Raw genomic sequence first — 65,815 nt, 5'->3', positions numbered from 1 at the left:
TTCCTGCCTTTCTAGGGAGTATTTCCTAGCCACCGTGCTTCTACATCTGCATTGCTTGCTGTTTGGTGTTTTAGGCTGGCACTATCAGCTGATGTTAAAAAGGCTTTATAATGATGTTAAAAAGGCTTTATAAATACATTTGTTTGATTGATTGATTAAACAAGGCTTACCTAGGCCTAAATTGCCTTTGACATTATAGAACATGATCAGAATCCCAAAATGTATTTGGTCTCTCTTTTTTATGATTTTAGCATTAAAAACTTAGTGCCAAGAATCTCAGGGAGAAGTCACGAGACTAGTTCCAGTAACTAGTCTTGAACACAGTAAACACCACAACACAACAGAGTGGTGAGGCTCTAACATACATTGGCCTTGTGAGGTTGTTTGGCTTTGACACCCATCACGAAGTACTGTATTATGTTGCTCAGACAGAGATTAACCTTCATTTAATTAGGCAAGTCAGTTAAGAACAAATTCTTATTTTCAACGATGGCCTAGGAACAGTGGGTTATCTGCCTGTTCAGGGGCAGAATGACAGATACCTTGTACCTTGTCAGCTCGGCAGATTTGAACTTGCAACCTTCCGGTTACTAGTCCACCGCTCTAACCACTAGGCTACCCTGCCGCCCCACCCTGAGCTGTTTGGGTGCTTTTCCATATCTGTTATTGCTTTTTTGAGGGGAGGAAGAGAGTCACCTGCTCTAAAATACATACAGACAGATTCTAACTACACAGGACTCGCCTTTCACTTGACCAATAAGAGAGCTCAGTGAGCTGACCTGCTGTGATATCACAGTCTGACCTGTTTGTTCTTTTCCCCCGTTTGCCAGTGTTTACAGCCCGATAAAGATCAATAGAAATGTTCTAGAGCCTTCTAAAGCACCTGTCACCTTGCCCCTCTTCTGTTCCCTTGTTGCATCAGACCTCAGACGGGATAAAAGATCAGCACAATATTTAGATAACAACCGGCCCGGCTGACGACGGTTGTGTGTGTTTTCAAGTTTCAAGATTTAATGCACAAGTACAGTGACATTCCTTTCTTGCGGCAATCAATAACAATGTAATACTAAAAATAGCAAGGCAAAGCAAAAACACACAAGATATAAAAATCAGAAGAACGTGATAAAGTAAGCAAGCATATTATGTACAGGGTCAGTTCCAGTAGCATATTTACTATGTGCAGGGATACTGGATTGATAGAGGTAGATATGTATAGGGGTGAGGTGACTAGGCATCAGGATATACAATAAACAGAGTAGCAGCAGTTATGTGTGTGTGATGGAGTGAGTGTTTGGAGTATCAGTGTGTGTGGTGTGTAGGGCACTATGAGTGTGCATAGAGACGGTGCAAAAATAAGGTCAACTCAGATAGTCCTTGTAGCCATTTTGTTAGCTATTTAGTTAGCTATTTAGCAGTCTTTCAGGAGCCTGTTGGTGTCAGACTTGACGCATCAGTACTGCTTGTCGTGCAGAAGCGGAGAGAACAGTCTATGGTTTGGGTGGTTGGAGTCTTTAACGGTTTTCCGGGCCTTCCTTTCACACCACCTGATATCGAGGTCCTGGATGGCAGGGAGCTCGGCCCCAGTGATGTAATGGGCTGTCCCCACCACCCTCTGTAGCGCCATGTGATCGAGGGCGGTGCTATCGCCATACCAATCAGTGATGCAGCCTGTCAACATGCTCTCAGTGGTACAGCTCTAGAACTTTTTGAGGATTTGAGGGCCCATGCCAAACCTTTTCAACCTCCTGAAGGGGAAAGGCTCTTCTTCACGACTGTGCGTGTGTGTGGTCCATTTAAAGTTCTAAGTGATTTGGACACCGAGGAACTTGAAGCTCTCGACCCACTCCACTACAGCCCCATCGATGTGGATGGGGGCGTGCTCGAACCCCCCCCCCCCCATTTCCTGTAGTCCACAATCATCTCCTTGGTCTTACTGATGTTGAGGGAGAGGTTGTTGTTTCAACCCCACATTGCCGGGTGACTGACCTCCTCCCTGTAGGCTGTCTCATCATTGCTGGTGATCAGGCCTACCACCATCGTGTCATCAGCAAACTTGATGATGGTGTTGGAGTCGTGCGTGGCTACGCAGTCATGGGTGAACAGGGAGTTAAGGAGGGGACTTAGCACACACCCCTGTGGGGCCCACGTGTTGAGGGTCAGCGTGGCGGAGGTGATGTTGCCTACCCTCACCACCTGGAATCGGTCCGTCAGGAAGTCCAGGATCCAGTTGCAGAGAGAAGTGTTCAGTCTCAAGGTCTTAAGCTTGGTGACGATCTTAGAGGGGACAAGGGTATTGAACGCTGAGCTGTAGTCAATGAACATCATTCTCACATGCAGTGCATTCGGAAAGCATTCAGACCCCTTGACGTTTTCCACATTTTGTCACATTACAGGCTTATTCTAAAATGAATTTAATTGTTCCCCCCCCCCCCCTCATCAATCTACACACAATACCCCATAATGACAAAGCAAAAACAGGTTTTTTGAAATTTACAAAAAATGAACACTGAAATATGACATTTACAAAAGTATTCAGTACCTTTACTCAGTACTTTATTGAAGCACCTTTGATAGCGATTACAGACTCAAGTCTTCTTGGGTATGAGGCTACACGCTTGGCACACCTGTATTTGGGGAGTTTCTACCATTCTTCTCTGTAGATCCACTCAAGCTCTGTCAGGTTTGATGGGGAACGTCAGTGCACAGCTATTTTCAGGTCTCTCCAGAGATGTTTGATCGGGTTCAGATAATCAGATAATCTTCTTTCTCATGGTCTGAGAGTGCTTTAGGTGCCTTTTGGCAAACTCCATGTTCCTTTTACTGAGGAGTGGCATCTGTCTGGCCACTCCACCATAAAGGCCTGATTGGTAGAGTGCTGCAGAGATTGTTGTCCTTCTGGAAGGTTCTCCCATCTCCACAGAGGAACTCTGGAGCTCTGTCAGAGAGACCATCTGGTTCTTGGTCACCTCCTTGATCAAGGCCCTTCTTCCCCGATTGCACAGTTTGGCCGGGCGGCCAGCTCCAGGAAGAATCGTGGTAGTTCCAAATTTGGTGGCCACTGTGTTTTTGGGGGACCTTCAATGCTGAACACATTTTTTGGTACCCTTCTCCAGATCCATGCCTCGCCGGACAATTCCTTCGACATCATGGCTTGGTTTTTGGCTTGGTATTGCTTGGTTTTTGCGCTGACATGCACTGTCAACTGTGAGACCTTATGTAGGCCTTTCCAAATCATGTCCAATCAATTGAATTTGCCACAGGTGGACAGGATGCACCTGAGCTCAATTTCGAGTCTCATAGCAAAGGGTCTGAATACTTAAGGAAATAAGGTATTTCTGTTTTTGTTTTATTATACATTTGCAAACATAAAAAAACAACTGTTTTTGCTTTGCCATTATGAGGTATTGCGTGTTGATTGACGAGGGGGGAAATAAAAAATGTCATCCACTTTAGAATAAGGCTGTAATGTAACAAAATGTTGAAAAAGTCAAGGGGTCTGAATACTTTCCGAATGCACTGTAGGTATTCCTCTTGTCTAGGTGGGTGAGGGCAGTGTGGAATGCAATTTAGATTGCGTCGTCTATGGATCTGTTGGGGCGGTATGCTAATTGGAGTGGGTCTTGGTCTAGGATGTCTGGGATGATGGAGTTAATGTGTGCCATAACCAGCTTCTCAATGCACTTCATGATTACAGATGAGAGTACTAGAGGGCGGTAGTCATTGTGGCATGAAGCCTTAGAGTTCTTGGGAACAGGAATGATGGTGTTGTGTGTGTGTGTTGCGGGGATGGGCGGGTGGAGGTGAATCATCATAGACGAGACAGATACCAGTGAATAATATGATATTAATGTGATATTATCCAGTTAGCATGCGTGTTATTGTGTTTTTTTTTGCTTAATATTTGTCCTACCTTGCTTCTCAAAGTGCATCCTTAGATGTAGGCTAATGCCTGGTAAAATACTAGTAGACAGACACACACAGCAGGAATTATGAAAGGGGGATGTAGTCTAACAGGGTTAAAGACCACATAATACTGTTATCCAGCGGAGGAATGTGCCTGCTGAGGACACACACTTCATGATGTGGACCAATGCCATCCCGGGTCAACTGTCATTGCGTGCATGTGGTAGTGTGTGTGTCTGTGTGTCTGTCTCTCTGTCTCTCCGTCTGTTTGTCTGTCGGACTGCTTGTCTGTCTGTCTGTCTCTCCGTCCATCTGTCTGTCAGACTGCTTGTCTGTCTGTCTGTATGTCTCTGTACGTTTCTGCAGTAGGTGTTTACCAAACGTGCTGGTTGTAACCTGATTGCATGCCCACCATGTGAATATAAAAACAATGTTTTCTGTGTCTGATAATGTGCTGAAACAGTATTAGTCCTGCATACACCACACTAGTATATCTCACATGGTACCAGATTTTTTCAAGCAGGTCTATCATCTGATGAAGTCACATGCCACATCCCAAGTACCATGGTTCCACTAGATGTACTAATTCAATCTTACCACAGCACCCAAATGATAGGCCTGGTAGCTAACCTGGTGTAACAATATCTGTTCTGTCTGTTCAGAGCCAGATCTCTACTCATGCAGATGGCTCTTATCAGGGTGGCCGTACACATCCTTCCGGGAATTGGTCAAGGTTGGGGTGTGTTTGTTTTGGCCCCTGGATGCATTTGCATTTGGAAGGTAATTCAGACCCCGTCCCTCTTTCCACTTTTTGTTACGTTACAGCCGTATTCTTAAATGGATTAAATTGTACCCCCCCCCCCCTCATCAATTTACAATAAATACCCTATAATGACAAATGCGAAAACAGGTTTTCAGAATGGTTTTATTTACATAAGTATTCAGATCCTTTGTTCCAAGACAGGATTGTGAGCATCCCATGTAGGCACATGTGTCAGGGAGAGAGGTAGGCCATAGATTAGACAGAGATACCGGTGGTCAGTGTTTTGTCATTTTATGTGTTGTCGATGTGTGAAACAGATGGTCAGCCCAGCAGCGGTGATGTGGACAGACAGGGTGGGCTGCTGGCCCATCAATGTGTGCTGTGCTGTGGTCATGTTGACTCAGACAAGGCTGAGGCCGAGAGCCAATCGAGAGAGGTTAGTGCACTACTTTTGACCAGAGTCTTACGAGGCCTGTCAAACGTGGTGCACTATATTGTAAAAATGGTGCATTTCAGACACAGCTGTTGTGTTTGGTATTTAGCCAGCCAAACCAGGCCAGGGTTACGGGCTCCTTTCTCCTGTCCTTCAGGGTTACCGCCACCACTTCCGGACATTTCAGTCTACTCAAAGTGGAGCAGAATGTTCAGAATTACCTTAGCTTAGCTTAGAGACATTGGTCTCAAACATGTGTTGCCTTAACTTAGCGACATAGCTTTCAAACAGGAGGACAAGCCATCCTGGTGTTTGCTTGGGTGTTGAGGTATCAAGCATTGAAAGTAGAACTTCACAGGAATCCTCAGAGCATGCATAAACACCAGTCATATGAAGGGCTCAATGTGACACAAGATCACCACTACGATAAGCACATTATCACTGGACGTATGTAAAATTAGGTCAAATTAGGTCCAAAGCAAAGGAGTATCTATGCTATTATTCCAACTACTGTACGGTCATAGGCTACTCCCGACCTCCCTGACCTCACTGTCCTGTGCTGTAAAAGGTGACCTCCTGACTCGCTCCTTCAAAGACATTTTATTTATTTATTACGTTTATTTGGACAGGGACAGTGTACAACAAAAACATGCAACACAGAAGTGATGCGTTCATCTACATCTTCTGTCCCTGTCAGGGGTGCGTAGCTGGTGGCATGGAAGTCAAACGAAGGAGAGCAGAACTTGGTAAATGGCCGGAGCCGTTTAATGTACATAACTACCGGTTTACAAAAATAAAAAAAAACACAAAACCCATGACGCACCAGTCACATAAAGCACAAGTACTTATACTAAACAATTCCCAACAAGGACATGGGGGAAACAGAGGGAACATATACAACATATAATTAGGAAACTGAAACCAGGTGAGTGTGAAAACAAGACAAAACAAATGGAACGTGAAAAATAGATCGATGACGGCTAGAAGACGGGTGGCGTCAACCGCCGAACACCGCCCGAACAAGGAGAGGAACCGACTTTCGGCAGAAGTTGTGACAGTCCCTGGAGCAGGTGAACATGTCAAATGTAACACATGACATACTAAAGGACAACATATGTACATCAGACATTTTAAAAACAGCAGACAGGACATACAGACACGTTTCAAAACAGAGACTAAGACATTAGAGGTAAAAGTCATTGCACACATTGCTGTTGGACCTGATCCTATTTGAGTTGTAAAACACATAGCCACGTAGTAAAATCTGAATATTTCACAGAGCCCAGTGATTGCACCTAATGAAAATGCACTCGTGTGTTTTGATGTGTATTTTGTTGCGTTAAAAAAAGTCACTGTGGCCTTTTAGATGAAAATGATTGGGGGCATATCTGATTGGATTTAATACATTTTTGGGCCTCGGACGAGAAAGTTTGGAAGCTGCTAGGAGACAATAGCGTGTTACGTACAGTATGGATCAAATAAATAGTGTGGGCTGCTGACTCTCACTAAATATTGGACTTTAAATTGTGCATTCCTGCATTGTACTTATGCTAAAAAAATTAAAAATTCTACTGAGCCATTTACATTATGTTAGTATTCTTATTTTTAGTATTTGATCGTTCTTGCATGGTCGAGAAGGAACCTGCAAGTAAGCATTTCATTGGACGGTGTATACAGTACCACCTGTATCCTGTACACATGACTAATAAAACTTGAAACTGAAACTTGAAACTGTGCCAGGCCTATAAAAAAGTAGTTACACATAACACACTGTCTGGATATGAAGTATGTCGCTGTGCTGTAGACAGTTATTTCCGTGCCTTGCATAGCCATGGCTAAACAGTGTTAGTTATAGCGTGGACGTGAGATGGGTCTTTATAAGAACAGAGGCATTCCTGTGTGCCTCTGGCTGATCCAACGGGATGGAGTCACAGAACGTTGACAAGCCGTTATTATGCCACACAGACCAGAACCTTGCATCAAACCAGCAGTACATAACATAGGATTGTGAACTTTCTAGAAGGAGAGGGAGAGAGAGAGAGAGAGAGTTCACAGTTTAACTTCTGATTGTTTATTTTACTTTAGTATATTTTCTTTTTAGCTTGCTTTGGCAATGTAAACATATGTTTCACATGTCAATAAAGCCCTTTGAATTGAATTTAATGGAGAGAGAGAGAGAGAGGTTTTTGTAACCTGAAGATCTACTGAACAAGATGAGACAGCCATACAGCCATACAGAGGGAAAGAGATGTGAGAAATGAGAAGATAAGAACGGAAACACTTTCACGTTTTCGAGGCTGAAAAGTCAAAGGTCAGGCTTGATCATAACCATTAAATCAATATCTACCCAGGGGTTTAGAAGCCTATCAATCATTGTTTTTGCAACCAATGGTCTATTCCTTATGAAAAAACGTTTAAGTTCCAACCAGAAGCAAACAGAGCAGAACGTTTCTATTTAAAACAAATTCAGGTATCTCCCTCCCCGTTTCTTTCCGCTTGCTTACGTTTAAGAAACGTTTTGCAACAGAATATGCCCCAGTGGACAGCTTGTGAAAAATGCACCCCGAGTTTAATTTAATAAGACAACGAGCGGGGCTTTTATTGTACAGTCAAAGTCGTGCTGATTTAAAAAAAAAAAATTCCATAGGCCTAACGGACACATGCTCAAACTCGCGCATGTTTGAAAGACTTAACAGCTGCAAATGATCTAGATATCAAAGTGCCACCAACCAAAAACGTAAACAATAGGCCTATAGCAAATGTAGCATATGGAATGAATTTTTCAATAGTGCTCAAAGTAGTGCTCAAAGTATATAATTCCGAGAGCTGCATTTAAGTTTCAACTCGAAGCAATGAGCCCAATCAGTCCTCCATGACAACAAATCATGAACGACAGAGTAGGTTAAATAGTCCTTAATTTTGGGGTTATTCTTAGGTAAAACAATTTGGCTAATCTATATTTCCATATTTCCAAGTCCTATTATTTAAAAAAAAATCTAGTTAAATGAAGTAGAATGACAAAAGTAAAGATATAGCCTAATCATATTATTATCTGTAGTAGAAAGCAATGAAGCCTACATAACCAACACATACAGTAAAATGCAACATTCATTTATGGCAAGCTATGCAAACTCTAACATTGATTTATCCTGCAATAGATGTTCAATTTGTAATATACATTTTTCTTCTTCTCATGCCTCTTAATTAAGCAGGTTGAGCTTTCTTAGGATGAGTCTGGTCCTTGAGGCAGAACTGAGTGATTTCCACTAAATAGGCCAGCTGCAAAGTCTAAATGTGCTATATTGTAAAGGTTAATGAAAACAAAAATTAAGGTTAGGGTAAGGCATTCGAGTTAGCTGCGTGGTTAAGGTTAGGTTTAAAATCAGACTTTGTGGCTGTGCCAGCTACTAGTCCTTTGGGTGGTGGACCATTCTTGATACACACACAAAACGTTTGCAGTTCTTGACACAAACCGCTGCGCCTGGCACCTACTACAAAATGGAGTGGATTTAACAGGTGACATCAATAAGGGATCATAGACTGACCAGGTGAATCCAGCTGAATGCTATGTCATGAAAAGAACAATAGCAACCTCCTGAGAGGCGCAGCGGTCCAAGGCACTGCATCTCAGTGGTAGAGGCGTCATTGCAGACCCTGGTTCAATTCCAGGCTGTATCACAACCGGCCGTGATTGGGAGTCCGATAGGGTGGCGCACAATTGACCCATCGTCGTCCGGGTTAGTGTTTGGCAGGGGTAGGCCATCCTTTTAAATAAGAATTACTTCTTAGCTGACTTGCCTAGTTAAATAAAGGTTAAAATGTTTTTTTTTTAAATAAACGAATGTTTTGTACACTCAGTGTATTTACAGTAAATGAGCAAGCAGAGAGAGGGGGACAGAGAGAGAGAGAGAGAGAGAGAGAGTTAGCAGGGGGCTATCCTACAGTGTTACAGACCTGTCACCATACTTTATGTATGATGTAGACAAGGATGTGTGAGTTCTCAGGTGGAGATCCCAGACCTACCTCCTCCCATTCCTTACAGGTGCACAGGATTGTGGAACTAGGATATGACTGGAAGATTGTGTGTGTGTGTGTGTGTGGACAGCGGTATTGGGCCTGTCCCCGAGCTTGTAACCCAAGTTGAGGGCTCTCCTCCAAGCAATGAGTCGATTACATGAAGTTGAACGAGGCCACTCACAAAGACGCCTAGCGGAGTCACTAACGAGGCTAAAGAAAGCTCAGTGGACCGTGAGAAAACTACCTTTACCACGTCCCTGGGTTTCGGTTTGACCAATGCCCCCACCACGCTTCAGAGGCTCATGCAGTGGTGTCTGGGGGATTCCCTGCTGATTTACCTCAACGGCATCATTGTGGACTCGCCGGATTTCGGAGGCCATCTGGCCTTTCTGGAACAGGTTTTCCAGAAGCTGCATGACCATGGGTTGGAACTCCATACCTTGACCACGTCATCAGCTAGAAGGGGGTGGATACAGATCCATCCAAGGCTAAATTGACGAGGGAGTGGCCAGTTCTCCAGACTGTGAAGCAAGTACGGTCCTTTCTTGGCTTTGCTAGTTATTACCGGCATCTCATCCAGGCTTCTCCAAATTGAAGAGCCTTGTTGAGTGGCCCTTTCCTGGCCTAAGCAGACTTCTCGCTCCCCTTCCGACTGTACACAGGTGCCAACCTTGAAGAGCTGGGGGCTGGTTCAAGACGTTGGGCTGGTTCAAGATGCACAAGTTCAAGATCGCCAAGAGCGAGCAATTACTTACGCCAGCTACAACATGCATCCAACAACGAAGAAAGACCGGAACTATAGCTCCTTCAAACTGGAGCTCTTGCCTTTCAAATGAGACACAACTGGTACTGGCAGACCAGCAAGGGTACGCTCACAATATCAACAGTTTTACTTTGTTACGTGTGTGTGTGTGTGTGTGCAAGTGTGCACGTTCTTGCGTGAATGTTTGTCCTTGCGCGCATCTTGCGTGCATGTGTGTTTACTGGACTATGACTGGAGGACACCCCTTCTCCCTCCCTGAGCCTGCCAGCCAGCCAGCCCGGTTATTAAACTCCAACTCATTCCCCTGTTCTATTATATAACAACACAGTGCCCTGTTCTTTCTTTCTGCAAGTCATCTGGCACTGACCTGCTGTTGGGCTCTGTCTGGAGCTCACACAGGCCTGTACAGCCATAGGCTAAGCACAGTATGTACAGTGCCTTCAGAAAGTATTCACACCCCTTGACATTTTTTTTGTGTTACAGCCTGAATTAAACATTTTATTGAGATTTTGTGTCACTGGCCTACAAAATAACCCCATAATGTCAAAGTTGAATTATATTTTTCAAATTGCTTACAAATGAATAAACAATTTAAAGCTGAAATGTCTTGAGTCAATAAGTATTCAACCCCTTTGTTATGGCAAGCCTAAATTAGTTCAAGAGTAAAAATGTACTCAACAAGTCAGTCACATAATAAGTTAAATGGACTCACTCTTTGTGCATTAATAGTGTTTAACATTATTTTTTCATCTCTGTACCCCACACATACAAATATATGTAAGGTACCTCAGTCGAGCAGTGACTTTCAAACACAGATTCAACCACAAAGACCTGGGAGGTTTTACAATACCACATAAAAAAAGCAGCATACTATAAGGACACAAGGAAAGACCTACATGCAGACACAGGAGGCAGATGGTAGAGCGCCGATATTTGTTGTATCAAAGGGAGTAGGCAAAGGCAGGTCGGGGTCAGGCGAGAGTTCATAAACCAGGTCAGAGCCAAAACAGTACCAGACGATAGGGAGTCTCGAGGTCAGGCCAGGCAGGGGTCAGAAACCAGATCAGAGTACAAAAGAGTACAAGCGGATAGGCAGGCTGGTAGTCAGAAAAGGCAGTCGGGTTCGGAGTCTGGACAGGCAAGGGTCGAAACCAGGAGGAATAGAAACAAACTGAGACTGGGAAAAATAGGAGCAAGGAAAAACGCTGGTTGACTTGGCAAACAAGACAAACTTGAACAGAGAGACAGGAAACACAGGGATAAATATCCCGGGGATAATAAGCGACACCTGGAGGTGGTGGAGACAACCACAAGGACAGGACAGGTGACACTTTGGATGGTGTATCAATACACGCAGGCACTACAAAGACACAGGTGTCCTTCCTAACTCAGTTGCCGGAGAGGAAGGAAACCGCTCAGGGATTTCACCATGAGACCAATGGTGACATTAAAAAGTTGAATGACTTGAGAGCCGAAAATTAAGGATGGATAAAGAACAATACTAACCTAAATGACAGAGTGAAAAGAAGGAATAAGACAAGTAAAACGGCAAATCCAACACAACACATCACTGAGTACCACTCTTCATATTTTCAACCATGGTGGTGGCTGCATCATGCTATGGGTATGCTTGTCATCGGCAAGGACTGGGGAGGTTTTTTTTTAGGATAAAAAGAAATGGAATTAAGCTAAGCACAGGCAGAATCCTAGAGGAAAACCAGATCCAGTCTGCTTTCCAACAGACACTGGGGGACAAATGAACCTTTCAGCAGGACAATAACCTAAAACACAAGGCCAAATATGCAATGGCTTACCAAGACAACATTTAATGTTCCTGAGTGGCTTTGACTTGAAACGGCTTGAAAATCTATGAAAATACTTGAAAATGGCTGTCTAAGCAATGATCAACAACCAACTGGCAGATTTAAAAAAAATCAATAATGTGTAAATATTGTACAATCCAGGTGTGCAAAGCTCTTAGAGACTTACCCAGAAAGGCTCACAGCTGTAATCTCTGCCAAAGATACTTCTAACATGTATTGACTCAGGGGTGTTAAAAAAAACATGTTTTCACTTTGTCATTATGGGGTATTGTGTGTAGATGGGTGAGATTTTTTATTTATTTAATCAATTCCGAATTCAGGCTGTAACACAACAAAATGTGGAATCAGTCAAGGGGTTTGAATACTTTCAGAAGGCACTGAATGTGCATATACAAACATGCACAGGCACAATCATGTACACACACACACACACAAACGCACACACAAAGTCTACTATTTACCAGGTATTGTTACTTTAAAATAACATGGTTATGCAGTAATTATATAATAATTACATAACAACTACCCTTTGGATTCTGTGAAATCTACTGTAACAAACAGTGCTGTGTACCTAATGCATATAAGCTTTTGTATTGGTGAATAGCTACCCCCTCAAGTCAAGGAGACCAGGTCACACAAAGTCAACAACGACTATACGGTCTACACTCTGAAAAAAGGCGTCTAAAAGTGTTATTCTACAAGTACAAGGGTTCTACACAGTACCTTTTTCCATATAGAACCTTCTCCATAGACGGGTGTGTTGTCTAGCAACAAAACAGATGAGTGCACATCATCAGGGCGAAACAGACGGGTTGGCTTAGAATCATAGGACTGTTGACAACATCTAAACTATATTTAGCCTCCAAATGCTTATTGAAATCAAGTACATTTTCACAATGAGCACTTGTTGTCTCTGGAATACATTGTTACAGTTGTAGTTCAAATTTTTGCCATATTATTATGGATGTGGTATAAGTCAAAACAAGACATTGTATCAAGGACAACTAGCGGAAACAAGCTGCCTACGATTCCCCGTCTGGCAGCTTGTCATTGTTGATAGCTATCTGACAATTCAGAATCACAACAACGCACGACCCTTCTTCCCCTGTGATGCACGTGCGTCAGTATTCGTGATGTTGCCAGGCAACCTGGCTCTGGAAGTCAGTGTTCTATAAGGCTTCTTTTGTGTTCTAACAGTGTAGTAGACCAGGTCTGCATCCCAAATGGCTCTGTATTCTCCTAGGCCGGAGGGCACATGAGGCCTTTGAGTCCGAGACGAATCACGCGGCAATGTGTAGATGTGAAGGTCACGTTCATTGGACCCACAGTTTGAGGTTGGTTATGTGCAGACCTCGTGAAAAGGAAAATCAAATGATCTATTTCCAGAAGTCTCTTAAAGACATGCTGCCTCTCATTGACAATTAAGGAGTGCAGAATAGAGCTACGTTGTGGCATACACAGGATCAACCACACACAGGGGGGGGGGACATACTTTCAGGCATGACCCCTTTAAAATGATCCCTTAGCTTCAAGGTTTCCATGAACTATGTTAGATAGTATTGACAGCTTTGGGTAGCTGTCCTTAAGCACATAATGTATCTAGGATCAGTTGTGTATCTCCCAATGCCAGCCTTAACCATCAGGGGAAAAAATACTTATTTTACCTTAGATGTCTAGAGCCTTCAAATTCCACTCTGGACCTCGAAGCCAGTCCCACTGCTTTTTTTCATTGTTCCCCTCCAATCAGGGACTGATTCAGACCTGGGACACCAGGTGTGTGCAATTAATTATCAGGTAGAACAGAGTAGCAGCAGGCTCCGGACCTCGTAGGGTAAGAGTTGGGCAGGGTTTCCCAGACTCGCTCCTTGCAGTGCTAGGGTTTTTGCCGTAGCACTACACAGCGGATTCAAACAACCAACTCATCATCATGCTTAGATTATTTGAGTCAGCTGTGTAGTGCTAGGGTAAGTGGGGGCCAGGAACGAGTTTGGGAAACCGTGGTCTAGAGGCTGACATAAACATGTGAAGATTTCTTCACGCAAACCTCTGAGTCCCCTTACTGCTAGAACTGAGAACTCAGAGCCGACTTCAAACACTTCAACCAAAGATGATGGAAAAATGAAGATGGTTCACTCAGGCCGTTTACCTTTGAAAAAAATTGTCAGTTCCATGTCTTCTTAACGGGGGATCTCCCATAGACACCCATGCAACAGAAGCTGGGTCTGGTCTGCTTATATCATTGATTTTAATGTAACCAAAAAACATCAACTTGAGCACGCACATTAAATTCAACCGGCATTGTCTACCACTGTGGAGGTTTGCTATTGATGACCGCTAGATGGCGATGGAGCTTAGCTGTTGACTGGAATAGACGTTTCAGACCTCGGAATGATGCCGACACTAAATATAATCCAGTACCAAAATACTTGACTGAAAACAAGAATTCATGTGTGTATTCTGCTATAAACATATTATTATTTATTTAAGAATGTTACCTCAGAGCGCAAAACGTATGTAAAAATTGTGAAAAGTGAATATGTGCGTGTCTATGTTTGTTGTCTTCCTTTTTAAGGTCCAGTGACAACCAGTCATTATGGGCAGGAACCTGTTTTGAGACCCACATATATATATATATATGTATGTATATATATATACAGTTGAAGTACAACAAACTATAGTTTTGGCAAGTTGGTTAGGACAACTACTTTGTGCATGACTCCAACAGCATGATTCCAACAGTTGTTAACAGACAAATTATTTCACTTATATCTTCACTGTATCACAATTCCAGTGGGTCAGAAGTTTACATACACTAAGTTGTCTGTGCCTTTAAACAGCTTGGAAAATTCCAGAAAATTATGCCATGGTCTTTCTTAGAAGCTTCTGAAAGGCTAATTGACATAATTTGAGTCAATTGGCGATGTACTTGTTGATGTATTTCAAGGCCTACCTTCAAACTCAGTGCCTCTGCTTGACATCATGGGAAAATCTAAAGAAATCAGCCAAGACCTCAAAAAACTATTGTAGACCTCCACAAGTCTGGTGCATCCCTGGGAGCAATTTCCAAATGCCTGAAGGTACCACATTCATCTGTACAAACAATAGTACGCAAGTATAAACACCATGGGCCCATGCAGCCGTCATACCGCTCAGGAAGGAGACACGCTCTGTCTCCTAGAGATGAACGTACTTTAGTGAGGGAAGTGCAAATCAATCCCTTAACAACAGCAAAGGACCTTGTGAAGATGCTGGAAGAAACAGGTACAAAAGTATCTAAATCCACAGTAAAACGAGTCCTATATTGACATAACCTGAAAGGCCGCTCAGCAAGGAAGAAGCCACTGCTCCAAAACCGCCATAAAAAAAGCCAGACTATGGTTTGCAACTGCACTTTTTGGACAAATGTCCTCTGGTCTGATGAAACAAAAATAGAACTGTTTAGCCATAATGACTATCATTATGTTTGGAGGCAAAAGGGGGATGCTTGCAATCTGAAGAACACCATCCCACAACCATGAAGCACGGGGGTGGCAGCATCATGTTGTGGGGGTGCTTTGCTGCAGGAGGGACTGGTGCACTTCACAAAATAGACGGCATCATGAGGAGGGACAATTATGTGGATATATTGAAGCAACATCTCAAGACATCCGTTAGGAAGTTAAAGCTTGGTTGCAAATTGGTCTTCCAAATGGACAATGACCCCAAGCATACTTCCAAAGTTGTGGCAAAATGGCTTAAAAGACTATAAAGTCAAGGTATTGGAGTGGCCATCACATAGCCCTGACCTCAATCCTATAGAACATTTTGGGGCAGGACTGAAAAAGCATGTGCGAGCAAGGAGGCTTACAAACCTGACTCAGTTACACCAACCCTGTCACGAGGAATGGACCAAAGTCACACAACTCATTGTGGGAAGCTTGTGGAAGGCTACCCAAAACGTTTGACCCAAGTTAAACAATTTAAAGGCAATGCTACCAAATAGTAATTGGGTGTATGTAAACTTCTGACCCACTGGGAATGTGATGAAAGAAATGAAAACTTAAATAAATAATTCTCTCTACTATTTTTCTGACATTTCACATTCTTAAAATAAAGTTTATGTTGTGTAGTAAGCTGTTAGTAGCCAATGTGCCTCACCCTAATATTGTGGTCCCTTTCCCCCTCATAACTTAGCCTACTGTTCTGACTTGGTGGTGCACATGTAGCCTATAGGCTGTTTTAGAAAAATGTAATCATTGAATATTGTAAAAGCTTTCATTGTCTGCTTATATACCCCTTTATTTTTCCTTCAGTTCTGACTTGGTGTACAGGGAGAACACTGTAAGAATGGCCCATGTTCTGAATCCTGTGGCTGCACATTTAAAAAGTGCTGGACAAATGGTTATATTGACTACGTCAGACCTAGCTCGCTCATGAATGTCTTCATCTAAATTACGGATGGCCTCTCATCCGCTCGTCGTTCCCTTGTGCCATAGTTTGTACATGTCAATTGTCAGTAGAAACCACATTTGTTTAAGCAAGTCAGCCATATCAGCAATGTTTTTTTTAAAGGCAGTAAATGAGGCTGAATGAACTGTTTCGCTGCCAGACAAGTTCCGCTGATAGCCAGGTGTAGCGGTGGTAAGGATTCACTCCATGGTGCTGAAAAGAAAGCTCTGCTGTTGGAACAGCTTTATGTAGGCCCTAACAGTTTGTGGTCACCGTTTGTCACCTTTATAGAGCAACTAATGTATTGTTTAGTGTTGTGTAGTGGCTTTGCTGGCATATATCTACAAATTGGGGGAGTTTGCCCCACCAAGATTTACATGCTAAAATCCCCACTGACAAGGTCATTAAGGACTCTCCAGGCTACTACACCTTTCTCCTTTCACTCTATTTTCAAGTGAGCAGTGAAGCCAGTGAAATAAGAAAGGAGACATGGATGAGAGGGGGAAAGAAAGAGAAAACATATGTAAACATTTGTTTCCCATGCCAATAAAGCCCTTTGAATTGAACTGAATTGAGAGAGAGTGAGAGAATGACATTTGAAATGTTTACTGTACATTTTTTGGGGTTTATTTTACTTTTGTTGATTATGCATTTCACTTGCTATTGCAATGTAAACATATGTTTCCCATGCCAATAAAGCCCTTTGAATTTAATTGAAAGGAAGAGAGAGTATGTGTGTCTGTGTGTGTTTGTGTGCGTGCTTGTGTTTGTGTGTGTGTGGTTGTGAGTGGGTGGGTGGGCGAGAACCACAGGGGGCTTTTCCATTGATCCTTTAAACCAACAACACAGAAAGAGGTGTCAAGAGGTAGAGATGTAAGAAAGTGGAGAGAGAGAAAGAGAGAGAGAGAAAGAGAGAGAGAGAGAGAGAAAGAGAAGGGGGAGCCATACGACGGGAAAACCAACCGAATGCATCGCCAGACAAAACAAAGCAAGAAAAGGAGAAAACAATCCTTCCATCCTTCCGATGGACCAGCAATAAGCCAACAAGTGGTCTGACCTGCCCACTCACTTCTTCCCCCTCCTCTCCTCCCCCTGTTTCACTCACTTCTTCCCCCTCCTCTCCTCCCCCTGTTTCTCTCTCTTCTTCCCCCTCCTCTCCTCCCCCTGTTTCTCTCTCTTCTTCACCCTCATCTTCTCCGTTTCTCTCACTTCTTCCTCTCCTCCCCCTGTTTCTCTCTCTTCTTCACCCTCATCTTCTCTGTTTCTCTCTTCTTCACCCTCCTCTCCTCCCCGTTTCTCTCTCATCGTCTCCCTGTTTCTCTCTCTTCTTCACCCTCATCTTCTCCCCGTTCCCCTCTCTCTCCCTCTCTCCCATCTTCTTCCTGCTCTCTCTCTCCCTCCCTCCCTCTCACCTTCCTTCTTCCCTGCTCTCTCCATCTTCATCCCCCTCTCCCTCCCTCTCTCTCCTTCACCCTCTTCTCCTACCCCCCTCCTCTCTCTTTCTCTCAATTCAATTCAAGGGGCTTTATTGGCACGGGCAACATATGTTAACAGTGTCAAAGCAAGTGAAGTAGATAATATACAAAAGTGAAATAAACAATAAAAATGAACAGTAAACATTACTCACAGAAGTTCCAAAAGAATAAAGACATTACAAATGTCATTATGTATGGTATATATACAGTGTTGAAACGATGTGCAAATTAAAGTACAAAAGGGGAAATAAATAAGCATAAATATGGGTTGTATTTACAATGGTGTTTGTTCTTCACTGGTTGACCTTTTCTTGTGGCAACAGGTCACAAATTTTGCTGCTGTGATGGCACACTGGTATTTCACCCAGTAGATGTGGGAGTTTATCAAAATTGGGTTTGTTTTCGAATTATTTGTGGATTTGTGTAATCTGAGGGAAATATGCGTCTCTAATATGGTCATACATTTGGCAGGAGGTTTGGAAGTGCAGCTCAGTCTCCACCTCATTTTGTGGGCAGTGTGCACATAGCCTGTCTTCTCTTGAGAGCCAGGTCTGCCTACGGTGGCCTTTCTCAATAGCAAGGCTATGCTCACTGAGTCTGTATATAGTCAAAGCTTTCCTTAAGTTTGGGTCAGTCACAGTGGTCAAGTATTCTGCCACTGTGTACTCTGTTTAGGGACAAATAGCATTCTGGTTTGCTCAGTTTTTTTGTTAATTCTTTCCAATGTGTCAAGTATTTCTCTTTTTGTTTTCTCATGATTTGGTTGGGTCTAATTGTGTCCTGGGGCATTGTGGGGTGTGTTTGTGAACAGAGCCCCAGGACCAGCTTGCTTAGTGTCTCCAAGGTGGCATAGCAGTTCAGACGTCTTTTGTCCTCGTCTTGTCGTGTCCTGTATATATATATATTTACAACTTTTTCACATACATTTTATTTTTATTTTCCATCAACTCATCTTCAAAACACTCTCCTGCAACCCGCCTCACCAATGTATATTTATAAAAAAGTATTATTTACCTCAGATCTGTAATCCTCCAAGAAGCTAGCCAGAAACTCCAAGAAGCTAGCCTGAAACTAGCCAGAAGCTAATCCAGAAGCTAGTTCAGAAGCTAGTTAGCTCCTTTACTGGCAAATCGTTAATATTCAGCTAACCACGGTTTGTGGTCATCAGCTATCCTTTAGCTCGAAAATCTATCGCCAGTTCTGTACGGCGCAGCGCGGCTCGGAACGGAACATACCGGACCAATTTTTCTCTCCATGTCCCTGGACATTCATACCCGGATCTCACAGCTAGCTAGCTGCTATCCGTGTGACCATCGGAGCTAGCAAGCTCCGTCAATCACTCCTGAGTTCCATCAATCACACCTGGGCTGCAGTCACCTATCCGGACCCGTTTTACTGCCTTAGCGGAGCCCCACCGGGCCTTCACAACTGGACTGCCGACGTTATCTACCCGAAGGAGTTATTCGGCCGGCTACTCCGTCGCGACGTTACCTGAACGCCCATCTGCGGCCTGCTAACCGTTAGCTGTCTTACCGGCTGCTATCTGAATAGACAATCGGACAATTTTTTTATTATTATTTTTTTTTTAAATTATTTTTTAAATTATTATTATTATATTTTCTTCTTGGGCCTCTATAACTATATCTATTGTTTTTATTTTTGTTGTTGTTGTGTGATTTGGATTAATCCCCTCTACCACACGGAACCCCACTAATCTACTGACGGAACGTAAGGGGTGGCTAACAGACCTCCATCCTATGCTAGCTTGCTACCGATGCCCTGGCTAGCTGTCTAAATCACCAACCAACCTCTCCACTCACCGGACCCTTTTGATCACTCGACTAAGCATGCCTATCCTTAATGTCAATATGTCTTGTCCATTTCTGTTCTGGTTAGTGTTTATTGGCTTATTTCACTGTAGAGCCTCTAGTCCTGCTCACTATACCTTATCCAACCTATTAGTTCCACCACCCACACATGCAATGACATCTCCTGGTTTCAACGATGTTTCTAGAGACAATATCTCTCTCTTCATCACTCAATACCTAGGTTTACCTCCACTGTATTCACATCCTGCCATACATTTGTCTGTACATTATACCTTGATGCTATTTTATCGCCCCCAGAAACCTCCTTTTACTCTATGTTCCAGACGTTCTAGACGACCAATTCTCATAGCTTTTAGCCGTACCCTTATTCTACTCCTCCTATGTTCCTCTGGCGATGTAGAGGTGAATCCAGGCCCTGCAGTGCCTAGCTCCACTCCTATTCCCCAGGCGCTCTCTTTTGACGACTTCTGTAACCGTAATAGCCTTGGTTTCATGCATGTTAACATTAGAAGCCTCCTCCCTAAGTTTGTTCTATTCACTGCTTTAGCACACTCTGCCAACCCGGATGTTCTAGCTGTGTCTGAATCCTGGCTTAGGAAGACCACCAAAAATTCTGAAGTTTTAATTCCAAACTACAACATTTTCAGACAAGATAGAACTGCCAAAGGGGGCGGTGTTGCAATCTACTGCAAAGATAGCCTGCAGAGTTCTGTCCTACTATCCAGGTCTGTACCCAAACAATTTGAACTTCTACTTTTAAAAATCCACCTCTCTAAAAACAAGTCTCTCACCGTTGCCGCCTGCTATAGACCACCCTCTGCCCCCAGCTGTGCTCTGGACACCATATGTGAACTGATTGCCCCCCATCTATCTTCAGAGTTCGTGCTGCTAGGCGACCTAAACTGGAACATGCTTAACACCCCAGCCATCCTACAATCTAAACTTGATGCCCTCAATCTCACACAAATAATCAATGAACCTACCAGGTACCTCCCCAAAACCTTAAACACGGGCACCCTCATAGATATCATCCTAACCAACTTCCCCTCTAAATACACCTCTGCTGTCTTCAACCAAGATCTCAGCGATCACTGCCTCATTGCCTGCATCCGTAATGGGTCAGCGGTCAAACGACCTCCACTCATCACTGTAAAACGCTCCCTGAAACACTTCTGCGAGCAGGCCTTTCTAATCGACCTGGCCGGGGTATCCTGGAAGGATATTGATCTCATCCCGTCAGTAGAGGATGCCTGGATATTTTTTAAAAATGCCTTCCTAACCATCTTAAATAAACATGCCCCATTCAAGAAATTTAGAACCAGGAACAGATATAGCCCTTGGTTCTCCCCAGACCTGACTGCCCTTAACCAACACAAAAACATCCTATGGCGTTCTGCATTAGCATCGAACAGCCCCCGTGATATGCAGCTGTTCAGGGAAGCTAGAAATCATTATACACAGGCAGTTAGAAAAGCCAAGGCTAGCTTTTTCAAGCAGAAATTTGCTTCCTGCAACACTAACTCAAAAAAGTTCTGGGACACTGTAAAGTCCATGGAGAATAAGAACACCTCCTCCCAGCTGCCCACTGCACTGAAGATAGGAAACACTGTCACCACTGATAAATCCACCATAATTGAGAATTTCAATAAGCATTTTTCTACGGCTGGCCATGCTTTCCACCTGGCTACTCCTACCCCGGACAACAGCACTGCACCCCCAACAGCAACTCGCCCAAGCCTTCCCCATTTCTCCTTCTCCCAAATCCATTCAGCTGATGTTCTGAAAGAGCTGCAAAATCTGGACCCCTACAAATCAGCCGGGCTAGACAATCTGGACCCTTTCTTTCTAAAATTATCTGCCGAAATTGTTGCCACCCCTATTACTAGCCTGTTCAACCTCTCTTTCGTGTCATCTGAGATTCCCAAAGATTGGAAAGCAGCTGCGGTCATCCCCCTCTTCAAAGGGGGGGACACTCTTGACCCAAACTGCTACAGACCTATATCTATCCTACCGTGCCTTTCTAAGGTCTTCGAAAGCCAAGTCAACAAACAGATTACCGACCATTTCGAATCTCACCATACCTTCTCTGCTATGCAATCTGGTTTCAGAGCTGGTCATGGGTGCACCTCAGCCACGCTCAAGGTCCTAAACGATATCTTAACCGCCATCGATAAGAAACATTACTGTGCAGCCGTATTCATTGATCTGGCCAAGGCTTTCGACTCTGTCAATCACCATATCCTCATCGGCAGACTCGACAGCCTTGGTTTCTCAAATGATTGCCTCGCCTGGTTCACCAACTACTTCTCTGATAGAGTTCAGTGTGTCAAGTCGGAGGGTCTGCTGTCCGGACCTCTGGCAGTCTCTATGGGGGTGCCACAGGGTTCAATTCTTGGACCGACTCTCTTCTCTGTATACATCAATGAGGTCGCTCTTGCTGCTGGTGAGTCCCTGATCCACCTCTACGCAGACGACACCATTCTGTATACTTCCGGCCCTTCTTTGGACACTGTGTTAACAACCCTCCAGGCAAGCTTCAATGCCATACAACTCTCCTTCCGTGGCCTCCAATTGCTCTTAAATACAAGTAAAACTAAATGCATGCTCTTCAACCGATCGCTACCTGCACCTACCCGCCTGTCCAACATCACTACTCTGGACGGCTCTGACTTAGAATACGTGGACAACTACAAATACTTAGGTGTCTGGTTAGACTGTAAACTCTCCTTCCAGACCCATATCAAACATCTCCAATCCAAAGTTAAATCTAGAATTGGCTTCCTACTTCGCAACAAAGCATCCTTCACTCATGCTGCCAAACATACCCTTGTAAAACTGACCATCCTACCAATCCTCGACTTTGGCGATGTCATTTACAAAATAGCCTCCAATACCCTACTCAACAAATTGGATGCAGTCTATCACAGTGCAATCCGTTTTATCACCAAAGCCCCATATACTACCCACCATTGCGACCTGTACGCTCTCGTTGGCTGGCCCTCGCTTCATACTCGTCGCCAAACCCACTGGCTCCATGTCATCTACAAGACCCTGCTAGGTAAAGTCCCCCCTTATCTCAGCTCGCTGGTCACCATAGCATCTCCCACCTGTAGCACACGCTCCAGCAGGTATATCTCTCTAGTCACCCCCAAGACCAATTCTTTCTTTGGCCGCCTCTCCTTCCAGTTCTCTGCTGCCAATGACTGGAACGAACTACAAAAATCTCTGAAACTGGAAACACTTATCTCCCTCACTAGCTTTAAGCACCAACTGTCAGAGCAGCTCACAGATTACTGCACCTGTACATAGCCCACCTAAAATTTAGCCCAAACAACTACCTCTTTCCCAACTGTATTTAATTTTTATTTATTTATTTATTTTGCTCCTTTGCACCCCATTATCTTTTTTATTTCTACTTTGCACATTCTTCCATTGCAAAACTACCATTCCAGTATTTTACTTGCTATATTGTATTTACTTTGCCATCATGGCCTTTTTTTGCCTTTACCTCCCTTCTCACCTCATTTGCTCACATTGTATATAGACTTGTTTATACTGCATTATTGACTGTATGTTTGTTTTTACTCCATGTGTAACTCTGTGTCGTTTTATCTGTCGAACTGCTTTGCTTTATCTTGGCCAGGTCGCAATTGTAAATGAGAACTTGTTCTCAACTTGCCTACCTGGTTAAATAAAGGTAAAATAAAAAAAAATAAAAAAAAAAGGGGACTCATCTCCAGGTTCATCTCTCTGTAGGTGATGGCTTTGTTATGGAAGGATTGGGAATCGCTTCCTTTTAGGTGTTTGTAAAATCTAACGGCTCTTTTCTGGATTTTGATAATTAGCGTGGATCGGCCTAATTCTGCTCTATATGCAATATTTAGTGTTCTACGTTGAACATGGGGGATATTTTTGCAGAATTCTGCATGCAGAGTCTCTATTTGGTGTTTGGCCCATTTTGTGAATTCTTGTTTGGTTCTCTCTCTCTCTCTGATCCTCATACCACTCTCCCTTCTACTCCTCTGTGTCCTCCCTCCTCTCTATACCTCCCTCTCCCCCGGTCTCGCTCATTCTTTTACTCCTTTCTTAAATTTTTTTAACATGTGTGTATATATATATTTTGTATATTTATGTATATTCTTTATTATTTCCTTTATTGTTTTATTTCACTTTGACCTGCATTGTTGGAGCTCTAATTTGAACATTTTCACTGTACCATATAATTACACCTGAAACTTCTGTACATGTGATCATTAAAATTCGAATCTAATCGTTCCAAAAAATAACTTGCTAAGGAGAGAGAGAACATTATTTTATACAATGACACAACAATACATCTGCTATCAACCACCGGCGAAAAAATAATAATCATGCTTTCACTTTAGCAGTGATAAATTCATGAACTTCTTTGAGGAAAAGATTATGATTATTAGAAAGCAAATTACGGACTCCTCTTTAAACCTGCGTATTCCTCCAAACCTCAGTTGTCCTGAGTCTGCACAACTCTGCCAGGACCTAGGATCAAGAGAGACGCTCAAGTGTTTTAGTACTATATCTCTTGACACAATGATGAAAATAATCATGGCCTCTAAACCTTCAAGCTGCATACTGGACCCTATTCCAACTAAACTACTGAAAGAGCTGCTTCCTGTGCTTTGCCCTCCTATGTTGAACATAATAAACGGCTCTCTATCCACTGGATGTGTACCAAACTCACTAAAAGTGGCAGTAATAAAGCCTCTCTTGAAAAAGCCAAACCTTGACCCAGAAAATATAAAAAACTATCGGCCTATATCGAATCTTCCATTCCTCTCAAAAATTTTAGAGAAGGCTGTTGCGCAGCAACTCACTGCCTTCCTGAAGACAAACAATGTATACGAAATGCTTCAGTCTGGTTTTAGACCCCATCATAGCACTGAGATGGCACTTGTGAAGGTGGTAAATGACATTTTAATGGCATCGGACCGAGGCTCTGCATCTGTCCTCGTGCTCCTAGACCTTAGTGCTGCTTTTGATACCATCGATCACCACATTCTTTTGGAGAGATTGGAAACCCAAATTGGTCTACACGGACATGTTCTGGCCTGGTTTAGATCTTATCTGTCGGAAAGATATCAGTTTGTCTCTGTGAATGGTTTGTCCTCTGACAAATCAACTGTAAATTTCAGTGTTCCTCAAGGTTCCGTTTTAGGACCACTATTGTTTTCACTATATATTTTACCTCTTGGGGATGTTATTCGAAAACATAATGTAAACTTTCACTGCTATGCGGATGACACACAGCTGTACATTTCAATGAAACATGGTGAAGCCCCAAAATTGCCCTCGCTAGAAGCATGTGTTTCAGACATAAGGAAGTGGATGGCTGCAAACTTTCTACTATTAAACTCGGACAAAACAGAGATGCTTGTTCTAGGTCCCAAGAAACAAAGAGATCTTCTGTTGAATCTGACAATTAATCTTAATGGTTGTACAGTCATCTCAAATAAAACTGTGAAGGACCTCGGCGTTACTCTGGACCCTGATCTCTCTTTTGAAGAACATATCAAGACCATTTCGAGGACAGCTTTTTTCCATCTACGTAACATTGCAAAAATCAGAAACTTTCTGTCCAAAAATGATGCAGAAAAATGTATCCATGCTTTTGTCACTTCTAGGTTAGACTACTGCAATGCTCTATTTTCCGGCTACCCGGATAAAGCACTAAATAAACTTCAGTTAGTGCTAAATACGGCTGCTAGAATCCTGACTAGAACCAAAAAAATTGATCATATTACTCCAGTGCTAGCCTCTCTACACTGGCTTCCTGTCAAAGCAAGGGCTGATTTCAAGGTTTTACTGCTAACCTACAAAGCATTACATGGGCTTGCTCCTACCTATCTCTCTGATTTGGTCCTGCCGTACATACCTACACGTACGCTACGGTCACAAGACGCAGGCCTCCTAATTGTCCCTAGAATTTCTAAGCAAACAGCTGGAGGCAGGGCTTTCTCCTATAGAGCTCCATTTTTATGGAACGGTCTGCCTACCCATGTCAGAGACGCAAACTCGGTCTCAACCTTTAAGTCTTTACTGAAGACTCATCTCATCAGTGGGTCATATGATTGAGTGTAGTCTGGCCCAGGAGTGGGAAGGTGAACGGAAAGGCTATGGAGCAACGAACCGCCCTTGCTGTCTCTGCCTGGCCGGTTCCCCTCTTTCCACTGGGATTCTCTGCCTCTAACCCTATTACAGGAGCTGAGTCACTGGCTTGCTGGGGCTCTCTCATGCCGTCCCTGGAGGGGGTGCGTCACCTGAGTGGGTTGATTCACTGTTGTGGTCATCCTGTCTGGGTTGGCGCCCCCCCCCTTGGGTTGTGCCGTGGCGGAGATCTTTGTGGGCTATACTCAGCCTTGTCTCAGGATGGTAAGTTGGTGGTTGAAGATATCCCTCTAGTGGTGCGGGGGCTGTGCTTTGGCAAAGTGGGTGGGGTTATATCCTTCCTGTTTGGCCCTGTCCGGGGGTGTCCTCGGATGGGGCCACAGTGTCTCCTGACCCCTCCTGTCTCAGCCTCCAGTATTTATGCTGCAGTAGTTTATGTGTCGGGGGGCTGGGGTCAGTTTGTTATATCTGGAGTACTTCTCCTGTCCTATTCGGTGTCCTGTGTGAATCTAAGTGTGCGTTCTCTAATTCTCTCCTTCTCTCTTTCTTTCTCTCTGTCGGAGGACCTGAGCCCTAGGACCATGCCCCAGGACTACCTGACATGATGACTCCTTGCTGTCCCCAGTCCACCTGGCCATGCTGCTGTTCCAGTTTCAACTGACCTGAGCCCTAGGACCATGCCCCAGGACTACCTGACATGATGACTCCTTGCTGTCCCCAGTCCACCTGGCCATGCTGCTGCTCCAGTTTCAACTTCCACCTGACTGTGCTGCTGCTCCAGTTTCAACTGTTCTGCCTTATTATTATTCGACCATGCTGGTCATTTATGAACATTTGAACATCTTGGCCATGTTCTGTTATAATCTCCACCCGGCACAGCCAGAAGAGGACTGGCCACCCCACATAGCCTGGTTCCTCTCTAGGTTTCTTCCTAGGTATTGGCCTTTCTAGGGAGTTTTTCCTAGCCACCGTGCTTCTACACCTGCATTGCTTGCTGTTTGGGGTTTTAGGCTGGGTTTCTGTACAGCACTTTGAGATATCAGCTGATGTACGAAGGGCTATATAAATAAATTTGATTTGATTTTGATTTGATGTTCATGTTCTTCACCTGAGAAAATCCTAAACACGCTTCGGTGTGCAATAGGTAACACCTCTATCTCCAAACTTGCCTCCTGGTAATGCAAAATGCGGTGTAATATTAACCGGTCTTTCTTGACAGTTTGCTGCAGCAAGCATAATCAAGCTCATCCCCCAAACGTTGGAAGGTTCTTACCCATCTCTCCCAGAGAGCTTCTCATCTGAGCTCCGCGACCTCCTGTGTGACATCTTCCACCAAGACCCGACCATTAGGCCTTCAGCTGGTGACATCGTGGCCAAACCCTTCATTATCAGTTTCCTCACAAAAAAAGGTTTGTTATACAAGATCATATGATCAATTCATATAATTTGTTTGTTCATTAATTAGTCCATTCATCCACAAGTTCATTCATTCAATCAAATTATCTGTCTAAATAAATTTTCTATAGAGTGAGAACTGTGGAGGAACTCCAGACCACCTTAGACAAGCTGAGAACTCTGGCAGATGGCTTGGAGAGTATGCACAAAGGAACCACCATAGGCAGTCTCACGGGAGGTGTTATTGGAGCAGCTGGAGGAATCACCTCTATAGTGGGGCTCATCCTGGCTCCCTTCACTCTGGGCTCCTCCCTGATCATCACTGGGGTTGGTATTGGGGTGGCTGTAGGTGGTGGAGCCAATATCAAACATTACCAATATGGTCAATCAGTCCACCGACCGCCTAGCCATCAAGAACATCATCAAGGAGTTCCAGGAGAAGATGAACTCTGTGGTGACATCTCTACAAGACATCGCTGAGGATTTGGAGACACTGAGGGCAAGTAGCTCTTTCAACATAGGAAATTACAATTTCAATGCAAATGCTGGGGTAAATGCTGGGGCAAGGTTTGGGAGGGGCCTGGGGGTGCATACCAGAGCTCTTCCGATTTCTCAGGGTGGCCACCATTGGCAATGTGGTACAGTTTCTCCGGGTGGCCACCATTGGCAACTTCCAGTACAGTTCGTGTGGCTTAGGTGGCGACAGGAATATTTTCAGATATTTTGTATCTGTTGATATCTTCCTCATCGCTATGGATGCCAAAGAGACCACAACATCCTACAGGCGAAGGCGAATGAGCAGCCGGGTGATACCAGTATGTTAGAAGGGATGGACACAGACTCCATCACTGAGCTGAACCCTGCATGTGAAGAACCAAAGGCTGAGGTCAAGTCAGAGACCATGAAGTTCATCCAGACGATCAGACAGACAGCGTCCAGGAGAGCCTGGACGAACTGAGTGACATCATCTCACTCCTTAGAGGACTGTTACTTAGACGACTCAGTTTTATTGATTATAAAAGACACAGAAACAAGAAATAGAATGGAAACACAGGTATTGGCAATGTGACTCTGACACCCTGATAGGCCTACAGGTTGTAATCACGAGCAAATTCCTTTTTCCATTCTCAAATGCTTGCACAATACATCCACAGGTACACCTCCAATTGACTCAAATCATGTCTGGGGTGGCAGGGTAGCCTAGTGGTTAGAGCGTTGGACTAGTAACCGGAAGGTTTGCAAGTTCAAATCCCTGAGCTGACAAGGTACAAATCTGTCATTCTACCCCTGAACAGGCAGTTAACCCACTGTTCCTAGGCTGTCATTGAAAATAAGAATTTGTTCTTAACTGACTTGCCTAGTAAAATAAAGGTAGTTTTTTATATTTTTTATAAATAAATAATAAAAATAATTGTAAAAAATAGCCTTTCAGAAGCTTCGAAAGCCATGACATCATTTTCTGGAATTTTTCAAGCTGTTTAAAGGCATAGTCAACTTAGCGTATGTAAACTTCTGACCCACTGGAATTGTGATACAGTGAATTATAAGTGAAATAATCAGTCTGTAAACAATTGTTGGAAAAATGACTTGTGTCATGAACAAAGTAGATGTCCTAACCAACTTGCCAAAACTATAGTTTGTTAACAAGAAATTTGTGGAGTGTTTGAAAAACGAGTTTTAATGACTTCAACCTAAGTGTATGTAAACTTCAGACATCATCTGTACACACAAGCACTCTCTTTAGGGGCCGTGCTGGATGAGGGAACCGCACTCAGCGGGATGTAGACTACAGGATGGAACAATGGATCCATGAGATTGATGCGTATGTGAAAAAGGTCCAGCCAGGGACGCTCAGCTGGGGCACGCGGTAAATTTAGCTCTCGCCAAAACAAACTTCAAAGGTTGTCCTTTAATTTTTCCAAGAAGCAGGATTCTATAAGAGAGGAGATCAATATGAACATGTAATAGATATTTCACTGTTCTGGGTAGGCATAAGTGTCCAGTTGTCTTATTTGCTATGATGTCCTCGCAGTAGGAGCACGTGTAGGTTAGAGTTTCTCTCCTTGCAGGCGGACATGACATGGCCTCACAGAGCAAAGCCAACATTTTTCAGTCAAACCATTGGCCAACTTTGCCGACGCAAAATTGCGAGGAGCCAAGGCCTCAATAAAGTGTATTTTGTTACTTCTGATTTGTAACTACCTACATGCTTTCTAATAGTGAAATAACTTCCAGGTTTGTATCTTAACCATCAGGAATTTACATGAGAAAGTTGACAAAGGCTGAACAGTCGAGGAACCCTCAACAAGGGACCCATTTACAGTGTACAGTCAGGGAAGGAAAGAGAGAGAGAGCGATAGAGCGAGAGGGTGGGAGGAGAAACTGGGAGGAGAGTTGAATTAATGAATTAAAATGTCCTGAGTCCAGTTGAGTGACTGAATAGGCTACTTTTTCCATTTATAAAGAGAGACAAGAGAAAATGTCAGAGAAGAGAGACACTCCAACTTCTACATGAATCCGAGAACCATCACAGCTTTAGATTCAACGGGGACATTGAAACTATTTTATTACATAATAACTCTGTAACAGTCAATCGGAACCTGTACCGACTGACACTTCAGCTTCAGTGCAACCACTGATTTGTGTTTGGTAGCCTAAATTCGGTCTTAGCTACTGAAACCTGGTTGATTTGAACTGTCATGTTGTTAGGCCTATTAGAATTACAACGGAAATATGTAGAACTATAATGAGGATCAAAATCTGTAGACAATGAAAGTTGGGTTTTGTGAACATCCGTGTGAGAGAACTGTCAACAAGTGCGCATTGCTTCAAATACACGAGGTCGCACTGATCAACCAAAAAGGCAAATAGTCAACTTGCTCTTTCCGCGACATCAATTTCTTTTCATGGTTTTTGGGCGATACAAACGACTTTTTCCAAGTTTCAAAATTGCATTCAACAATTGCAACAAAAGGTGAGTGATGACCAGCACATGAATCAATAGGCGTGAATTCAATTTGTTTTAACTACTAGATCACCATTCCCATAACTTAATGCATCTCCACGTTGTTATGATAGCGACAGAGCAACAGGATGTGGTGACTTCTCACATGAGCGACAGCGGGGATGGTTAGATATATGGCCTATATATAAAGGCCAGCACTCACTTGATGAAAAAAAAATATTTATGCATGTTCCACCCTCTTCATGAGTAATAACCATAGAATAAAGAAATCATTTGAATGCTACTTTGGCTTGGTATTGCAAAGAGAACATAAGCAGAGAGAGCACAGGTGCATCCACACAGAGAGAACAGGATGAGTGCTACATATGTAGAATCTTAATATGAGCCAGTTTGTTACAGAAGGAAAAAAATCCTGCAGGAACAGTAAATGTGAATTATTATGTGGATTATAATTCATGGGCATTTTTTTGTAGAGGTAGATACTTTTTTGTTGGGGCAAATCAAAATATTGAGAAGCTTTTTGTAAACATTGAATACACTACAAGTTTGCATTTCCGGCAGTGCAGGAAAATTCTCAGCAATCAAAAGAGTGATCAAATTAAGATCCTACATCTGTACTATGTAGGCTACAGGTGAGTGTTTTTTACAGTAGCCCGCTGTGTCTGTGGCATTTATAACAGGGGCTACAGTTTGTGAACACCTGCTTGTACTATATCTAAAATGACCATTTGGATGCTGGAATCATTTTTCTTCCTTCTCTCCATCAACCCTTAATAATAAGTCTGTCCATTTTTCTAGTCACCTTTACAGCATTGACTACACAGTCAATCAATAAAACGATGTATTTAGTGACAGTACTTGATCTGAATGGATCCTACAGGTGTTTATGAAACATTTCTGGCGACTTGGTTGAGTCTGTTTAGGAATCATTCCTCACTTTGCTGGAGGCACGGCTGTTTCTGGAGTTTCTGTTTAAACACAGTAACAGTAACAGCCTCATGTCTAAAGTGGAAGAGAAAAGTGTTTAGATACTGTCGTTTAGTGTATATTATACTGTATATTATACTGTAGATACTGTATTGGCCATGGCGAGTGTTCTAAATCACACCTGTAGGAAGACAACCTGACCCCATGACATTTGAATTGGACATTCCAGACCACTCACTCCCAGGCTGCAGTCGACAAGTCAAGTCTACCAATGTGTCAAACTGACACTGTTGCCCTCAGTAGACTGGTAAGGGTACAGTGTGGAAGACATACTGAAAGGGTTATTTGGAGATGTTAGATAAGGGCCAGTGTGTGGGTAGTTTGAGTACTTGAAACACAAATAGTTTTGGCTAAGAAGTTGTTTTAGAATTTGTATGGATTACTTGTCTCAGTGTTTGGTGAGGCTGTGTGGGGATTTTTTTTTTTACACCTTATACTGTTCATGTACATGGAAGTAGGGGTGCTGACAAATCAGAATAAAAACGGCTTTATTTTTCACAATATTAGTGTACTGGGCCTGTATTACTCCTGTATGAGCAGACAAAAATAGTTGTCAGCAGCGTGGGGGGAAATAAAATGCTCGGAGGTCGTTGGAGTGTTGTATAGAGATTGGGGATTTTGGTAGGGTGAACACACAGGGGAAGGAAGGAGTGTGGTGAAGTACAACGCTCAGGAATACTAATGAGCATCTTTTTTTTGTCACCAATCTGTTTTAATACACCTTCTATCTCTCTCTCCACACATCTTTCCCTCCTTTGGATTCTCACTCTTGCTCCCTCTCTCAATCCTCCCTTCCCCTTTCGCTGCCCCCTCACACTCTCCAACATATACTCACATATGACCACACACATATGGTCACACACACACACACTTTCTCCCTCTCGTATTTTTCAATGGTGGCTTTTGTCCCTTTCAACTACTCTCTAAACAAAGGATTCTTGTGAACACAGGACAGAGGGAGATAGAGAGAGGGAGAAAGGGATGAAGAAAGACTATAGTCGAGAGGAAGACACAGAAGTGTTAAAAGGAATACTGAATTGAGCGGAAATAATTGTAACAGTTTGGTCTATGACAATGATAAAGTGTCACAAACATTGTTTCAGGAAAAGTTAACATTGGTATAACATTGTCGTGTATGTCCCCGTATATGTGAATGTGTGTTTACTGTATGTGTGGGAGGGGCCTCAGTAAGGTTCAGAGGTCAGCTGTGAATGCACTTAGCCTATCACAAGTCACAAGTGCCGCATCTTAGTATTCTGAGCACAGACATTTAAACAGATCCCTATTCATACTCACAGTGAGCTCCAGCACTAGAGAGAGAGAGGAAGGAATAGAGCAAGCGAGTGGCGACACAGAGAGAAAGGCCAGAAAGGAGAGTGTGTATCAGAGTGCCTAGTTCTCTGGCTTTGCTACGGTTGGTTATTTTTTACTGGGTCCGGAAAGCAGAGGCAAGAAGAGACAAATGGGACCGTTTAGCCAAGAAAGAGGGCGAGAGTGTGAGAGCGAAAGAAAGAAGGCTAGAGAGAGAGAGAGAGAGAGAGAGGGAAAGAGAGAGAGAGAGAGAGAGGATGCAGAAGGACATCCAGAAGGATGCTCGGGCCAAAGTCACACACAAACAACAAGTATCCATATCCACAAAGGAGAGAAACAGGCCTCTTACTAGCCCCGATAACACACAAGCTATATTCTCCAGGCTATCCTGCCTCCACAAACCACACCACGTAATTCATTCTCAGACACAGAAACACATTTATTGGGAGGTGAAAATAAGCTCAATAAGTGACAGCTGTATAAGGACCCGATGAATGTCCCATTTGAAGCTGCACGTGGTAGTAAACCCCTGGGGTAGTGTGGGTCTAATCATCAACGTAATCAACTTTTATAGGGTAGTAGTTTGAGGTCTTATGAAAGTCCACAACCACTAAATGTGTAAAAAGCAGTAAGACGATTCCACCTTTTTAAAATTTTAATCGTTTAGGGATGAAGGGATAATGAAAGAGATGTCAGACCATGTTAGGGATTAAAGCACATTTGTAAAACGGTTGATCCAGCATCTCTCATTCACAGATATTTCTTTGTCTTTATTTGCTACTTTTATTGTCTTATTCTTATTAATTTTTTTGGTCTATATTTTTTTCCCCAACTGCGTTGTGGGTTAGGGTTTGTAAGTAAGGTCTAGACCTGTTGTATTTGGCGCATGTGACAAATACTATTTGATTTGATTTGATTTGATACTCCATGTTGCTTTTCTATTCCAGTGTTTGAATGGGGAATAAGTGAGCCTTGTTTCTGTCCATCTCGATCGAGCCAGCCTGATGTGCTGCAGACACAGGAGTCCCTTAGCATTATAGAGGTTTTTTTTAACGTGAAAAGACAGCTGCAACTTCACTCTGAAAGGGGGATTTTTACTTTGAAAGGGGAGCTGCTGCTCCATCTGAAAAGAGAGGGACGAAGAGAACGAGTAAGAGAGAGTTTTAAATGGACCACCTTGGACAGCAACAGGCCTGCCTCTGTCCACTTGGAAAATGTTATTGTGTGTCACATTTATAATCTCCCTATCTTTCTCTCCCCATGTCCTCCCCCCCCAAAAAAAATTTTGCACTCCTGTCATCTCTTTCATTCATCCCCTTATCAACTTTTCTCCTCTATTCCTTTCCTATTCTCTCCTTTCTCACAAACCCCATCTTTTCAACTTGTTTTTCATCAACTTTAGCTCTTCGTCTTTCTGACCCCCTCGCCCTCTTCACCCCTCTCCCTCACACTCCTTTTCCTCCCGCTTATCCACTCAATCTCCCCCTCAACCCTGGTTTTCGATCCCTCTCCTCCCATAAAGCTGCAGCCATGACCTCGGCCACTCCCCCGTCCTCACGTGGCCCCTCCCCCGAAAAGGTGTGTCACTCAATGACCCAGACGGAGGTTCTGAAGCCGCTGCTGGGGGCGGTGGGGGAGGCAGCGGCAACGGTCTGTGCGCTCCGACGGAGACGACGCGTTCTCTCCAAGGACGGGCACAGCAACGTGCGCATCGAGCATGTGAGCGGGCGCGGGGCGCTGTACCTGCGTGACATCTGGACGACCTTCCTGGACATGCAGTGGCGCTACAAGCTCTTCCTGTTCTCGGCCACCTTCGCCGGGACCTGGTTCCTGTTCGGGGTTCTGTGGTACCTGGTGGCGCTGGTGCATGGAGACCTGCTAGGTGAGGATGGAGGGAGGGGAAAGGGGGAGCAGAGGGTGGAGAGGGCAGGGGCGGAGAAAAAGAGAGAAGGCGACAGAGAACGTAAGTCAAGAAGAGGGAGAATGAGAGAGGTGTAAGAATGTGCCTTCCTTAGTATAGCCCTTTTTCGGGTCATATCCGCAATTTGTTCTTCAACCGCCTGGCATGTCAAACAATCTGCTCAGAACCTTGCCTCTTTCCCTGTATCTCTGCTCTCCCTCCTTCCAGAGTTTGACCCGCCGTCCAACCACACCCCGTGTGTGATGCAGGTGCAGACCCTAACGGGGGCGTTCCTCTTCTCGCTGGAGTCCCAGACCACCATTGGCTACGGCTTTCGTTGCATCACAGAGGAATGTCCTGCCGCCATCATCCTCCTCATCCTCCAGCTTGTCATTACCATGGTTCTGGAGATCTTCATCACAGGAACCTTCCTCGCCAAGGTACCTCACCGTGTCCTGGGCATATCAATATCATGGTTACTATTACCATCCCATTCATTAATAAAGCCTAGCACCACACTACACTCAACAGATTCTTGTGTACATCAGGAATGGTCCACCATCCAAAGGACATCCAGCCAACTTGACACAACCGTGGGACGCATTGGAGTCAACATGGGCCGGCATTCCCTGTCGAACGCTTTCGACACCTTGTAGTCCGTGCCCCCAGACGAATTGAGGCTGTTCTGAGGGCAAAATGGGGTGCAACTCAATATTAGGGGTTCCTAATATTTTGTACACTCAGTGCCCAATACTATGAAACATTTGAACTTTGGATCGACACACATGACCAATGTCCGGTAATATAGTCTGGCCACCATATGCACTGCATCCATACGTCCAACACACAACAGTACAACTATATGCACTGGCCCTACTCAGCACTGGCCCTACTCAGCACAGGACTCCTGTGGAAACAACAGTGTTAATTATCCTCCCCTCTCCCCTCTTATCTTCGAGGGTCAGGGTTATCATTCTGGCCCCTTAATAATAAGACTTACAAGCCCTTTCTTTATTTTTCACTCAGTTATGTGTGTGTGTGTGTGTGTGTGTGTGTTGGGGCTGGAGGTTAAGATGATAGGAAGTGCATGCCATGTACTGTACTGTATGTATTGATAAGGAGACGGACAGCAGGTTGTTAACAGCCTAACAAATAAACAGGACATGTTACCTGTAGCATTGTGGGTAGTGTAGTTCACCATGCTACATTGTGTGGCTCTGACACACTCTCCCCCTGTCTTCCTCAGGTGGCGCGGCCCAAGAAGAGAGGCGAGACAGTGAAGTTCAGCCGGCACGCCGTGGTGTCCAATCACGAGGGCCGACCCTGCCTCATGATCCGAGTGGCCAACATGCGCAAGAGCCTGTTACTGGGCTGCTCGGTAGAGATAGTGTGTGTGTGTCTCTGTGTGTGTTAGTGATTGAGTATTACAAAAATAAAAAAATATTTCCTGAAAAAATGGATCACCATGGTAGATATAGGTTGTTGTCATGTTGTCAAGCTTCTTCAGGATTCTCACTCATGTACCGCCATACAATTTAATATGACTCCATTTTGGCTACCAGGTAACAGGGAAGTTGCTCCAGACATCCCAGACCAAGGAGGGGGAGACGGTGCGACTGGACCAGAGGAACGTTCCCTTCCAGGTGGACATGTCCAGCGACAGCCCCTTCCTCATCCTCCCACTCACCTTCTACCACGTTATTGATGACAGCAGCCCACTCAGAGCCTGGGCCATCAAGGGTACGCGTCTCAATAACGTTGACACTTTTATTGCAGTGGGAAAAATCAGGGTCACACAGAGAGATGATTGGTAGTCTTAAACAAATCTACTGTGAAACAAAAGTATACGCCTCACACACATGGTTACGGGCTTTAAAAAAAAGAAGACACCTGTCAGATATAGAGTTAAAATGTATTCAATTTTGAGTTTGCATCCCAATATTACACTTTCTATACACATCGCAGAAGACTGAAATATAACAAAACAGTTTGACATAGAAACACAAGACTTTAGACGTTTAAAAAAAAAAAAAAAAAATGAAAAATGAAAAATATGAATAACATTCCACACACAAAGCCAAAGAGTGCGCTTTTGGTCATTGACTGCCGGAAAAGGCTACCATTATGTTTTGTATGATGAGTAACCTTGCCTGACACCTGAAGAGTCATTGGAGTTGTGTATTCTTGTTCTATAGGCCCCATTTTATGTCAAGTGACCTGAAAGCCATGTCTTCACATGGGAGTAATATAGTAGGCAGGCATAGTGTAGTTACAGGTACAGTGTACTGTTCAGGTACAGTGTAGTGTTCTCCTTCCCAAGGTGCTGTTGTAGCAGTGGTTTTTGGGGTTTAGTGAACTACGGTACTGTACAGTCCGTGTAAAGTAGGTGAAGTTGTTGCTATCGTTTACACCTCACATATCTTGATCCTCAATGGGATGGGGTGTGGGGACTGAAACCAATCTGTGTGGAAAGAAAGAGAAGGGTGCATTTAGGGAGGTTCGAGATGAGTGTTGTGATGGAGAGAAGGGACATTGGCAGTAGAGGGATGGGGGAGCATGTTTGTGTGTGTGTCTGTGTGTGCGCATGCATTCTGTATGTGTATATATGCGTACTGAATGTTTATGTGTGTATTCTTACATACTATGTGTGTGTTTTGAGGGACCGCACCAGGAGAGGGCTCTTTCTCTCGCTCTGTGTGTGTGTGTGTGTTTGTGGAATGTGTGTGTAAGTGGGTGCCAGGGTGTCTCCTTAGAAGACAATGGGGTACAGTCCGATGCAGTGAGGGGTGGGGGATCCTGTTACAGGAGGACAGGCCTCTCATCACCACTAACCACAGGGTTATTACCGACCCACTCTGAATGCTGATCTACCTCTACACTGCTCTACCTCTCCACTACTACGCTGCTCTACCTCTCCACTACTACGCTGCTCTACCTCTCCACTACTACGCTGCTCTACCTCTCCACTACTACGCTGCTCTACCTCTCAACTACTACGCTGCTCTACCTCTCCACTACTACGCTGCTCTACCTCTCCACTACTACGCTGCTCTACCTCTCCACTACTACGCTGCTCTACCTCTCCACTACTACGCTGCTCTACCTCTCAACTACTACGCTGCTCTACCTCTCCACTACTACGCTGCTCTACCTCTCCACTACTACGCTGCTCTACCTCTCCACTCCTTCACTGCTCTACACCCTTAGAAAAAAGGTGCTATCTAGAACCTAAAAGGGTTCTTTGGCTGTCCCACACCCTTTGAAGAACTAGTTTTGGTTCCAGGTAGAACCCTTTCCACAGAGGAGTTTTGGTTCTAACTGGAACCAAAATATGTTATTCTATGGGGACACCTGAAGAACCCTTTAGAAACCCCTTTTCTAAGAGTGTATCTCTCAATTCCTTTGCTGCTCTATTGCTTCGCTCCTTTGCTTCTAACTCTCTACTCCTTCACTGCCCTACTTCTATTTTTCCACTCCTTTGCTGCCCCTCCACTCCTCTCTGATACTGACTTTCCTTCCTATCTCTCCACTCCTTCACTGCTCCACCTCTCCACACCTCTCTGATACGGACTCTCCTTCCTATCTCTCCACTTCTTCACTGCTCTACCTCTCCACTCTTCTCTGATACTGACTCTCATTCCTATCTCTCCACTTCTTCACTGCTCTACCTCTCCACTCCTCTCTGATACTGACTCTCACTCCTACCTCTCCACTCCTCTCTGATACTGACTCTCACTCCTCTCCACTCCTCCACTGCTCTACCTCTCCACTCCTCTCTGATACTGACTCCTTCCTATCTCTCCACTTCTTCACTGCTCTACATCTCCACTCCTCTCTGATACTGACGCTCACTCCTCTGTTTTATCTGCATCACTGTGTGGTATGTATGTATGCTTATCTCTCTACATCTCTCTTCCTGTGCACCCCATCGTTCTCTACTCACCGAAGCAGTTCTCTTTCTCTCTCTATTTCCTGTCTATCATGAATTTCTGTCTAGTTGAGCCGCCAGACTCCTCCTGTTAAATTGACTGTGCTCAGATTATATGGTATTGTATTACTGTACACATAATAAGGCTTTTAAATGATGCCTGATCCCAGATAACACTCCATTTTGCTTTGGCTTCATGCGGTGTACCTTGAAAATGTAAGTAATATCTGATCAAATCTTAATACTGTATAAAAGTAGCATGCATAATACTACTATTAGAAGTAGCATAATACTAATAGTACATAATACTACAGTCATTTCCCCTGCAGTATCTATGGATCTAGCTTCTAATACGGCCTCCTCTCACAGTAGCTCTGCTCGCAACTCCTCATGATGGATTTCTGTAGATATATCTGGACCTCTTTGCAATGGAAAGGGGTTACCATAAATTTGACAGTAATTTTCAGGCAGCTCGGTGGCAAGTAAAATTCTCCTTTTGACCCTTGCCTGTCCTGACTCCGAGCTCGCCTGCCTGACCACTCTGCCAGCCCCTGAGCCTGCCTGCCGACCTGTACCTTTGCCCCCCCTGGATTATCGAGCTCTGCCTTACCCTGACCCTGAGCCTGCCTGCCGTCTGGTACCGTTGCCCCACCTCTGGTTTACTGACCCCTGCCTGCCTTGACCTGTGTATTGCATGCCCCTGTTGGAATATTAAACTATTGTTTATTCGATGTGGTCTACATCTGGGTCTTACCTTCATACCTGATCATACGAACTGGCCATGACTGACCCAGCAGACCCGGACCAGCTGCGCAGCGCCATCTCCTCCCAAGGAGCCTCCATTGGTAGGCACGAGGAATTTCTTCGTGGGCTGATGGAGGGGGTCCAAACGTTGGCTGACCGCCATGACCTGGCGTTGGACATGATGCTGGAGCAATTCCGTAGGTCGTCTGGGTGGCGGCCTGCCACGGTGGTAACCCCACCACCCCTCAGCAACTCGGTGGTTAGCAGCGCCACCCCACCGGCCACTCCACCTTCCCGGGAGCCTCAGTTACCTCCTCCGGAACGCTTTAAAAGAGAGCCGAGCACCTGTCGGGCGTTTCAAGCTCAGTGTGCCTGCAATTTAGAGCTTCTGCCCTCCTCCTTCCCCTCGGATCGCTCCAAAATAGCCTACCTCATCACGTTGATGTCTGGAAGGGCTCTCACCTGGGCTACCGTCCATATGGGAACCGGCTATATGCCGGCTATATGTGCAAGCCTGGAGGGGTTCGTGGGAGTGGTGAGGAAAGGCTGTGATGCCCCGTTCTCTGGGAGAGAAAATGCCTGGAAGCAAATCCAGCTCTGTCAGGATGCCTGCACTGTGGCCGACTATGTGGTGGGTTTCCGTACTTTGGCAGCGGAGAGTGTGTGGAACTCGGAAGCACTGTTTGTCATGTTCCTGCACAGCGTCTCGAGGAGGTTAAAGATGAGCTTGAGGCTCGGGAGATACCCACAGATGTTAACCACCCTCATCGCTTTGACCATCTGCATCGATGAGCGATTGCGGGAACGACGGATGGAGAGGAAATTCGGGAATCCCATGTCCAGGGATTCCACCTCGCCTCCGAGTCATCCCTAAAGTCCCCGATGGTCCTGTGGCCAAGAGCACCCAAGATTTTCTGACCTTCCTCAAGAGTCACCGAGGAGGGCCGAGGCACTGTATCCCGAGCCCGTGCAACTAGGCAGGGCTGTCGCCAGCGGAACGGCAACACCGGTTCAGCACAAGGAGCTGTCTGTATAGTCATTTTGTCTTTCTACCTGGTAAAAGACCAGGCTCATGGGTAGGAGCGAGTACTCTGGTGGGCCATATGGGGAAGTTTTCTGCTTCCCTTACTCGTACCCTGTCATTCTGCTGTGGGGAAACCAGTCAGAATCTCTTCGGGTCCTTATTGACTCCGGGGCTGATGAGAGCTTTTTGGACACCACAATGGCTTCTAAGCTGAACATCCCCGCTCCACTGTGTTCTCCAAGCTGGATCTACGTAACGCCTAGCACCTGGTGCGAATACGAGAGGGGGATGAGTGGAAGACCGCGTTCAACACAGCCAGCGGGCACTACAAATATCTGGCCATGCCCTTAAGCCTCACCAGCACCCCTGCCGTGTTCCAGGCTCTGGTGAATGATGTTCTCCGCAACACGGTGAACCATTTCATCTTTGTCTACATTGATGACCTCCTCGTCTTCTCCCACTCCCTCAAAGAGCACGTGCTCCGTGTCCAGCAGGTTCTCCAGCGCCATCTGAAGAACCAGTTGTTCGTTAAGGCGGAAAAGTGTGAGTTTCATAGCTCCACCATTCCCTTTCTGGGCTACATAATCTTTGCTGGGTGTGTCAAGATGGATCCCAAGAAGGTGAAAGCGGTGGTGGATTGGCCTCAGCCTATGTCCAGGGTGCAGCTGCAACACTTCCTAGGGTTCGCCAACTTTTATCACCCTTTTATCTGGGGTTACAGCACCCTGGCTTCCCCCCTGTCTGCCCTCACCTCTACCAAGGTTCCGTTCACGTTGTCCATGGCTGCGAACCGGGCATTTTGGGATCTCTTGCTAGCTGCCCGGCTAGTTGCCGGGCAGCTAGCCATCTGAATGACATACAGTTGAAGTCGGAGGTTTACATACACCTTAGCCAAATACATTTCAACTCAGTTTCACAATTCCTGACATTTAATCCTAGTAGCAATTCCCTGTTTTAGTTCAGTTAGGCTCACCACTTTATTTTAAGAATGTGAAATGTCAGAATAATAGTAGAGAGAATGATTTCTCAGCTTTTATTTCCATCATCACATTCCCAGTGGGTCAGATGTTTACATACACTCAATTAGTATTCGGTAGCATTGCCTTTAAATTGTTTAACTTGGGTCAAACGTTTCAGGTAGCCTTCCACAAGCTTCCCACAATAAGTTCGGTGACTTTTGGCCCATTCCTCCTGACAGAGCTGGTGTAACTGAGTCAGGTTTGTAGGCCTCCGTGCTAGCACACGCCTTTTCAGTTCTGCCCACACATTTTCTATATTGAGGTCAGGGCTTTGTGGCCACTCCAATACCTTCATTTGTTGTCCTTAAGCCATTTTGCCACAACTTTTGAAGTTTGCTTGGGGTCATTATCCATTTGGAAGATCCACTGCAACCAAGCTTTAACCTGACTGATGTCTTGAGATGTTGCTTCAATATATCCACATAATTGTCCCACCTCATGATGCCATCTATTATGTGAAGTGCACCAGTCCCTCCTGCAGCAAAGCACCCCCACAACATGATGCTGCCACCCCCGTGCTTCACGGTTGGGATGGTGTTCTTTGGCTTGCAAGCTCCCCCTTTTTTCCTCCTAACATAATGATGGTCATTATGGCCAAACAGTTCTATTTTTGTTTCATCAGACCAGAGGACATTTCTCCAAAAAGTACAATCTTTGTCCCCATGTGCAGTTGCAAACCGTAGTCTGGCTTTTTTTATGGCGGTTTTGGAGCAGTGGCTTCTTCCTTGCTGAGCGGCCTTTCAGGTTATGTCGATATGGGACTCATTTTACTGTGAAAATAGATACTTTTGTACCTGTTTCCTCCAGCATCTTCACAAGGCCCCTTGCTGTTGTTCTGGGATTTATTTGCACTTTTCGTACCAAAGTATGTTCATCTCTAGGAGACAGAACGCGTCTCCTTCCTGAGCGGTATGACGGCTGCATGGTCACATGGTCACATGGTGTTTATATTTGCGTACTGTTTGTATGGTGGTACCGTCAGGCATTTGGAAATTGCTCCCAAGGATGAACCAGACTTGTGGAGGTCTACAATTTTTTTCCTGAGGTCTTGGGTGATTTCTTTAGATTTTCCCATGATGTCAAGCAAAGAGGCACTGAGTTTGAAGGTAGGCCTTGAAATAGGCCTTGAAATACATCCGTCATCCTTCAATTGACTCAAATGATGTCAATTAGCCTATCAGAAGCATCTAAAGCCATGACTATTTTCTAGAATTTTCCAAGCTGTTTAAAGGCACAGTCAACTTAGTGTATGTAAACTTCTGACCCACTGGAATTGTGATACAGTGAATTATAAGTGAAATAATCGGTCTGTAAACAGTGGTTGGAAAAATGACTTGTGTCATGTACAAAGTAGATGTCCTAACCGACTTGCCAAAACTATAGTTTGTTAACAAGACATTTGTGGAGTGGTTAAAAAACTAGTTTAATGACTACCAGTTGTGCACTCATTCTCCGAGAGTTGTTTTTTTGTTTGTTTGGGGGAATTGCAAACACCGTCAGCAGCGTCTCAAGTTTTGCCTACTTCTCTAGTGAAACGGCTCCGAGCTGGGGTAATTTGTTTCACTTCTCAGGCCTCAGGCCTGTGCCAAGAGAGGGTGGACTTAGCCGTTTGAGAGAGTGGTGTTATGGTGTTGGCGTAGGAACCGGCGTAGGAACTGGGGCAGGTTCTGAAGAAAAAGCTCCTCTGACTAACTAGACTGTCTAGCACATACCATGCATTTTGTACTATATGTATGTATGTATGTATGTGTGTATGTGTGCGTGCGTGCTGGCACCTTAATTGGGGAGGATGGGCTTGTGGTAATGGCTGGAGTGGAATGGTATCAAATACATGGTTTTCAGCCATTATTATGAGCCATCCTCCCCTCAGCAGCCTCCACTGGTGCATGCATACGTGTGTGTGTGTGCTTGTGCGTTCGTGCATGGGCATGTGTGTGTGTTACGAAACACTGTTTTTGCCTCAGTGAGAGCAGTACTGGGTTCAGGTTAGGATAAGGGCTGTTTTCACAGATGACGGAACATCTCTGAGTGTGGGCTGTTGACGCAGGTGTGTGCTTGTTGGAGTGTATATGCCTTGTAGCGTATTATTTGTGTAATGGTGGCCGTGTGTTAGTGAAAGGTGATGCGCATGTTAATGGTATCATTATGTATAAGTTTTCTTTCATGGGTCTTTGTACGAATGTGTGATCGGATTTCAGGAACAACCGCTTGAACAGTGTGATTGATGTCCTTTATGAGTATAGTCATTTGTGTTTACAGTAAGTGTGTGTTTTTGTGAGTAGCTGTGTGGGTTTTGGGGCAGGCTTGTGGAAAGAGAGTGTGTGTATGGTAAGAGGCCACACACTAACTTCTCTCAATGGACTGTGTTTATAGCTCAGTCGCCATGGTGCAACTTTAGCTTTGGTTTTACGCAAGGAAGTCCCACGCCATTTAGTCCATTCATTTTGTGATCTGGATTCAGCAGAGAAACCAGCTGGTAAGTCAAGATATAACATTTAGCCTGTTATTGTTACAGCCCATTCTGGCTCATGCATATTTAGTGCTAAAGAGTTTTGTATCTTTCTTTCATTCTCTCTGTCGTAGGAGGGGGATGGACGGATCCGGATCTGGCAGACTTTGAGCTGCTGGTGATCATGAGTGCCACGGTGGAGCCCACCTCCGCCACCTGCCAGGTGCGCACCTCCTACCTGCCTGACGAGATCCTGTGGGGGTACGAGTTCCCCCCCGTGGTCTCCCTGTCCCCCTCTGGGAAGTATGTGGCCGACTTCGCCTTCTTTGACAAGGTGGCCAAAACAAAGACCATCCCCCTCGTCAAACAGGTCTCGCCCCCAAGCCCAGCCATGCGCTCCTCCCTTTACCATTGCAGCAACAGAGGGGGCGCGGAGGAAGGGGCAGACCTGGAGAAGATCAAACTGGAGGAGGGCTATAGAGGGGAGGAGAGGGGGAGGGGCAGGGGGCGAGATAGTAGTCTTCTCAGTGTCCGTATCAGCAATGTCTAGAGAGAGAGAGAGAGAGAGCACTAGTAGGATGCAATGAGAGAGCAAGGAGATATGATAGGAGATATGTATGGACATCGAACAATTATCAAGTGAGAAAACATTATTGAATGCAATAGAGAAGAGCTGCTCCCCTGTTGGGAAACGTGAACACAAAACACACACACTTACACACACATGCGCTTGTGTTTTGGATTTGATGGGAATGTATCACCCCTTGTGGTTGATGAGGATTCCGCAAGCAATAACCTGGAAAGGGACAACAAACTGTACATCCGATCTGGGTTTACTGTACTGTAATCAAAGATGGACTAAAGGGGCTTTTTAAACTTCATATGTCTGTATTTGTTTAATGAAAGTACTTGTGTAACTATAAAGGTTGACTGGTTTATGTGAACATAACATGGTTTACTTGGACATAATCACAGAATCATGGTACTGTCTGTTTTTTACACAAAAAGGTACTGGGAGTGGAAGCACTGGAAAACAAACTATTTTTCTTGAAGGATTTTGACTGAATATATCATATTGTATGTATGTGTATTTGTCCCTATCGATGCGAACAATGCCAGTACTCATTCTTCTGAATATATGTTTAGCAGGGCTGGGGTAAATTACGTTTCAATTCCAGTCAAAAAAGTAAAGTAAACCAAATTCCAAATCCAAATGGTCCTTCTTGAAAAGCATTGAAAATAATTGTAATTTCAGTGTACATCCTCAATTGTCTGGCATTGAAATGGAATTGACACCAACCCTGATGTTCAGAGTTTGTTCTTTTATGTTTTCTTTTCACTGGAATATATGCATTGAAGATGTATGTTAACAATACTAAAAGCACTTTAACTTGGTGGAAAATTGTACTTTACACAATGGAGAGTAATGGGACTAACTTCCTAATTTCATGCGCTGTGTGTGTGTCTGTGTGCGTGTGTGTGCAAGCATGTTTATATGAGTCAATGTGAGTGCAATTCTGAATGTGTATGTACTTCTTATTCATAATGCACTTCAAAACCTGAACACTTATGCCTTTTGATATGTCAATGTCATTTTTACAGTACAGTCGTGGCCAAAAGTTTTGAGAATGACACAAATATACATTTTCACAGTCTGCTGCCTCAGTTTGTATGATGGCAATTTGCATATACTCCAGAACGTTATGAAGGGTGATCGGATGAATTGCAATTAATTGCAAAGTCCCTCTTTGCCATGCAAATGAACTGAACACCAAAAAAAAACATTTCCACTGCATTTCAGCCCTGCCACAAAAGGACCAGCTGACATGTCAGTGATTCTCTCATTAACACAGGTGTGAGTGTTGACGAGGACAAGGCTGGAGATCACTCTGTCATGCTGATTTAGTTCGATTAACAGACTGGAAAGCTTCAAAAGGAGGGTGTTGCTTGGAATCATTGTTCTTCCTTCGTCAACCATGGTTTGTTGCAAGGAAACACATGCCGTCATCATTGCTTTCCACAAAAAGGGCTTCTTCACAGGCAAGGATATTGCTGCCAGTAAGATTGCACCTAAATCAACCATTTATCGGATCATAAAGAACTTCAAGGAGAGCAGATCAATGGTTGTGAAGAAGGCTTCAGGGCACCCAAGAAAGTCCAGCAAGCGCCAGAAATGTCTCCTACAGTTGATTCAGCTGCGGGATCAGGGCACCACCAGTACAGAGCTTGCTCAGGAATGGCAGCAGGCAGGTGTGAGTGCATCTGCATGCACAGTGAGGTGAAGCCTTTTGGAGGATAGCCTGGTGTCAAGAAGGGCAGCAAAGAAGCCAAAAAAAACCATCAGGGACAGACTGATATTCTGCAAAAGGTATAGGGATTGGACTGCTGAGGACTGGGGTAAAGTCATTTTCTCTGATGAATCCCCTTTCCAATTGTTTGGGGCACCTGGAAAAGACAAGGTGGGCACTACCATCAGTCCTGTGTCATGCCAACTGTAAAGCTTCTCAGCCAAGGGAGTGGGCTCACACACAATTTTGCCTAAGAACACAGCCATGAATCAAGAATGGTACCAACACATCCTCCGAGAGCAACTTCTCCCAACCATCCATGAACAGTTTGAGGCAAACGTGATAACTAAGTGGCTCAGGGAACAAAACATCAATGTTTTGGGTCCATGGCCAGGAATCTCCCCAGACCTTAATCCCATTGAGAACTTGTGGTCAATCCTCAAGAGGTGGGTGAACAAACAAAAACCCAGATTCTGACAAACTCCAAGAATTGATTATGCAAGAATGGGCTGCATCAGTCAGGATGTGGCCCAGAAGTTAATTGACAGCATGCCAGGGCAGATTGCAGAGGTCTTGAAAAAGAAGGGTCAACACTGCAAATATTGACTATTTGCATCAACTTCATGTAATTGTCAATAAAAGCCTTTGACACTTATGAAATGCTTGTAATTATACTTCAGTATTCCATAGTAACATCTGACAAAAATATCTAAAAACACTGAAGCAGCAAACTTTGTGGAAATTAATATGTGTCATTCTCAAAACTTTTGGCCACGACAGTACATTACACCAACTCCTCTCTACTATGATATCATTAGCATTACCATTCAGAGGATATTGACATCCTTTTCTATGGTGCCAGTAAATGTATTTTATAATGCCTGTCAGAGCCGTGTAGGTCAGAGGGTTTGGTTCATCAGGGCCACATTAAGTAGCCAAACGTTGTCGAACGTTGCAGATAGAAATACCACGAATAGAGCTGACCTGATTCCTTATTCTACATGTCACACAGAGCTGTTTGTTTTACATAGAATATTTTGTATATGCTATGTCCTGCTGAACGTGCCCCATGTCTGTGATTGTTTATAATGTGTTGCCAGGCCAGGGCCCATCTCTAATAATGGAACATCACCCTACACCGTAAAACAAAGTGTTTAGGATTTGGATTTAAACGAGTCAAATAATTCAGATGAAAACACGGCACAGTGTTTAGATTGTAAACGGCGCAACATTTTTGTTCGCATGTAACACTTTTTAGTCACATAAACACGTTTATTCAGCACAAGGCGTATGAACACTGTCCTATTTGCATACTGTACAACCCAGCATGTCTTTTGAGTGAATGTGAGAAATACCCACCCATGACTGTATTTGTTAGTGACAGTGAAATGGTTGTTGCAATTCAAAGAAGCCTTCACCAAGCGCTGTGTGACCACAAATGATACATTTATACATAAGGCCTTTAGTTATGGCTTAGTTATCATCGACACTATAGTCTGATCCTGGCTCATGGACCACATCAGACCTGCGAGTCACAACACGCTGGTTCGTGAAGTGATTAGTAATTCCTATCGGAAATCCAGCCAGAAAATGAATAGCCAACTATTTGAATCTTTTATCACCCAAAACCTGCACTCAGAATGACTGCTATGGTGAAGGACTTCTTGTGAATTTCCAGCAGACTAGACGCTTATGATATTTCTGCCTTTCTCAGTTCCCCTAAAGGAAGTATTATAAAAAAAGGGAAAAGGAGAATGAGAAAACCTTAAAATTGCACCACCATCTAACCCTGCACCTGTACACTATCCCCAACAAAACCCCACCCCATCACACTACTTGGTCCTAAACAATCTTACACCAGGCTGCATGGGCACCCCCATAGTTGACACAGTGCTTTCTCTATCCCAACTGTACACTTGATCTGACTATGCCCTCCTGCACATTTCTCACATCGTGATATCTCCCTTCTACACACGTTACAATCCTTGGCACCTAAAGCACCGAAGTGGGTTCGGAACGTAGGCCCTCACAGAATAGCAAATACAGTTCCTTTAGAAGGTATTCATACCTCTGGACTTAATCCACATTTTGTTGTGTTGTAGCTTGAATAGAGAAAATATATCAAATACATTTCTCAGCCATCTACACACAATACCCGATAATGATAATGTAAAAAGTGTGTTTTTGAAATTGGTGTAAATGTATTGAAAATTAAATACAAAATATCTAGTATTCACACCCCTGAGTCCATACTTTGTAGAACACCTTTGGCAGTGAATACAGCTGTGAGTCTTTCTGGATAAGTCTAACAGCTTTCTACACCTGGTTTGTGCAACATTTGCACATTATTATTTTCTAAATTCTTCAAGCTCAGTCAAATTGGTTGATCATTTTCAGTTCTTGCAATAGATCTTCAAGTAGATTTAAGTCAAAACTGTAACTCAGCCACACAGAAACATTCACTGTCTTCTTGGCAAGCAACTCCAATGTAGATTTGGCCTTGTGTTTTAGGTTATTGTCCTGCTGAAAGGTGAATGCATCTCCCAGTGCCTGGTGGAAGCGGACGGAACCAGGTGTTCCTGTAGGATTTTACCTGTGCTTAGCTCCATTACGTTTCTTTTTATCGTGAAAAACTCCCCAGTCCTTAACGATTCCAAGCATAGCCATAACATAATGCAGCCACCACTAAAATTGGTCAGTGGCACTCAGTAATGTGTTGTATAGGATTTGCCCAAAACATAAAACTTTGTATTCAGGGCAAAAAAGTTCATTGCTTTGCCACATTTTTTGCAGTATTACTTTAGTGCCTTGTTGCAAACAGGATGCATGTTATTATTCTATAAAGGCTTCTTTATTTTCATTTTGTTTAATTAGGTCAGTATTGTGGAGTAACTACAATGTTGTTGATTCATTCTTCGTTTTCCCTTATCACCGCCATGTGAAAGTGACCAGTGATTGGCCCCATGTTGAAATCCCTGAGCGGTTTGCTTCCTCTACGGCAACCGAGTTAGGAAGGGCGCCTGTATCTTTGTAGTGACTGGGTGTATTGATACACCATCCAAAGTGTAATTAATAACTTGCCAGCAAGAACCCTACTGTTATTCCCCAAACTTACAGTATTTGATTATTCCGCTTCTTCACAATTTTGCTAGTGTCTGACATGCCTACTTGTGTCTTTGAAAATTATTTATATGTGACTATGTATTTTTTCAGCCATTCATGGACAGTTTTGAATAACTCCTACAAATACACATTGGATATTAAATGTTCCAGGACAATTTAGTATAGTGCACATGCCAGGCAACGATGGTAGAGGAGGACTCACAAACACATATATTTTGTCTATGTAGTGTAAGAGGATGGCATGAGTTTTCAGCTAGTATGAATAAACCACCTGAATATTGATATACAGTACATTTGGAAGTAATCAGACACATTGACTTGTTGGAGTCCACCTGTAGTAAATTCAATTGATTGAACATGATTTGGAAAAGCACACATCTGTCTATATAAAGGTCCCACAGTTGACAGTGCATGGTCAGAGCAAAAACCAAGCCATGAGGTCGAAGGAATTGTCCATAGAGCAACGAAACAGGATTGTGACGAGGCACAGATCTGGGGAAGGGTACCAAAACATTTCTGCAGCATTGAAGGTCCCCAAGAACACAGTGGCCTCCATCATTGGCCTCCATCATTGGAAGAAGTTTGTAACCACCAAAACTCTTACTAGAGCTGGCCGCCCAGCCAAACTGAGCAATTGGGGGAGAATGGCCTGGTTCAGGTTCAATGGTCATTCTGACAGAGCTCCAGAGTTCCTCTGTGGAGATGGGAGAACCTTCCAGAAGGATTACCATCTCTGTAGCACTCAACCAATCAGGCCGTTATGGTAGAATGGCCAAACGGAAGCTACTCCGCAGTAAAAAGGCACATGACAGCCCTCTTGGAGTTTGCCAAAAGGCACCTGAAGGACTCTGACCATGAGAAACAAGATTCTCTGGTCTGATGAAACTAAGATTGAACTCTGGCCTGAAGTGGCCCAGCCAGAGCCCGATTGAACATCTCTGGAGAGACCTGAAAATAGTTGCACAGTGACACTCCCCATCCAACCTGACAGCTTGAGAGGATCTGCAGAGAAGAATGGGAGAAACTCCCCAAATACAGGTGTTCCAAGCTTGTAGCGTCATACCCAAGAAGACTCGAGGCTGTAATCACTTCCAAAGATGATTCAACAAAGTACTGAGTAAAGGGTCTGAATACTTATGTAAATGTGATATTTCAGCCCTATTTTAAAGAGATTACAAAATGTTTGAAAGCAGTCTATGGACAAGGATACTGTAATCTATGATTTGGTTATCCACTGCCATCAACATGAGTTTCTTGTGCGGAGTATTCCCTCTGACATTCCCACTGTTCTCACATTTGCCTGTCTCCCCATCTAATTTCATTATTTTCTGAATAGTGTCAAACCACCCCAAAAATATGTTGAACAAGATATTAGCATACTTTAAATTTTAAGTCTTCGAATTTTGGGTTAATTTAATGTTCAAAGCATTCCGAATACACCTGGCCTGTCTCAACTGCCCATGCGGCCAAAACTCAACTGCCCGTGCCATTATGCAGAATGTGCCTAACATTGTTTTTCATGTAGGCTAGACTGTCCCGCAAATGTTCCGCAACATCATCCTGTTGTCCCTCATTTATTTATTTTAAATGCAGGCCTGGCGTTGAGCGCAAAACTGAGAAGACCCCGTCTGTCCTTCTGAGTTTGATGCAGATTGTTTGCCGATAAAGTCATGCTAGGGTGTATAAGTTGTTGTTCTGAACACACACTACGGTGTTTAAGGTTTATGGTCATGTTACAAAAGTATGCAGGAGGGAGATTCCAAGGTGTGAGAAGTGTGCAGGAGGGCATGCGACAAAGGAGTGTGACCTTTCGGTGGAAAAAGTAGAGTGTTTCAATCGTGGGGGTGGCCATGTTGTTTGGGATCAGAAACGTCCTGTGCGAGTGAGACAGGTGGAAGTTTCCAGGTTGAGAGCAATGCAGAAACTGTCATATGCTGAGGGAGTGAGGAAAGTAGAGGATGGTAGGCAAAAGGTGAGGGAGACTGAAAGGATCCTTGTGAGTAGTAGGCCAGTACAGAGTGACCCGAACATTTTAGTAAGGTTGGCTTATTGGCGTTTATTGCTATCATTAATTGTACCACGCAGATGGTAAGGAAATCCCAGAAGATTGAATTGGTAGCAGCATCAGCAGAGAATGTATGCATGTATGTATGTATGTATGTATGTATGTATGTATGTATGTATGTATGTATGTATGTATGTATGTATGTATGTATGTATGTATGTATGTATGTATGTATGTATGTATGTATGTATAAACAAATGTGCAATGCAGTTTCTGGACAGTGAAAAGCAGCAAGACGCAACAAAGCGTCTAGTCTGCCCGAAAACCACATGAAGGAAGAATCCAACGTTATGCGTCCTTAAAAAACTGGCAATAACAAATTACAGTTTTTTTTCTTCTTCGATGCGTAGCATATTGAAAACTTTATAGCCTATTGTTTTTACCCTTCGTAAAACAAATATTGTCCACCTCACGGTTCAACTGTGGTAAATGCATCAGGGCATTGCATGCATATGGGCCTACAGTAGGCGTCCACTGTATGACTGATATTTAAAAAGAATATATAAAGGAAGAGAAGCTTAGGCCTACAATGGAAGACTTTACTGTAATTTCAACAGTAGTAAAAAAACAGTAGAATACTGTAAATGTATCTTACAGCACACTGAAATACTTTTCTGTAAGTTCTACAGTAAAACACTGTAGAATGCACAGTAAATACCTATGTGAGAACGGCATTCTCACATAGATATGATTTTTTATCTAGGTGGGTGAGGGCAGTGTGGAGTGCAATTGAGATTGCTTCGTCTATGGAACTGTTGGGGCGGTATGCATATTGGAGTGGCTCTATGGTGTCTTGGATGATGGAACTGATGTCTGCCATAACCAGCCTCTCAAAGCCCTTCATGATTATAAATGTGAGTGCTACAGGGCAGTAATCATTGTGGCTTGAAGCCTTAGAGTTCTTGGGGACAAGAATGATGGTGGTCATCTTAAAACACGCAGGGATTACAGACTGGGACAAGGAGAGGTTAAAAATGACTGTGACTATTCCTGCCAGCTGTTCTGTCCCTAGTGGCGATTTGTGTTGATGGAAATTGGGCATCACGTGTCTTAATGACGAGGAGTTGAAATCGACAGCAACCAGAAAAGCAGCCTCTGGATGTATGTTTTTGCTACCATCAGGTATTCCAAGATGGGTGAACAATGGGTCAACACTTCCACCGCGCTCAAGTCAATTTCCTGACTCTACTGTCCTGTCTACAACATGTATGGAGAATCCATCGACTTGGATAGCCATGAGGGGTCTTGTCCGAGAGCAATGTTTTAGAAAAGCAGAGAATATTGCAGTTTTGAGAGTCCCATTGGTAGCAAATCCGCGATCGGAGGTCCTCCATCTTATTATCAAGTGACTGTACATTGGCCAGTAGAGTGTAGGGAAGAGGTTTCCGGTTCTCCCTTCACCTTAATCTTGCCAGTATCCACCCTCTCTTGCCTGTGTAACATTGGCGTTTCCTCTTGGGTAGCCTGAAAATTGGGTCGAAATTACAGAAAGAGCCCAGGGCAGATGAGTTGGGAGTCAAAGTCAAAGTCAAAGTTGAAGCCGGAATTGAGGTAAGTAACTGCCGATCTGATGTTCAAAAGTTTCATGAAAAGAAAGTAAAAATAAACTAAAAAAGAATCACAAAAATGCTAAGTTGGGTTGGAGCTTGCAAAACGGTGGCCATCCAGTGAGGCGACATCTTAGAGGAGCACCAAAAACCTTTAGAACACTAGTGGGTGAATGGTATTGTTGTTTCTGACTCATTAACATATGTCGAAATGTATTGCAAAAGGAAATAACAAAATAGCGTTAAACTGGGAAAGATTAAGGTTAATCTGTGACACTGGAGGGCAGGAGTTAAGATAGCAATGAATGGTGGATCGGCAGCTGTGGGTGAAAATTTAGCACTTGAAGAAAAAGGAAATTAGGAATATATGAATAGTTATTTAACTACAGGTACAGTAGATGTGAGCGAAAAGAGTTGTAAGTAGCACTAGCAATTGTTGTCCATTAGTTTACTTCAATCACGGTAGGGATGGTCAGGTATAGAAAAAAAAAATCAAATAAGGGGGATTATAAATGATGCAAACAATTAAAATGAACCTACAATCTATCTGCAATATTACAGCGGATCTATCCCCCAGAAAGAAAAAAACAACATATGAGGTGTGTCTTGTAATAGGCTACATTTGTTGCACTCCTTAGTGAGAATGCTGTACGAATTTTGTCACGTCTGCTCCCACTCCCCCTCTCACGCGCTCGAGGTCACCAGGCTGCTCATCATTACGCACACCCGTCACCATCGTTACGCGCACCCAGATTCACCTGGACTCCATCACGTCATTGATTGCCTCCCCTATATCTGTCACTGTTTCATTCCTGTTTCGCTTGTCCACATGCTGTTCTTGTTTAGTTTCATGTCTATTTACTATTAAATCCTCGCCCTGTACATGCTTCCCGTCTCCCAGCGTCTGTGGTTAGAGAACCGTTACAGAATTTAACTGATATGTGGTAGTAGTTCCCTAACAATTTAATTTATACAGGGGACAGATCAGTAGCATCAAGTCTAAAACCTTTAAATGGTTGAATGGCTAGACATGTCCTTTTCATCGGTTTTTCACTGTAGTCACTGTCAGTTTAGAAGCCTTTAAGGCCTTAAATCAAGTGATGTAAAACACCAAATATCAGTTTTATGCTGTAATATATAATTACATATTCACTATTAGCAATTGCTGAAAAGTTTTTGTAATACAATTCAGTCGTGTATTGTAGTGATGGGAAACTGAGGCTTCCTGAAGGCTTCGGCGCTTTCACCAAATTGTGCCTCAAAAACGGTTCATTACTCACAGCTTCATTATCAGTGATATCTTCTTGCCAGCAGTACATAATCAGATATACTTTATATCAAAACTCTAGGGTGCAGCGGTAAGTCGTTGGCTTTAGTAGCCTATAAACAGTTGAAATACCAGGTATGCATCTTACTTCATGCTTCCATTTTTTGTCTTTAAGTTGACTATTCAAAAATGGAATCTATGGCATTAATTTAGGATGCTTAAGACACAAAACACATTTTAAAATAGTGTGCCTTCAACGGGACTCGACCTCATGTCCCTGAATGTTCCATACTCTACCTAATAAGCTACCGGTCAGGTGAAACGTTTGTATAAAATCCTAACTATATTTGTAACTATATCTGTTCACACCGCTATCATCCAGAAGGCGAGGTCAGTACAGGTGCATCAAAGCAGGGAACCGAGAGACTGAAAAACAGCTTCTATCTCAAGGCCATCAGACTATTAAACAGCCACCACTAACATTGAGTGGCTGCTGCCAACATACTGACTCAACTCCAACCCCTTTAATAATGGAAAATTGATGTAAAAGATGTATCACTAGCCACTTTAAACAATGCCACTTAATATAATGTTTACATACCCTACATTACTCATCTCACATGTATATACTGTAATCTAGACCATCTACTGCATCTTGCCATCTTGATGTAATGTATCACTAGCCACTTTTAACAATGCCACTTTTATGTTTACATACCCTACATTACTGATCTCATATGTATATACTGTACTCTATACCTTACACTGCATCTTGCCTATGCCGTTCTGTACCATCACTCATCTTTATGTACATATTCTTTATCCCTTTACACTTGTGTGTATAAGGTAGTTGTGAAATTGTTAGGTTAGATTACTCGTTGGTTATTACTGCATTGTCGGAACTAGAAGCACAAGCATTTCGCTACACTTGCATTAACATCAGCTAACCATGTGTATGTGACATAAAATTTGATTTAATGTACAGTGTCCAGTAGAGGTTGGTGTTTGAAAGCAGTTTGGAATTGATGAAAGCACCATAACCACGGCAAAATCAGTGGGATCTCAAATTTTGCAACACACGGTTTGAAAAAGCACGTGATCAAATGAAGCTTCGGATGTCATTGATGACGAACTTCTGATAAAGTGATACATGGATCAGCACACTGCTTCGACGTTATCTGCTTATGCCCAGTTTACACAACGAATTTCAGTTGAAAACCATATGGCAAAGCAAAATCAAAACTGGATGGTGTTCAGAGATAGATGGGAGGGGTTGAGTGGAGCTGAAGGATGGGACTAGAAACAAACTAAAGATAACCATTGTAAAATATACTGTGTCCGTAAAATACATATAGTATGTATAAGCTGGAACTACAAGCCTCAGAGTTGTTGTCCATTAGTTTACTCCAATTAGGGAAGAGGTGGTAGGGTTAGGGGAAAATAAACATTTTTTAAATATATGAGGGGTTGGAAATGATGTAGACAATTACATTGATGGAAGCCACAATTTATCTGCAATATTAAAGCTGATCTACCTTCTAAATTTTTTTGGGGGATAAACTCTTTTTTAAATGAACAAAAATAGGTGGCATCAGCCATTGAGTGCTTCAGTAAGGCCATTCTACTGTCAATGTTTTTGCTATGGAGATTGCATGGTGGTGTGGTCGATTCTATACACCTGTCAGCTGAAATAACCAAATCCACTAATTTGAAAGGGTCCAAAATACTTTTGGCCATGTAATGTATACCATAAGGTATCTTGTTGTAATTACAGTAATTTTGAAGACCAGTGTATCCTTAACTACAACATTTTCTATAAAGGTTACAGAAACGTACTTTCTATTACTGATATCTTATTTTTTTCAAACAAATGTGAAAATGAAAACTTGCAAAGAACACCAGGTAATATGTCACTAGGTAATTACAGTAATATGCTGTAATTGTTACTGTAAAATAGATGACAGTAACTGACTATTGTAGATTAGATTGTTACTGTAAAATGGATTACAGTAACTACTGGCCAATTGCTGAAAGTTACTGTAAATTGTACAGGAAATGTTTTACAGTGTAGCCCTAGAGAAAGATAATTGTCAAATGGCTGCTACTACTACAATAAAAGGTATAGGCGTACAGGAGGCTAATTTGTTAATTTCGATAAGCATTATATTATTAGATTAAAGGACTAACTCTGGTAGGCCTAAAGCATTCTTCCTCACCTCAAGTTCAACAGTCAGTCAGTTGGAGAGCTGGTGTGCACTGCCTTCACAGCCCTGCAGTAGCTAAGTTTAATAATAGCCATACATGTACCATAAACCTTCACAAAATATTCTTAACTTCTTTAGGGCAATATCAAAAGTCAGTCAAGTCGTTGTTTTAGTGAAAAGTTATATTGCGCCATTAAATTAGGTTTTGTATCTGATCCTCTGGTTTTTCCTTTTCATGGTTTGAGTTCGAGTAGCATAGTAGAACTACTGGTAATTGTATGCCACAAACATTACAGTTGGAACTTAATTTGACCAAAGAACATGTCAACAGAATGAAACAAAACACTTGCTGCATATTTAAAAGAACTGGTTTAAACATTCAAAGTTTTGAACAGGCTTATATTGCAGCAATTAGACCTAGCAACAAAAGGTGAGTGTCTCCTTTAGGCCTACCCAACAAAGGAAAGCAATAGGCTAACAATTTATTTTACAACTAAATACGTTTAGCCAATGAAAATGTCTATAAACGGGTCCAGCCTGTAAATACATTTTAATTGCACATACTTGAGAACCGTGGCTGTTATATCAGACCCGACCCAGAGCCGAGACAAGTCTAAATTTAGGAACCGGACCTGCTAGGGTCCTAAATTATATTTAGATTTAGGAAAGATCATTTTCTAAATTAAGCACCTATGAGTCAATATCAGCCAGGAAATTATGAATATCTTTTTCCAAGTTATTATATAAAAAGTGGGCCCGAAAGTTGATTCTTCTTGCCATGGAAAAACAGTATATTCAAACCAGATAACTTCTGAACAGGTGTTCATCGTACAACTCAATAAACAGGAAGTGTGCGGTGTGGTTTTTTGCTTCCTTCCGTAGTCAGTTTCACTCTCACACCTAAAAAGGGAGCTACACCCACTCACCCTCACCATGTTAATGTCTAATTAACTGTTTAGACACAGCCCACAAATGTCAGTTTAACATCTAGTTTTGATTTACATTTGGTTGAGCTGTCAACTAACGTAAATTATATGTGAAATCAACAAAATGTCACCATGTCATTGGATTTAGGTTAAAAGTTGGGTGAAAAAAAGACAAAATCATGCCCTAACGTTGTATAATGATAGGAGACAGGTGCAGTAATACGAAATATATATATTTTTTCCTCCATCCAAAATAGAGTATGTCATGAACATGTTGGGGACGAAGCCCAAAACAAACACGTATATATATACACACATACTGTAACACAGAGCTGTTACACAAACAAAGCACGAGGTGTAAACCTCTAATAAATACACGGGACGAGACCCGTAATAACAATACACAGGACAAGACCCGTAATAACAAGTGCACACTAACACGAAAGCCGATAACAACAGAGCACAGGTACTCACAAGACAAACAGGGAACAATAATCAACCAGGACAATGGGGAAATGTTTTCCACGTTATATTCAATGTCGTCACAACGATTTTCTTGGTTGAAATGATGTGGAAACTGATTGGCTTTCTGTCTGACTCCCACCCACTACCGCAAGATGTATGGCAAGAGCTGGTCTGAATTCCAACCCCAGTCTTGTAATGTTATTTTAGGCGTATGTGACGCTGCTCACTTGCCAGCCATGGTCTCAGCAATTTTTTTGCCCTATTGGGCAAAATAGGTTAAATTACCAGAGATTCTAACATGATCCTTACATTGTATTACTGGGCTATATCAGCCAATATGCTAGATGTAGTTTGAAGAGAGCAGAGTTGGAGAGATTTGCACAATCCAGGGATTCAGCTGGCCGTTCCAGATGCTGTCCTTCCGCATCTCACTTCACACACGGTGGGTCAAGAGTTCAGCTTGCCATACAAGTCCAGATAATCTTAATCAGCTAACCGGTCAAGTCGTGAAGATAGGTTGATTCATTGGTTTTGAATGTTGCAGAATCATCCAGGGCTTCTACTAGTCAGTCCCACCTCCAGAGCAGAGAGCACAGACATTCCCCACATCCATCCTGTTACTCTACCAGACAAGGTGAGAGCAGTTATGATAAATGAGCTCGAGCCAAATATCTTCCATACGTTTGACATTGCCATGGTCTCCTGCGCAACCAGTCGGCCCAACATTCCCCCATTTCAAGTATAATTTTTTTACTTGCGATCTCTGCGTACTGACAGAGTTTACCAATGAATGTGATTATAAAAGTCTATTAGGGAGGAGTGAAAGATACAGCTTGCGTCGTCTTTTCAACACTTTTATCCACTTCTAATTGATTCAGAATGAATGTAATACATTATCATTATTACTACGCGACACAAAAAAAGTGTGAATGCTGATTTAAGTGCCGTGGGGAACCTGTAAGATGCTCCATATCCATTAGTCTTTTCTATAACTTACTGTGTTAATTTTGGTGTTACAGCTGCAGTCAAGAAATGGAACAGCAAGACCTCTGACCATTATGTTCGAGGTGCGGGGCAGACCACCTCAAGCATGCTCCTGGTTGAGCCGTGGGTGGTGGTTTCCACGTCACCACCACACAGGGCCGTTGCTAATGCAGCAAAACAATATCTGTCATTTTGATGGATGATTATTCAATGACTATAATACATTCTATTCATTTTAACTTAAATATATTTTGTCTGTTATCTCTGTACTAGATAGCATTATTTGACTGAATGTTTCATGCAAATACTGGAGTAGTGTAATGAATAGCGTGATTGCTAATAAATAAATACAAATTACAGAATTCTTTGGGGGTTATTGCTTCCATGTGTATAGGTTACATTGACATTATGTTCTTTGCAAGTCAATAAAACAACGACCTGAAAAAGACATCTTTTCAACTTTCACTTTCAACCGAAATGGGCCGTAGATTAACATCTTTTTATAGGTGTCTTTTCAACGACACAAAAAATAAGTCTTTTCAACTCTCCCTTTCAACCCAAACTGAACAAACAGTGGGGAGAACAAGTATTTGATACACTGCCGATTTTGCAGGTTTTCCTACTTACAAAGCATGTAGACGTCTGTCATTTTTATCATAGGTACACTTCAACTGTGAGAGACGGAATCTAAAACAAAAATCCAGAAAATCACATTGTATGATTTTTAAGTAATCACATCCAGCTGTGGACTGTGCACAATTGGCCGGAGTAGGCTGTCATTATAAATAAGAATTTGTTCATATACGACTTGACTAGTTAAATAAAGGTTACATTTTAAAAAAAAAAGTTTTATATCCTCTCAAGCTCTGTCTGGTTGGATGGGGAACAACGCTCCACAGCTATTTTCAGGTATTTTCAAGTCCGGGCTCTGGCTGGGCCACTAAAGGACATTCAGAGACTTGTCCCCGAAGCCACTCCTGCGTTGTTTTGGCTGTGTGCTTAGGATCGTTGTCCTGCTGGAAGGTGAACCTTCGCCCCAGTCTGAGGTCCTGAGTGCTTTGGAGCAGGTTTTCATCAAGTATCTCTCTGTACTTTGCTCCATTCATCTTTCCCTCGATCCTGACTAGTCTCCCAATCCCTGCCGTTGAAAAACATCCCCACAGCATGATGCTGCCACAAGCATGCTTCACCATTGGGATGGTGCCAGGTTTCCTCTAGACATGACCCTTGGCATTCAGGTCAATCTTCATTTCATCAGACCAGAGAATCTTGTTTCTCATGGTCTGAGAGTCCTTTAGGTACATTTTGGCAAACTCCAAGCGGGCTGTCATGTGCCTTTTACGGAGGACTTGCTTCCGTCTGGCCACTCTACCATAAAGGCCTGATTGGTGGAGTGCTGCGGAGAGGGTTGTCCTTCCGGCAGGTTCTCCCATCTCCACAGACGAACTCTGGAGCTCGGTCAGAGTGACCATCGGGTTCTTGGTCACCTCCCTAACCAAGGCTCTTCTCCCCTGATTGCTCAATTTGGCCTGGTATGGCTACTGAACTGGATGAGGCAAGAATCTTGACAGTGACACCTCTTACGTTTTGCATCGACCTATAGGATATAGCCTACCATTTAGGAGGACGATTTGCAGGCAGAAACAAATTAATGGCTAATCCATACTTACTGAAAATGAAAAGGCGCAATGCTCGCTCACCATAGTAGCCTAACCTGTGTGTGTTGTGTCTTTTCCTTTTCAATGATGATTACATTTTTCCCCCCACTTTGGTTGTCCGCCCTCCACTTCTTTTCATTATCAATATTTATTTACAAACACTCTAGTAAACTACAGTCTAATCATATTTAAGTTAATTTCATATTCAAGTTAACTTCAACATGATTCTCCGCCCATGTAGGCAGCCTAATTTATTTCAATGTAACCTCACATACTAGGAGCACTTGAACTGTCACGCCCAACTAGGAGAGGTTCTGAGTGGGTGAATAATGCAAAAAATATGTGCTTTAAAGACAATAGGTAGGCTAACGCATACAAAGAAGAAAGAGGACCGTTTCAGAATAATCTGTGCGGGCCTCCCGAGTGGCGCAGTGGTCTAAGACACTGCATTGCTTTCAGGAATCACCACAGATCAGGGTTCGTTCCCGGGCTGTATCACAGCTGACTGGGAGACCCATGAGGCGGTGCACAATTGGCCCAGCGTCGACCAGGTTAGTGGAGGGTTTGGCTGGCTGGGATGTCCTGGTCCCATTGCCCTCTAGCGACTACTTGTGAGGGTCGGGCGCAGGCATACTGACTTTCCTCAGACACCTTGGTGTGGCTGGCTTCTGGGTTAAGGGGGCAGTGTGTCAAGAAGCAGTGTGGCTGTGTTTCGGAGGACGCATGGCTCTAGACCTTTGCCTCTCAAGTACGTACTGGAGTTGCAGCGATGGTACAAGACTGTAACAGTACCAATTGTATATCACGAAAAAGTGGTAAAAAGTACCTCAAATAATAATCTGTAGGACAACAAAAATATTTACATCTAAAAATCGTCTGACCGCCCGCTCCCGCCGGAAGCATGAAAAATGCTGACTGCACCGCAATTATCTGTCGGGACCCATAGGTCCCGCAAGCATCCCGTGGGAATGCAGCCCTCTAGTGCAGTCAGTACTATGTACAGCACTATGCTCATCATGTCTTAGCAGGGGTCCCAGCAGTGTCAGACAGCCAGGGAAGACCAGTCTACAGAGCGCAGGTGAATTTTGCAGCATATTCAGTGAAAGATAAAAGGTTCCTTCTTGATTTGCTGGGTACACCTACAATTATCACATTTCAGGAGAAGACCCAGATGCAGACAGTGTCGACGTAACATAGGTTTATTACTAGAACAGGGGGCAGGTCAAGGGCAGCTAGAGGTCAGTAATCCAGATCAGTCCATAAGGTACCGAACGGCAGGCAGTCTGAGGTCAGGGCAGCCAGAGGTCAATAATCCAGTGTGGTGTGACAATGGTACAGAACAGCAGGCAGACAAATCAAATGTATTTATATAGCCCTTCGTACACCAGCTGATATCTCAGATTGCTGTACAGAAACCCAGCCTAAAACCCCAAACAGCAAGCAATGAAAGTGTTGAAGCACGTTGGCTAGGAAAAACTCCCTAGAAAGGCCAAAACCTAGGAAGAAACCTAGAGAGGAACCAGGCTATGAGGTTGTGGCCAGTCCTCTTCTGGCTGTGCCGGGTGGAGATTATAACAGAACATGGCCAAGATGTTCAAATGTTCATAAATGACCAGCATGGTCAAATAATAATAACAGGCAGAACAGTTGAAACTGGAGCAGCAGCACAGCCAGGTGGGGACAGCAAGGAGTCATCATGCCAGGTAGTCCTGAGGCATGGTCCTAGGGCTCAGGTCCTCCGAGAGAGAGAAAGAAAGAATTAGAGAGAGCATACTTAAATTCACCATGACACCGGATAAGACAGGAGAAGTACTCCTGATATAACAAACTGACCCTAGCCCCCCGACACAGACTATTGCAGCATAGATACTGGAGGCTGAGACAGGAGGGGTCAGGAGACACTGTGGCCCCATCCGATGATACCCCCGGACAGGGCCAAACAGGAAGAATATAACCCCACCCAAAGCACAGCCCCCACAAGAGGGATCTCTTCAACCACCAACTTACCATCCTGAGACAAGGCCGAGTATAGCCCACAAATATCTCCGCTACGGCACAACCCAAGGGGGGGCGCCAACCCAGACAGGAAGATCACATCAGTGACGTGACGCACCCCTCCTAGGGACGGCATGTAAGAGCACCAGTAAGCCAGTGACTCAGCCCCTGTAATAGGGTTAGAGGCAGAGAATCCCAGTTAAAAGAGGGGAACCGGGCAGGCAGAGACAGCAAGGGCGGTTCGTTGCTCCAGAGCCTTTCCGTTCACCTTCACACTCCTGGGCCAGACTATACTCAATCATATGACCCACTGAAGAGATGAGTCTTCAGTAAAGACTTAAAGGTTGAGACCGAGTTTGCGTCTCTCACATGGCTAGGCAGACCATTCCATAAAAATGGAGCTCTATAGGAGAAAGCCCTGCCTCCAGCTGTTTGCTTAGAAATTCTAGGGACAATTAGGAGGCCTGCGTCTTGTGACCATAGCGTACGTGTAGGTATGTACGACAGGACCAAATCAGAGCGATAGGTAGGAGTAAGCCCATGTAATGCTTTGTAGGTTAGCAGTAAAACCTTGAAATCAGCCCTTGCCTTGACAGGAAGCCAGTGTAGGGAGGCTAGCACTGGAGTACTGATCCGTTTTTTTGGTTCTAGTCAGGATTCAAGCAGCCGTATTTAGCACTAACTGAAGTTTATTTAGTGCTTTATCCGGGAAGCTGGAAAGAAGAGCATTGCAGTAGTCTAACCTAGAAGAACAAAAGCATGGATACATTTTTCTGCATCATTTTTGGACAGAAAGTTTCAGATTTTTTTTGCAATGTTACGTAGATGGAAAAAAGCTGTACTTGAAACAGTCTTGATATGTTCATCAAAAGAGAGATCAGGGTCCAGAGTAACGCCAAGGTCCTTCACAGTTTTATTTGAGACGACTGTACAACCATTAAGATTAATTGTCAGATTCAACAGAAGATCTCTGTTTCTTGGGACCTAGAACAAGCATCTCTGTTTTGACCGAGTTTAACCTCTTGGTGTTAGGGGGCGCTATTTTAATTTTTGGATGAAAAACGTTACCTTTTTAAACAAGATATTTTGTCACTAAAAGATGCTCGACTATGCATATAATTGACAGCTTTGGATAGAAAACACTCTGACGTTTCCAACACTGCAAAGATATTGTCTGTGAGTGCAACAGAACTGATGTTACAGGCGAAACCCAGATAAAAATCCAACCAGGAAGTGCCGCATTTTTTGAAACCGCCTCATGCCAATGACTCCTTATGGCTGTGAATGAGCTACGAATGAGCTTACGTGTTCTACGTATTCCCCAAGGTGTCTACAGCATTGTGATGTCTTTTTGCGCATTTCCGTTGAAGAATAGCCGTAAGGGGCCATATTTAGCAAGTGGTCACATGGTGTCTCCCGCAGAAAATCTTGCATAAAATACTGAGGTAGCCATTTTTCCAATCGCTTCTTATGAGAAACCAATTCCCTCAACGGATATATTATAGAATATATATGTTAAAAACACCTTGAGGATTGATCCTAAACAACGTTTTCCGTGTTTCTGTCGATATTATGGAGCTAATTTGGAAAAAAGTTTGGCGTTGTAGTGGTAGCATTTTCCGGTCGATTTCTCAGCCAAGCATGATGAACAAACAGGAGCTATTTCGCCTACAAAATTAATATTTTTGGAAAAAAGGAACATTTGCTATCTAACTGGGAGTCTCCTGAGTGCAAACATCCGAAGTTCTTCAAAGGTAAATAATAGAATTTTTTTGCTTTTCTTATTTTCGTGAAAATGTGCCTGCTGCCAGCAGAGACTAGCATAGCATTATGCCTTGATAAACTTACACAAATGCTTGTCTAGCGTTGGCTGTAACGCATATTTTGAAAATCTGAGATGACAGTGTGATTAACAAAAGGCTAAGCTTGTGTTTGAATATATTTCATTTGCGATTTTCATGAATAGGAAAAGTTTCTAGGGCTATTTATGTCCGCTGCGTTATGTTAATTCGTTTGAGGCTATGATTACGCTCCCGGATCCGGGATTGCTAGTCGCAAGAAGTTAAAAGTAGAAAGTTTGCAGCCATCCACTTCCTTATGTCTGAAACACAGGCTTCTAGCGAGGGCAATTTTGGGGCTTCACCATGTTTCATTGAAATGTACAGCTGTGTGTCATCCGCATAGCAGTGAAAGTTAACATTATGTTTTTGAATGACATCCCCAAGAGGTAAAATGTATAGTGAAAACAATAGTGGTCCTAAAACGGAACCTTGAGGAACACTGAAATTTACAGTTGATTTGTCAGAGGACAAACCATTCACAGAGACAAACTGATATCTTTCCGACAGATAAGATCTAAACCAGGCCAGAACTTGTCCGTGTAGACCAATTTGTGTTTCCAATCTCTCCAGAAGAATGTGGTGATCGATGGTATCAAAAACAGCACTTAGGTCTAGGAGCACGAGGACAGATGCAAAGCCTCGGTCTGATGCCATTAAAAGGTAATTTACCACCTTCACAAGTGCAGTCTCAGTGCTATGATGGGGTCTAAAGCCAGACTGAAGCATTTCGTATACATTGTTTGTCTTCAGGAAGGCAGTGAGTTGCTGCGCAACAGCCTTTTCTAAATGTTTTGAGAGGAATGGAAGATTCGATATAGGCCGATAGTTTTTTATATTTTCTGGGTCAAGGTTTGGCTTTTTCAAGAGAGGCTTTATTACTGCCACTTTTAGTGAGTTTGGTACACATCCGGTGGATAGAGAGCTGTTAATTATGTTCAACATAGGAGGGCCAAGCACAGGAAGCAGTTCTTTCAGTAGTTTAGTTGGAATAGGGTCCAGTATGCAGCTTGAAGGTTTAGAGGCCATGATTATTTTCATCATTGTGTCAAGAGATATACACTTCTCCAAAAAATAAAGGGAACACTAAAATAACACATCCTAGATCTGAATGAATGAAATATTCTTATTAAATACTTTTTTCTTTACATAGTTGAATGTGCTGACAACAAAATCACACAACAATTATCAATGGAAATCAAATTTATCAACCCATGGAGGTCTGGATTTGTAGTCACACTCAAAATTAAAGTGGAAAACCACACTACAGACTGATCCAACTTTGATGTAATGACCTTAAAACAAGTCAAATGAGGCTCAGTAGTGTGTGTGGCCTCCACGTGCCTGTATGACCTCCCTACAACGCCTGGGCATGCTCCTGATGAGGTGGCGGATGGTCTCCTGAGGGATCTCCTCCCAGACCTGGACTAAAGCATCCGCCAACTCCTGGACAGTCTGTGGTGCATCGTGGCGTTGGTGGATGGAGCGAGACATGATGTCCCAGATGTGCTCAATTGGATTCAGGTCTGGGGAAAGGGCGGGCCAGTCCATAGCATCAATGCCTTCCTCTTGCAGGAACTGCTGACACACTCCAGCCACATGAGGTCTAGAATTGTCTTGCATTAGGAGGAACCTAGGGCCAACCGCACCAGCATATGGTCTCACAAGGGGTCTGAGGATCTCATCTCGGTACCTAATGGCAGTCAGGCTTCCTCTGGCGAGCACATGGAGAGCTGTGCGGTCCCCCAAAGAAATGCCACCCCACACCATGACTGACCCACCGCCAAACCGGTCATGCTGGAGGATGTTGCAGGCAGCAGAACGTTCTACACGTGACTCTGTCACATTTGTCACATGTGCTCAGTGTGAACCTGCTTTCATCTGTGAAGAGCACAGGGCGCCAGTGGCGAATTTGACAATCTTGGTGTTCTCTGGCAAATGCCAAACGTCCTGCACGGTGTTGGGCTGTAAGCACAACGCCCACCTGTGGACGTCACGCCCTCATACCACCCTCATGGAGTCTGTTTCTGACCGTTTGAGCAGACACATGCACATTTGTGGCCTGCTGGAGGACATTTTGCAGGGCTCTGGCAGTGCTCCTCCTGCTCCTTCTTGCACAAAGGCAGAGGTAGCGGTCCTGCTGCTGGGTTGTTGCCCT

The 65,815-nt window shown here is 43.6% G+C and overlaps 1 protein-coding gene and 1 long non-coding RNA gene across 2 annotated transcripts; both read left to right on the top strand.

Annotated features, from left to right (window-relative positions):
• The first annotated feature begins 29,408 nt into the window (after positions 1–29,408).
• LOC109896915 (ATP-sensitive inward rectifier potassium channel 10) lies at positions 29,409–44,995 on the top strand. The gene is made up of 6 exons (XM_020491369.2): positions 29,409–29,944; positions 33,636–34,115; positions 34,362–34,573; positions 35,380–35,511; positions 35,696–35,873; positions 43,432–44,995. Exons 2-6 carry the CDS (start codon positions 33,764–33,766, stop codon positions 43,845–43,847), a joined length of 1,290 nt encoding a protein of 429 aa, XP_020346958.1. The 5' UTR covers positions 29,409–29,944; positions 33,636–33,763; the 3' UTR covers positions 43,848–44,995.
• A 12,353-nt stretch (positions 44,996–57,348) lies between these two features.
• LOC116375223 (uncharacterized) lies at positions 57,349–58,483 on the top strand. Its single transcript, XR_004210949.1, has 3 exons — positions 57,349–57,624; positions 57,727–57,816; positions 58,202–58,483. It is a non-coding gene; the product is annotated as an uncharacterized LOC116375223 (long non-coding RNA).
• Positions 58,484–65,815: the final 7,332 nt, after the last annotated feature.

This window comes from Oncorhynchus kisutch, linkage group LG9, assembly GCF_002021735.2.
Source record: "Oncorhynchus kisutch isolate 150728-3 linkage group LG9, Okis_V2, whole genome shotgun sequence".
NCBI classification, from domain to species: domain Eukaryota; kingdom Metazoa; phylum Chordata; class Actinopteri; order Salmoniformes; family Salmonidae; genus Oncorhynchus; species Oncorhynchus kisutch.
Note: the sequence above shows the minus strand (reverse complement) of the source record. Positions and strands in the feature narration are given on the sequence as shown.

What these genes read in the sequence shown, in the direction of transcription:
- LOC109896915 (XM_020491369.2), top strand. Translation starts at nt 33,764, where the DNA reads ATGACCTCGGCCACTCCCCCGTCCTCACGTGGCCCCTCCCCCGAAAAG. An exon ending in GGTGCATGGAGACCTGCTAG is followed by an intron (nt 34,116 to 34,361) that starts GTGAGGATGGAG and finishes CCCTCCTTCCAG; the next exon opens with AGTTTGACCCGCCGTCCAAC. An exon ending in CAGGAACCTTCCTCGCCAAG is followed by an intron (nt 34,574 to 35,379) that starts GTACCTCACCGT and finishes TGTCTTCCTCAG; the next exon opens with GTGGCGCGGCCCAAGAAGAG.